The sequence below is a fragment of the Pelobates fuscus genome, chromosome 6 (genome assembly GCF_036172605.1).
Source record: "Pelobates fuscus isolate aPelFus1 chromosome 6, aPelFus1.pri, whole genome shotgun sequence".
Lineage (NCBI taxonomy): Eukaryota > Metazoa > Chordata > Amphibia > Anura > Pelobatidae > Pelobates > Pelobates fuscus.
In genome coordinates this window covers 251,334,917-251,407,005 of record NC_086322.1, presented here as the reverse complement: position 1 = coordinate 251,407,005, position 72,089 = coordinate 251,334,917, and the positions used below count along the sequence as shown (strand labels likewise).

The following is a 72,089-nucleotide window of genomic DNA, read 5'->3' as shown; positions in this document are numbered from 1 at the left end:
GTGTATAGGTGACGTAGTGTGTGTAGGGGTTGTAGAGAGGGTGTGTTTAGAGAATGTTGTATGTGTTTGCTGACAAGGAATGTAGTGTGTGTAGGTGGTACAGTGTGTGTGTGTAGGAGATCTACTGTGTATAGGACCCAGAGTGTGTACAGGAGATTGTGTGTGTGTGTGTGTGTGTGTAGAGGATTACGAGTGCATATAGGGTAAGGGATCTAGCGTGTATCTGGAGCGTAATGTGTGTAGTGGTGCAGTGTGAGGGGTGCTGTAGTGTGTGTGTGTGTGTGTGTATATAAAATATATAATATAATATATATATATAATATATAATATATATATTTGGGCGTATTGTATGTCTGAGGGGCGCAGTGTGTGTATGTATGTGAGAGGGGTGCTGTGTGTGAGGGTGTTTTTATGTGCCGTCACATTCTAGGTTTCTAATTTTCTTTGTTAACTCACTGAGGGTTATTTTATATATATATATATATATATATATATATATATATATATATATATATATATAATTTATATGTATGTATGTATGTGTGGGAGTGTGCTGTATATGTGTGAGCGAGGGTGCTGTGTGTGTGTCTGAGGGTGCTGTGTGTGTTTGGGTGCTGTGTGTGTCTGAGGGTGCTGTGTGTGTTTGGGTGCTGTGTGTGTCTGAGGGTGCTGTGTGTGTCTGAGGGTGCTGTGTGTGTCTGAGGGTGCTGTGTGTGTCTGGGTGCTGTGTGTGTCTGGGTGCTGTGTGTGTTTGGGGTGCTGTGTGTCTGGGGTGCTGTGTGTGTCTGGGGTGCTGTGTGTGTCTGAGGGTGCTGTGTGTGTCTGAGGGTGCTGTGTGTGTCTGAGGGTGCTGTGTGTGTCTGGGTGCTGTGTGTGTCTGGGTGCTGCGTGTGTCTGGGTGCTGTGTGTGTTTGGGGGTGCTGTGTGTCTGGGGGTGCTGTGTGTGTCTGGGTGCTGTGTGTGTCTGGGGGTCCTGTGTGTGTCTGGGGGTGCTGTGTGTGTCTGAGGGTGCTGTGTGTGTCTGAGGGTGCTGTGTGTGTTTGGGGGTGCTGTGTGTGTTTGGGGGTGCTGTGTGTGTTTGGGGGTGCTGTGTGTGTTTGGGGGTGCTGTGTGTCTGGGGGTGCTGTGTGTGTCTGGGTGCTGTGTGTGTCTGGGGGTGCTGTGTGTGTCTGGGTGCTGTGTGTGTCTGGGGGTGCTGTGTGTCTGGGGGTGCTGTGTGTGTGAGTGTGAATGTATATTTTATTTAAATTGAAATTTATTTTTTTAATAATAAAAAAAAAAAAGTTATATCCCCCCTCCTCCCTGCTTACCTTTAGCCTGGAAGGAGGGGGGGATCCGTTCTGCCTGGGGGGAGGGGGGATCCGTTCTGCCTGGGGGGTGTGGGGGTGTTCCGTGCTGCCATCCTTCCCTGGTGGTCCAGTGGTGAGAGTGAACTTTAGCCTGTAGGCTAGAGTTCACTCTCGCGAGATCTGAGCGTTGCCGCGGTAACGCTCAGACCTTGCGAGAGGACCCGGCGGAGCTGCTGGATAGAGCTCCGCCGGTCCTCTCTCCTGCCTCCCTCCCTCACACACTCTGCTGCCGGCGGCCGCCTGTAACTGCCTCTGGGCCGGTGAGGGAGATCTTTGATCTCCCCACCGGCCCATGGAGGCACTATGCAGGGCCAGCGATCGGGTAGCGCGCTGGCCCTGCAGGGGCTGGCAGGGGAGATCCTGTGATCTCCCCTACCGGCCTCGGCCCCACAGCCATCGCGGCCCACCGGGCATTTGCCCGGTATGCCCGATGGCCAGTCCGGGCCTGGTGGTTCTTATTCCGGGCCTTATGTGGTCTGACAATCATGTATTTTGAAAACATCAGAAATAGATATGCTTTACCACAAACTGAATATTTAAATTTTTTAAGCGTTAAACATTTTTAAAATACTTTTTGTCCTACTGAAAAGTTTGAAATACACGACCCCCTAGGAAAACTTATCACAGGTTGCGAGACAAATCTGTTAAAAAAAATGTTCTAACATTTTGAGAACTTCAGAATCATCTCAAATATTCCCAGCACTTACAAAATGGGAAAGACTTGAATAGGAAAATTTCATGTACAGAATGGACATACTCATGGAATTTAGTCTTAAAAACTGTTAATTGTTTGAATTTAACAGAATTACAATTTAAAATCATGAATAGACTTTATTTGGTACCCAGCTTAAAGGACCACTATAGGCACCCAGACCACTTCAGCTCAATGAAGTGGTCTGAGGGCCAGGTCCCTCTTGTTTTAACCCTGCAGCTGAAAACATAGCAGTTTCAGAGAAACTGCTATGTTTACACTGAGGGTTAATCCAGCCTCTAGTGGCTGTCTTCTTGACAGCCACTAGAGGCCGCTTCCGCGCTTCTCACTGTGAAAATCACAGCGAGAAGACGCTGGATGTCCATAGGAAAGCATTGAGTAATGCTTTCCTATGGGAGCTGTACATTATCAGATTTAACAGATCTACAAATTGGTTTAGATAGGAGAGCGCAAACGTGGTAAATAAACAATATAAAATAAGTTAGTAATCTATTCAAGCAGCTGAACACAAAATAAAATTCCTTAAAAAATCTTACCTAAATAGCATTTAGAAACAAAGTGCCAGTGCTATATATGAAAGCCTTACATTTAAGCAATCTGTAAATGTGTGCAAAATCAACAAATACTCTCTGTAGGTAAATGGTGTATATATAAATGAAACACCTATATGTCACAATAAGTTGGATTATGCACACAACAAGAAGTATATTGGAACTTGCAAAAGAGTCCAAAGTTCTAGGTTGGAGTCTTTGGAGGGTTAATCTTATGTTGCAGTAGAAAAAGTACCATCCATGGATACACTGAAGCTCTTGTGTGGATTTTACCTTAAAAGGATACAAAAAAAGCTTTGCATAGTGTAAAACCGCTTTAATAATAAAAAGATTCCCTTCCCCCAGATTTGGACTCAAGCAGTGATACTTGTCTCCAAGATATCACTATCAAGTTTTAGAGGATCAGAGGCTGAATAGCCGTTTTACCGTCCACTGACTCTGGTGGTTCAAAACTCTCGCCCGATCTCAGCGCTGATGGGGTGGAGTGTAGCTTACAAGCTAACTCCGTCTGTGTGTGGTCGGTTCAAAAGCAGGCTGTCATCATCAAAACCTCTGCGTCCTGGATGCTGTTAGCACTTCAACGCGTTTCGCCCGCTCTCTGGCTTTTTCAAGATAGTGTAACGGCTATAGGTAGCAGTCTTAAATACAATCCTGCCTAATCAGTAAATAATTACATATTCTAAAATTTGTTGAATACGGGACACATCTTCTCTTTAACATTTAACAGATCGCTGATTTAGATCTGCCATTTTACCCTGACATTTTCCAATTACATTTTGAGCTAATTAGTGCCAATATAAGTTTTAAAATTTTCCTTATTATTATTGGTAGCAGCAACAATTATTGTAGCCAAATATTGGAAACCAGAAATAATGCCTAATTGGTTTCTAATTAAAGAACAATTATTATTCCAGTTGAAAATGGAAAGAGTATTAATAAATCAATTGGATAAAACTAAGAAAGATATTGATAAATGGATAAAAAAAAACCAAAAACACTAATGTTTGAGATACCTCTTTGGTCTTGTGTACGTTTTTCAGAATAATTGTGGAGGTTAAACCCTCTCCCTCTCGAATTGACCCCCTAAAATAATATACGGTATAAATATATCTTTCCAACAGTTTTTTATAATTACACATTAATTAATAACCAACGGTGGACTGAATAGAAACTCGTTGCTTAATATTTGTATGTATATGATAAAATTCAAGAGATGTTACATATATTTACGATGTGTCAATTGTCATGTTACATTTATGTCATTTTATTGAATATTTAAAACTTAATAAAAATAATTATTTACATTTTTTTTATTTTATTTCATGCTTCTGGGAATTGACTATCAAAAACATAATTTTCTTTTTTTTGTTTTTGGATATTTAATAGACATTTTCCACCTGTGTGAAATGTAAGTTCTACCACTGTTGGAATAGTTACTAAACTTCACATGAAATATGTTTTGATGGATTGTTGCTGTTTTGTGTTTTGCAACATTCCTTGTTCAAGGGAGAATAAAATAGAAATAACATTGTTTAATTATAGTGTATGGATGGCGTAATCTCTTAGAATAGTATGCAGTTTGTTCGAGAAGTAAACTACAGGGAAGCTGCTACATATATATAGCAACTCGTGTCTGCCTCTTACCTCCCAACTTTGGGTGATGTTGCAATGGGACAGGAAATAGTCAAGGTAGGAAGGGGTATGTCTATGACAAATTGAGTATTAGTAGTGCTGGAAAGGACAAAGAAATATTAACAATCAGGTCACCTAAGGCAGCAGCCTAGAAACCATTTGTGAGACAAGGGCCCAAGTGCTATGAAGATGTCAGCCCCAAGAGTGAAAGGGGAGACCCAGACTGGTAACCTGCCTAGGACCTTTTAGAATCTTAATCATTTTCTGGTCATGATAGATTGACCCTGCTGGAGAGATGTCAACCTGGCATGGATACACATAAAACCTGTAAGACCATATAGGCAAGTCTACATAAAGCAGAAAAGCGCTCAGTTTGCACCAATATAAGCTTGAATCAACAAGCTTATAATCTCTGGTAATGAATGAATTTAGGACCTGACACCTTCATGCTGCCCGAGACCCAGGCAAATAATTGTGGCCCCCCAAACCACCAAAACTCTGCATCATCTTCAAAAGCTCACCTTGTTGATGTGTAAATGACACACAAACACACACACTCACACACAAATAAAAACGTAAAAAAATTATAATAATGCAAAAACTACAAAATGCAGGTTTTTAGTCAAGGCGTGCATAGCTAGCATACAAACACGTCATAATACTTTTTCTACACATCGCTTTTCAGACAAATTTAAAAAGTAAAATTATGTAAATGTACAGAATTTTTATTTTTCACTAATTCGTTCATCCTTTATGAAATATTTGGGGAATGAAAGACTTTAGACAGTATACAGACCACATTATCTTGCAATATTTTGCACAGTGTCTGAAATTTTAGTATAAAAGCAAAAATGCAGTTTTCTCAGATACAGTAGGTGTGACAATAATAGATAAACACAAATAGTCAAGTGCCATAGCTGCAAACAGTCCTGAATTCCCGCATTTGGGGGGCTTATTCCACTTGAAACTGAGGACAGATTTTAAAAAACAAGAGGGCGGGCATGCCCTAGCAGCGCATGAAAGTAGACGGGTGCGCTGAGAGCTCTCCCGGCTGACGGCAACTACAGCCTGCTACACAACTAGAAGCTGGAATTATCTACCCAAAAAGGAACATCACAGCCCCTAGATCACAATGGCTATGAAATCTGCCAAAAAACTTAAGCAAAAAAACTCTGCAACTTCAGCCAGCATCGACAAGGCCTACCATCCAAGATGGCGTTGAGTGGCCTGACTTGCAGGCACCACGACCAGCTAGTCGAGCAACGTAGTTATACCAACATACAAGACTCTTGTCTAACCAACTGAATGCCTTAGCACCTATTGTTGTCAGGTAGCAACACGGTTATCACCCCCACTTTTAGTCTCCCCTACAATGGCTGTATTCCACCCGTTTAGGGGGGTCTGCCTTGACGTTGGCAGGCGGGCATTCCCTCCAGTGGCCATTGGAGTAACTAAATTACCTCCATTTGTTTAAATGTACATAGGGATTAAGGAGAGAGCGCAGGTAACTTTCTTTTTTTCGTTTGGATTTTACTATATGTATTAGCTGATGTGTACTGTAGTCATTGCTGCTGCCCAGGAGTGATGGGAGTGAGCGCAGGGCTTTTCTTTTTGTATCTGTATTCCACTCAGACCCACTTAGAAAACTGTCTTCCCACTAAACAACGCTAACTGTTAGCGGACGGTATTTTATACATAATTCTTCTTTTCAGTTGTTACAATGTATTTTTTTATATGTTTGCTTTGTATGTTACTTTAAGACCTCATAAACTCGCTCACTATAATGTAACATGGGATGGTATGTGTGGCGAAACCAGCTTCGCCACTGTGAACTGGAGAGGCCTGGTTGCTAGCCTCTTACCTGCTGACTATGGCCCCTGGGTTATTTGGGGCATATTGTATTTAATTGTGCGACTGCTGGCCCTTTAAGCACAGGGAATGATATTTTATTGTACTGCTGCTGGCCCTTTAAGAACTGTCTGGGGACATATTGAGACTTTGGGTAACAATACCCTTTAAGACTATGGCCCCTGAAAACGTATGGACTTTTATTGGTGTGTATGGCCCTTTAAGAACCGTCTGGGGACATATTGTGACTTTGCTGAACAATACCCCTTTAAGACTATGTCCCCAGACCTGTAAAATAACTTGCCCCTGGCCCTCTCCCACTTGGTTCAGTACATAGGGCTTACTGAACCAAGTACCACACAGGCGGACCACCCAGAAGTTAAAGTGTGCAGGCAATTTACCTCCCAGGCTGTGAGGTTACTGCAGGTTAATTGCCGAGCGCTGGGTGGCCGCCATTCGACAGCCGAACACGTGGCGGCGGCCATTTTAGTCATTCGAATGCGGTCAGCGGTGTATGCTAAAGATTCTGTGGAACTGAAATCGGCTACACATTTTGCCGAATACCGCTGACCCTTACCTTCTCCCATACGGAACTTGCAGCTCCAGAGACTAAGTCCCGTTCGAAATGGGACTTAGTCGTTTTTTCGGCATGAAATTGACCGACCGCACAGCCCAAATCTATGGAACTGTTTTGGGCAGGAAATTGTGCAAACTGTCAGCCCACACACCTAATGCCCAAGATATGAATGCATTATGTGACACGCTCAACCTACCCACACTGACGGAAGCTGACAGAAACCACCTTACTAGACTGTTTGAACTAAAAGAGATATGTGACTTAATATTGCAACTGCCAGCACACAAAACCCCTGGGCCAGATGGTCTCTCTTACAAATATTATCAAACCATTTCCAGCATAATATCACCCCAATTGCAAACTGTTTTTAACCATTGTTACTCGACAGACGCACTCCCCAAAGAAATGCTGCTGGCACACATCTCCACGCTCCCCAAACTGGGCAAAAGCAGCAACCCAATGTAAAAATGTTAGGCCAATTTCTTTGTTAAATTGTGATGCCAAAATGTATGCTCAGGGCCGGCCTTAGGGGTGTGCGAGCTGTGCGGCCGCACAGGGCGCCATGGAGCAGCTCACACATGGCCGGCGGAATAAAAAAAATAAAAAAAATTGCGGCGGGGCGGAGCTTACCGTGTGGCGGGGGCGGAGCTAAAAGCGCCGGAAAACTGCTGCAGGGGAATCAGGAAGGAGTCCCTGCTTCCCCCAACAACCAGAATCCAGGAGCTGCACTGCCTGTCTGCCTCCTTAATTAACAGAGGTAACTATGTGCCTTTCTGCTTGTGTGTGTGTGTGTCTGTGTGTTTGACTGTCTGCCTGTGTGTGTGTGTGACTGTCTGTGTGTGTGACTGTCTCTGTGTGTGTGTGTGACTGTGTGTGTGTGTGTGACTGTCTGTGTGTGACTGTCTGTGTGTGTGTGTGTGTGTGTGACTGTGTGTGTGTGTGACTGTCTGTGTGTGTGACTGTGTGTGTGACTGTCTGCCTGTGTGTGTGACTGTCTGTGTGACTGTCTATGTGTGTGTGTGTCTGTGTGTGTTTGTGTGACTGTCTTCCTGTGTGTGTGGCTGTTTGCCTGTGTGTGTGTGACTGTGTGTTTGACTCTCTGTGTGTTTGACTCTCTGCGTGTGTGTGTGACTGTCTGTGTATTTGACTGTCTGTGTGTGTGACTGTCTGCCTGTGTGTGTGTGTGTGTGTGTGACTGTCTGCCTGTGTGTGTGTGTGTGTGTGACTGTCTGCCTGTGTGTGTGTGTGTGTGTGACTGTCTGCCTGTGTGTGTGTCACTGTCTGTGTGTTTTACTGTCTGTGTGTGTGACTGTCTGCCTGTGTGTGTGTGTGTCTGTCTGTCTCTGTGTGTTTGGCTGTCTGCCTGTGTGTTTGTGTGCGTCTGTCTGTCTGCCTCTGTGTGTTTGGCTGTCTGCCTGTGTGTGTGTGTGTGTGGCTGTCTGCCTGTGTGTGTGACTGCCTATGTGTAACTGACTGGGCAGACTAGATGGGCCCAATGGTTCTTATCTGCCATCACATTCTATGTCTGTGTGTGTGTTTGTGTGTGGCTGTCTGTGTGTGACTGCCTGCATGTGTTTGTGTGTGTGCGTGTGTTTGGCTGTCTGCCTGTGTGTGTGTGTGACAGGGTGTGTGCGAAGGGGGATGGAGGGGGGAAGAAGTAGGGAAGGGGGGGTGCTGTGAAGATTTCTCGCACAGGGCGCCTAAAGGCCTAAGGCGGGCCCTGTGTATGCTAAACTGATTAGCATCAGAATGGTAGCATTGCTGCCCAAAACTCATCCATAATGACCAGTTGGGCTTCATCAAAGGATGTCAGGGATCTGACAATTCGAGGAAAATACTAAATATGTTGGCAGAGATGGTGAGGACGGATGTCGAAGGCTTTTTCCTAGCGCTGGATGTGGAAAAGACCTTCAGCAGGTTAAATTGGCAATACATGAACAAAGTACTGAAGAAATTTAACGTCCCTACAATATTAATAAAGGGTATCATGGCACAGACACCGGCTGGTAGGGTATCACATGCAGGTTTCCTGTCTAATTAGTTTCTGATAACCAATGGTACACGCCAGGGCTGCCCCCTCTCGCCCCTACTGTATATTTTATCCCTCGAACCCATGGCTGAGAAAATTCAAGCACATGAAGGAATTAAAGGAATCCAAATCCAGAACAGGGAATACTGTCTGGCACTTTTTGCGGACAACGTCTTTATAGCCCTATCTGACCCTAACAAGTCACTCCCACACCTCATATCCTTACTGAATACATTTGGAAAAATCTCCTACTACAAGTTGAACTGTGACAAGACACAAGCCCTAGGTGGGGGGGGTCCTCTTACGGCCCTCCAGACAGTGTTACCCTGGCTGTCACTAGAGGCATGAATGGCCAGAGGTATCTCGAGAGTGAATGACTTTTACGACAAGGGGGAAATAATATCCTTACAGACACTACAACATAAGTATAACATCTCAGACCAGGAAACATTTGCCTTCTTACAAGTTAAGAGTATACTTAACATGCATACCGGTTCACACATACAACCACTGGTCCCAATCAAAATCACTTAATCCACCAATCAGAGAGTTATGAGTCAAATTACACAGCGTGGGAAAATTCCAAAGAACTTTCTCACGCTGTGTAAAATGACACAGAGCACTCTGATTGGTGGATTTCAAGCCAACCAATCAGAGTGCTGTGACAGGTTAATGTAGAGACTTACCTGTCAGTCTCTTCATTTACCTGTCAGAGCACTCTAATTGAATGGCTTAAACCCACCAATCAGAGTGCTCTGAGCCTAATTGCAGGGCAGAGCAAAGCCTTCCCCCGCCCTGCAGAGCTCAGTCGGCGCGGAGCCCTCCATGGATGAAGAAGGATTTTTTTTGTATTTCTTTTTTAAGTGCGTCGGTTATTATGGATTTTGATTTGGCCTTTTTTGGGGCTGAAAAAAGAAGATTTTAGAAAAAAGAAACCAAATGGTAAGTTTGATTTTATATTTTTTAACAGGTACTCATTATTTTTAGGGTGAGGGAGGTAGGTAGAGGTTAGTTTTTTTTGGGGAGGGGGGTGACTAGGGGTTTGGGAACCCCTAGTCACCTGGGGAGGGGTTTCAATTTTATTTAGGGCCCCCACCCGCCACTCAGGTGTGGGGGCCAGGGGGGAGGACATCAGGTCCCCCCCCTCATTCTAATTTAGGGCCCCCACCCACCGCTCAGGGGTGGGGGCCAGGGGGGAGGACATTAGGTCCCCCCTAATTAGTATTTAGGGGGGGACCCACCCACCGCTCATGGGTGGGAGCCAGGGGGAGGACATTAGGTCCCCCCTCATTCTAATTTAGGGCCCCCACCCACCGCTCAGGGGTTTTTAGTTCCAGACACTCGACGACCAAGTCCCGCCTCCTTTCATGCGAACAAGATGGCCACTGTGTTCTCCTGCACGTGGCGTTCAACTATACGAACGGTGTCCACACAGGTAGAGCACTTAATTCACTGTTCTCTTTGAAGTTAATGAGTCAGGGGGGTGGTTGGTGTTCGGTAGTTTCAACTACCGAACAAAAATAAGTCAAAGTAGTGAATAAACAGGGTAGTTTCATCACACCAATTAATTACATCTTTATGTCGCAATTGTTATCTTCCTAACAACCTAGGAAGTTTTGGAAGTGTGTACAGTTGCTGTATCAATTAAGCCCTCTTAATCATTAGAGGGCTTTGTTAATTTACGTAGTTACGAGTTTAGGTAGTTTTAATAATTTTGCCATCTTCGTTCAGGCTTACTCTGTTCCTCGGTTTCAACACACCACAACCCACTTAATACGTGATATAGCTCAAACTTAAAAAAAACAACAGTAAAAAAAATATTAACAAAAATCTCCCACCATTACTTATCCCTATATTTGCCTACAAGGGTATCTAGTCTTTGAATACGGTTGAAATAGACAACTCTCTATAGTAGATACACTTGTCCTAATCTGTGCTCACTACTGTCAAAGAAAAAAATGAAAAAGGAAGAAAACAGGAATGAAACATTGGGTGCTGGATAAGATAAGCATCAAAAGTTTGATCTAATGATCTATTTGTCAAAAAATAGCTTGAAAGATCAGCAAAATAGAGGTCTGATGTCAGATATTTTAGCAGTCCTTTATTCAAATTTTATCTTTTTGATGATTTCTGTCTTGTTTATAGGTATTTGCAAGGATCATGAAGGCATTGCTAGCAGTGCAGCTTAGTGAAAATGACAACAGAAAGTAAAATGTAGATTTGAATGTATGCATAATGCCTATATTCAAATCATATGTCAAAAATAAAGGTCCTTTGCAATCTTTATCAATGTCTGGAATGCTAACATTGAAATGGTAGGGTCCACTCCTCCCCCTTCCTGGCTATCAGAATGATATGATTGTGATGGAACGCTGGCACTCCGACTGAGTACCTCCGCCAATCGATGCTCCTAGTGCTCGCCGAGGACTCAAGCGCTCCAACTGACACCATCACCACTTCCAGCGATGCATCTTTCCATCTCTCCATCTTTCACCCACCCTGGACCCAAAGCCAGGATCCAGCTTCCAGTGGGCAGGCTTCTCTTCTTCCAGAGAGCATAGCAGGAACAGGAACAGCTCTTACAAGAGCTTACTCTGGGAAGTATAGTGTGATTATAGCAATCCCCAAGAGTGTAGTTATCCCATCCCCCAAGCATGAGCCAAGGCTTCAAGAAAGGGTCAAGCAGGTCTGTTTAATGCACACAAAGGGCTTTCTTTTATGCAAGTTTTTACCACCCACATGGTCTTGTGGAACAGCCAATCAAACACGTACAATACAGTTAAACACTCCCATTCATTACAGCAAAATCCTCCCCTCTGCCTGTCATATAATTAGTGAACACAATAGGCTAACGTAATTATCACAGGAAGGAAAATACACAGTTTTACACAATACTCATAACTTTAAAAGTATACATCACATTCACATAAAATTTACATTTTCAATCCGCATACTCCAAATACAAACATACTCAAAAATCAGACAATTCCCTCCAGTGGTTTAAAAGTTAGTTGAGAGACCGAGGAGGGACAAAGCAGCCAGTTCCAATTGGTCTCTGGGGCAATGCATTGCTCGAGAACAATGGGACAGGAAACGGTGGAGGGGGAGAGGCACACCTTCCCATGGATTCAAAGGAGCAGAAAAAGTGTCCCAAAATCCAATAAGCCCAAATACTGTTTTTAAAGGGCAATACACCCCAGGGCCATAGTCAGTGGGCAAGAGCCTGGCAATTAGTCCTCTCCAGGCACAAGTGGCGAAAGGCACTTCGTCACATTGATTGAAACTTCCTTTAATGTTTAAAAGCCGGGGGTGAGCTTTCATTTTCATCAAACATTCATGCTTGCCAACTGTCGCATTTTTACTGGAACAGTTGGGCTCTTGTCCCTGCAAAAATTGGTCCTGGGACATGTCCTACATACCGGACAACTAAATTGAGCTGTTACCCTGTGTGTATCTATATGGGTCAGTCTGTATGTGTCAGAGTAAGTGTGTGTGTCCATATGGGTCGATATGTGTGTGTATGGGTCAGTGTTTGTCAGTTAGTGTGTATATTTATTTATAAAATATTTTACCAGGAAAGATACATTGAGATTTCTCTCATTTTCAAGTATGTCCTAGTTTTCAAGTATGTCCTGGGTATATGGGTGAGTGTTTATATCCACATGGGTCAGTGTGTGTTTTAGTGAGTGTTTGTGTGCATGGATCAGATTTGGATCAGCATGGGCCTAAATCGGTCATTGATTCTGTGTGTGTTTATATATGTTTGTACATATTGGTCAATTGTGTATGTCAATGAATGTGTATGGCTCAATTTGTTGTCTGTATGGGTCAGTGTGTGTGTGTATGTGTGTGTATAAATGTATGTTTCAGTAGGTGTGAATGTCAGTGTGCATCAGTGTGTGTGTGAGCCAAGGGGTGCATCCATTCCTTTAAATTGTTAATTTGAGGTATATATAAAGTTAACCAATTTTACTTAAAGGACCACTATAGTGCCCTGAGGGTGCCCCCACCCTCAGGGTCCCACTCCCGCCGGGCTGGATGGAGAGGAAGGGGTTAAACACTTACCTTTCTCCAGTGCTGGGCTCCCTCGGTGCTGGAGACTCTCCTCCTCCTTTCCCCGTCATCGGTTGAATGCGCATGTGCGGCAAGAGCCGCGCGCGCATTCAGCCAGTCTCATAGGAAAGCATTCTCAATGCTTTCCTATGGACGCTGGCGTCTTCTCACTGTGAAAATCACAGTGAGAAGCACGGAAGCGCCTCTAGCGGCTGTCAATGAGACAGCCACTAGAGGCTGGATTAACCCTAAAGTAAACATAACAGTTTTTCTGAAACTGCTATGTTTACAGCAGAAAGGGTTAATCCTAGATGGACCTGGCACCCAGACCACTTCATTAAGCTGAAGTGGTCTGGGTGCCTATAGTGGTCCTTTAATATATGTGATTTCCTGAGATTATTATAAATGTATACATCTATACTTGTGCATATTTTAAAGGGTACATGCCTGGGAAGAGCATTACATTTCACTTATACATTGCACACATAGCAAACGTATAGATTGGGTAAAAACCTATTTAAAAATAGGTCTTGCTCTGACCTGTCAGTCAATTTTGTGTCATAGTCTCTATGGACATCCCACAGACATCCCACAGCTCTCTACCCATAGCAACCACATATGCTGTGGTTGCTTTGGTAACCACACAGCATCATGTCTACTTACAAACACACATACCCTACACACAAACACACCAATGTATGCCAAACTACACACAAATACACCTGTACATAAAAATAACAATGTTACACACAAATACACCCCTGCAGTTAAATGTGAACACTACACACAAATACTCCCTTACATTCACATACCTGTGCCATTCCAATACACCCCTTTATTAGAATAATCTGACAAAATAATTGCATGTTCAATAATTACTGTTAGGGTGCAAAAGAAGCAACAATTTTTATTTTTTTTTTAAAAGCTTATACATTTGCATGTGTGAAAATACATTTGCTGAAAATAAGACTTAAAATTATTGGCAAACCTTAAATAAATGTCCCCAAAGAGCCACTGGTAGTTTTTTTTTTAAATTCAAGTTTTGGCAACTATGTAACACTCATTATATCAGGTACCAGTGTTACAATCATTACTAGAGTATACATTAGGGTTAGTGTAGCTTCATGGACTCAATTTCATACTGCAAAATACATGAAAATAAAATAAATTAGTACTCAATTTTGTTAGTAAAAGGTTGAAAGGGGAGCTGCTTCTTTGCAGATTAGTATTTATTTTTTTTAAGTTTTATCCCAATATCTTACAAGTTTGTATTTGTAAGAAGTAACACAAAGATAAATGTGAAAATCTGCACCTCTTTATCTTGCATATGGGTGTTTCTGCCTTAGCTCCCAGTCAATCATTGTTATAAGCTCTGTCCTTTGCCCCTGACACTTACCAAAGAGAAATCCTATAGAAGTAGGTATAAGAGATGAAAAAAAAACAACAAAAAAACTATTATATTTCTCCGCTCATTTGCAGTGTTTGCCCTGGATTTGCCTTTTATGAACTGGACAATAGTGCAACATATTAACATGCTACATATTTAGGATACATTTCAAAGGAAATGGAGTATCTCATGAAAAATAGCTAGCACGAGTTCTAGGTGATTTTCAGCATCTTATTCAATGGTGAAAACAAGGGGTGCCCAAAAGGTAGATCCTCTCACCATGCATTGTATGCATTTAGAATGCATTTAGAATGACAACGCATCATAAAAGCTGTAGTTTTAAAGCATCTGGGGATCTACCTTTTTGGGCACGCCTGGTGTAAACTGACATTTCCGCTTTAAGGGATGTCACGTCTATTATCATTATGTTTGTGAGAATTGGGCAAGCGCCTTTGCATTGTTTATAGATGAAAACGTAATCTGAATATAATGTATTGCCAATACTTTCATGCTGTAGTTACAATACAAGTTCTGTATATTCCAAATAATTCCAATGAAAAACCACAGTTGTTAGTTTGTGTTGTACACCCTTTGGCAAGCACTCCTAAAACTGTTGACTGCAATGTCTCAATTAAAGAATGCTGGAGTCTTTATCTAGTCCAATGCCAATAGTATTATGTCTTGTCATTAGAGAGGACATGTCAGCACATGCTCTGGTCTTGGCTGCAGTTTTTGATCAATCTAAGCTGGTGCAAAGATCAGATTCCTGGAGTGAGAAATGAGAGGAACGAAGGCCACCGCAGACAAGGATCTGTATTTGCTGACCAGTGAACTCATGTATTACATACAGATTTCCTACAACACAGTGATAGGTCAAATAACTGAAAAATATATTTGTCTGGCTTCACTAAATGCCTCTGTGTCCTATTTTCTTAGGATTCTGTCAAATTTTAGAATCCCTATCAAAAAGCAAATTAAACTTTAACATGCCATCGTGTAATGGTTAAAGAGATCATAGTGGACATCAGGGCCACTATCGGGGGAATTAAAGGCCATACTCTGTTCAGGGGCCCGGTTGAGTACCGTGTCCTAATTAGGATCTCTAAAGTTATGCAGCCCAATAGGGGAGATAGATATATCTGCACAAATCAGATTACATTAAGCAGTACACAAACAAGTGTCCCTCAACAGGCTGAAACAGATTGGCTCTGTTTGCCCTCAAGGGCAGTCGCGCTTGGACTGGGAGGATGTGATTACATGTCACTTCTTTCTGGCACGTACAGAGCCAAGCAGGGCTAGCTCCCACTAGACCCCAAAGAAGCCACCTTCCTGTACTGTCTCTGTCTGTATGTGTGTGTCAATGTGTGTGTAGGTGTATGTGTATCTATGTGTGTCAGAGTGTTTATATCTGTGTGTGTAGGTGTATATCTATCTTTGTGGGTGTCATTGTATATGTATCCGTGTGTCAATGTGTACGTATATCTGTGTGTTTGTCATTGTTTATGTTTCAGTGTGTGTGCCCAGGTAAGACAAATAAAATAAAATACATTTCTAAGCTATGTGGCTTGCACATTATATAGTTGAAGCTTTATATTTTTTTAAAGTGACACTAAGTCGGTTTAGGCATGCCAAGTGTGCTTTCCATTGCTTTAATTTTGTTAATGATTCAGCTTTAATTATCATTGTTATATAATAATTTAACTCATTACATATATAGCGATTACATGATTAGTCATAAAATTCCAGGAATAGTTCTGGCCATACTTTCAAAAAGATCCCTAGAAAATATGTCCTTTTGGCAATTTATTATTGACATTTATATAGCGCCAACATATTCCACAGTGCTTCACAATTACAAAATATTAGCGGTAAAAATACTTTTTTCTAAGAAGCTTACAATCTTGAGGTAGGTGGATATGTATAATTAGGTGTCTTGCCCAAGGACACTTACCGGTAAGGTGGTCTGGAATTCAAAGCTAGGTTCACCAGCTCTAAGGCGATGACATTACCACTGCTCTGACCAGCAGATATGTAATAAGATGATGATTCAAAATATATATTTGAGATGTTATGGGTGTTTTGACATAGCATTCTAGGATATTATACAACCTTGGAAGCCCGCTGTCTTGGCGTTATACTTGATTCTGGTCTCACATTTGGTTACCAAATCCTGTAGATTCCACCTTAAAAACTTAGCCCGCATCCGCCCCTTCTTACACAAGATGCTACTAAGGATGTTGTCCATGCTCTAGTAATCTCTTGCATGGATTTTTATAACTCTCTCCTAATTGGTCTTCCCACGTCATATTGCCCCGCTACAGTCTGTAATGAATGCTGCAGTTAGACTGATTTTCCTCTCCTGTATATCCTATAGGAGTCAATGCAAGGTACTATTCCACACCTATAAAGCACTGACCAATTCTAGCCCCTCGTATATTTCTTCATTGATTGGCAGGTATGCCCCTTCTCGGTCTCTCCGCTCTGCCCATGACCTTCTCCTGTCTGCTGCTCGCACCCGTACAGCCAACTCACGCTTGCAGGACTTCTCACGGGTGGCTCCTTTCCTTTGGAATAGCCTGCCTACGACCATCAAGCTCTCTCCTAGTCTTCAATAATTTAAAAAGTGCCTCAAAACCCATCTTTTTGGGAAAGCTTATGACTTCCCAGAGTAACCTCTACCTCACATACCTGCCCCTTGCTCTCTCCTAAAGGGCAGCACTCTATTCTCTCCTCCAGCTCTGCTTCACTCGACCTTGTTTGATTGCTACCCCCTGTCCTGTTGGGTTTTACGTCCCACCTCCTATACACTGTAAGCTCGTTTGAGCAGGGCCCTCTTCAACTTATTGTTCCTGTAAGTTTTTTGTAATTGTCTCATTTATTGTTAAATCTCAACCATTGATAATATGCTGGTGCTATATAAATACCAGTAATAATAATAATAATAATAATAACCTCGATGGTAAAAAAAAAAATCACTGCTATTTGAAAAACATGTATTCTTTTGAAAAAACTGGTGTGTTCATATCATGATTGTCTTGCCAGATCCGGGAGGTATGTTGTGTCATATCCACGATTAGGTTCAGGGGTCAGTATACCGTGTTCTAGGAAATTTGCAGAATCAAGATAATAAATAAACCAAAACTCGTCCTGTGGCATATTTGAATTACTGTTACCTTATTGCTCCATCTAGTGGACATTCAAGTTAATACAGGGTTTATGTATTTCCAATAGAAATAATTCTAACCCCAATTTATTTTATTTAAATTTATATATTAAATGTATAGCTAGGGATCCAGATCAACTGTGTTTCCTTAAACACTTGTTTCGTTTTTGTTTTGAATATGTTTATTGTTTTCATAACATAAATTCCATTGCATTTGTATTTGTGTTTAAGCAGGTAATTGCCTACGCAGAGGCGCTGGTATTAGTACATGAGTAATTCAAAGTAACCAAGCAATGAGCGGTGGGTGGGGGCCCTAAATACTAATAAGGGGGGGACCTAATGTCCTCCCCCCTGGCCCCCACCCCTGAGCGGCGGATGGGGGCCCTAAATAAAATATTAACCCCCCCTCCCCAGATGACTAGGGGTCCCCAAAACCCTAGTCACCCCTCTCTCCCAAAAAACTAACCCCTACCTACCCCCCTCACCCTAAAAATAATGAGGGGGGGGCCATTAACTAAGTACCTGTAAAAAACAATACAAAAAAACTTACCATTTTATGTTTTCTTTCTTCTAAAATCTTCTTTTTTCAGGCCCAAAAAAGGCCAAATAAAAACCCATAATAACCGACGCACTTTGAAAAAAAAAATAAAAAACGTCCGCAAAAAAAAAAAATCCTTCTTCACCCATGGAGGGCCCAAGCCTTGCCCCGCCCAGGAATTAGGCTCAGAGCACTCTGATTGGTGGGTTTAAGCCATCCAATCAGAGTGCTCTGACAGGTAAATGAAGAGACTGACAGGTAAGTCTCTACATTTACCTGTCACAGAACTCCAGCCAATCAGAGTGCTCTGTGTCATTTTACACAGCGTGGGAAAGTTCTTTGGAATTTTCCCACCCTGTGTAACTTGACTCATAACACTCTGATTGGTGGATTAAGTAACCAGAGTGTTATGAGTCAAATTACACAGCGTGTGAAAATTAGGTCCCCCCCTATTCTAATTTAGGGCCCCCACTCACCCTTCAGGGATGGGGGCCAGGGGGGAGGACAAAGGATTCCCTCCCCTTATTCTAATTTAGGGCCCCACCCACCGCTCAGGGGTGGGGGCAAGGGGGAGGACATTAGGTCCCCCCCCTTATTCTAATTTAGGGCCCCCACCCACCGCTCAGGGGTGGGGGCCAGGGGGGAGGATAAAGGATTCCCTCCCCTTATTCTAATTTAGGGCCCCACCCACCGCTCAGGGGTGGGGGCAAGGGGGAGGACATTAGGTCCCCCCCTTATTCTAATTTAGGGCCCCCACCCACCGCTCAGGGGTGGGGGCCAGGGGGGAGGACATTAGGTCCCCACCTTATTATAATTTAGGGCCCCCACCCACCGCTCGGGGTGGGGGCCAGGGGGGAGGACAATAGGTCCCCCCCATCATTTTACTTTAGGGCCCCCACATCCTGCTCAGGGGTGGGGGCCCCTGGGGGCAATAGGTCCCCACCTTATTATAATTTAGGGCCCCCACCCACCGCTCGGGGTGGGGGCCAGGGGGGAGGACAATAGGTCCCCCCCATCATTTTACTTTAGGGCTCCCACCTGCCGCTCAGGGGTGGGGGCCGGTGGGGGCAATAGGTCCCCCCTTTAGTCGGGAGGGGGGACCCTTTTTGGGTTTTTTTTTAACAGTGAGCAGCCACAGGCTGCTCACTGTTTAATAGACATGCTGGGCAAAATTTACTAATACTAAGTAATTTTTACTTAGTATTAGTAAATTTGGCTGAAAGACCAATTTAGGTATTTCAGCCTTTTGGTAGATAACTCCCTAATACCATGGGAATTAGGGAGTTATCTACTAAGCGGCTGCAAGAGAAGTGCCGAAGTCACGAAGTTTCGAAATTCCAAAGTTCCGAAGTGTCGAAGTGCCGAATTCCCGAATTGCGGAAGTCCCGAATTTCGGAATGCCGAACCTACCCAAAAATTTTCCCCATGCACTTGCCTACAATATAGTCACCATAACAACTACAGCTTAATGTAGTTGTTCTGGTATTTACTGCCTGTCCTTGTAGATCACATTTATTTTTGGTTAAGCACTCCGCTCTTCTACTATGGTTGGAATTGAGTACAGAAGAGCATGAATTTGAGAAGAGTCTCTGGAAGCAGTTTAAGCAGTGAGTGTTGCAGTTAACACATTTATCTCCCATTGTAAAATTAATGTGAGATCCACCGATATTGGGGTACTGTAATGTAACACAATATGTCCATATGGTGTAACTGTATCCCAATATGTGTTTACTAAATTAAGTGATTTTAAGTAGCCTTGTAAAACTGTAAAAAATTTTTTTGTGTGTGCGCTATTTTTTACTCTGTATTTTGCAGCACCACTACAGAGAAATATATGTTTTGGGTGTGCCCCAATTCCCTTTTTTTTGTAATGAATTCCCATCCCCTTTTTTAATTGTTAGTGCTGGGGATTGTACGAACAAATGTGTGATTGTATTGAGATTTCAATATAAAAGTAATACTTAAGGGCTGTATTAGTTCTAATGGAAAATCTGTCCATGCATGCACAAAACATATTGATAATGTGATGTGAAACCAATCACTATAGGTTCATTCCAGGTGGAGAATAAAATTACACCAGACCGGTAAGATATTCTTCTTTATTTTTATTTTTTAAGATTTAAGATTTTTATTTTTCAGTGAAGGGTAACTTAGGGGTACAGAAAATAAAAGGGGGGGGGGGGAGGATACATGACATACATATACTGTTCAGGCTACAAGACATTGCGTTCCAGCAAGATGTGACCCTGGATTCCAGTATAGCGAGTTCAGTTAAAGGCGAAAGAATAGGGTCAAAATAGCTAACACATTCAATTAATCCGTCTCATATAGTTATTGCAACACAGATAATTAACACTCTTGTCCCAGTGAGGTGGAGTAAGTCATATGTGCCTATGCCCCCCGAAAATCCTTGTAGTGGCACGGGAGCTAGTGACTATTGGGGTGGACTGTTGATACATTATTGCTGGGTCCAGGTGGTAATGTGTGTAGTCAACGTCAGTTAGCCTGTCGTGCAATCGATCTACTCTGATCGGGAAGCCCAATTAACGGTAGGGGTAGGAGTGGAGTGTATGGTGTTTAGTGATGGGAGGGGTAATATCTGAAAAAAGGTATACGTGGTCGTCCAGTTATCCGGGGTGGGCTCATGCCTGGTAAACGGTTCCCCTTATCCTAGGTGAGTACGGTCTATTCTGTGTGTAGGGTATCCTGTATCTTGTCTTCTTCGTGGAGAGTGTCTCTCGTGCTTATGGGAATTCTCTAGGTGTGCTGGTGTTCATAGAGGGCAAGTCAAAGTTTCCAAAGTTCTTCTAGCTTCTTTGTTTTCATATAGGAATCAGAGGATAGCACTTCGAATCTGTAGTCTTGATGTACTTTTTCTATCAATTCCTTGTTGGATGGACAGTATGCATCTTTCCAATGTAGTGCCAAGAGGTTCCTGGCTGCTAATCTTTTTGGTTTCCATCTTCCATGTATCTGGGAACAATAACAGGAGTCCTACCATAGGTGTGATGAGGTGGGTAGCGGGTACCAATTTATTTAGTGATGTTTGTGCGTACGACCATAGAGGTCTGATGTCCCTGCAATCCCACCATATGTGGGTCATAGGGGCCCTCCGAACAGGGCCGTCTTTAGGGCGGGGCAAACGGGGCAGCTGCCCCGGGCCCTGTCCCTGCTTGGGGGCCCAAGACAGCTGCTCCGTTTGCCCTCTGCCCGCAAACTATGGGGGCCCATTGGGTGGCTCATGCACTTAGGGCCACCCGGCGCGACCAGGCCCTTGCTTTTCGGCAGCACTGGGAGGAAGTGACAGCCACGCGTCACTTCCTCCCACAGAAACAGGAGCTGCGCAGGAGGAAGGATCTCTTCAGGAGGGGGCCAGGCCGGGAGAGCTTAACTGGACACCAGGGAAGCCACTCTCCAGGAAAAGGTAAGAAACTGGAGGGTGGTTATCAAATTTTGCATGAGTGTCTGAGTGTGTGTGTGTGTGTGTGTGTCAGTATATATGTATGTGTGTATGTCTGTTAGTGTGCCAGTATGTCTGTCAGTGTGTCAGTATGTCTGTGTGTGTGTGAGTCTGTCAGTGTCTGTGTGGTTCAGTATGTATGTGTGTATGTGTGTTTCAGTCTGGCTGTCTGTGAGTGTCAAAATGTCTGTATGTGTATGTATGTCAGTGTTTATGTGTATGTGTGTTTCAGTATGTCTGTCTGTGTGTATGTGTGACAGAATGTCTATGTGTGAGTCTGTCAGTGTCCGTGTGGGTCTGTATGTCTGTGTTTGTCATTATGTCTGTCAGTGTATGTGTTTCAGTATGTCCATCTGTCTGTGTGTTTCAGTATGGCTGTCTGTGTCAGTACGTCTGTCAGAATGTGTATCTGTATGTTGTCCATTTGTGTTTGTGTGTGTATCTGTATGTGTCAGTGCTTGTATCTGTATATCTGCATGTGTGTCAGGTTGGGTATCTGTGTGTCTGTATGTGTGTCAGTGTGTGTGTCGGTGTATCTATATGTAGTCAGTGTGTGTACCTTTGTATCTGCATGTATGTCAGTGTTTGTATCTGTGTGTCTATGTGTGTGTCAGTGTCTGTGTGTATCTATATGCGGTCAGTGTGTATCTGCATGTGTCAGGTAGTGTATTGGTGTGTATCTATATGTAGTAAAGGGGGCCCAAGTAAATGCTTGCCCAGGGTCCAATCAAAATAAAGATGGCCCTGCCTCCGAAGCCCCACATCTCCAGCACTGCGGGTATACATTGGGGTATATTTTATTCAGTCGGTGTGGGTGAGGTACCACCTATATACCACCTTCTTGTGGGCTTCTATATGGGAGCAGCAGGATGTGATGCCTCGGAGCGCAGAGAGGGATCTGAGCCACTGCTCGTCTGAGAGTCTGGGCATATTCTCTTTTTCCCATTGTGCTACATATGTGAATGAGAGGGGTGAAGCCTTATCTGAAAGTATTATGTAGCAAAGGGACAAGGCTTTAGGTTTAGTAGGGGCAGAGTGGCACCTCTCGATTAATGACGTGAGAGGATCGCTTCGCGTGGTCAATAGGTTCGGTGGTATAGACACCTTAGTGAGAATGATGCTCTTTAATTGTAAGTACGTAAAGATGAATGAGTTAGGTAGGTGGAACTGTTTTTGTAGTTCTGGGAAGGGTAGTATTGTCGAATTCGAATATAGATCTCGAATTCGGGAGATGCCCATGGAGCCGTTCAATGACAGCCATGGTGAGATCTTCTCCGGTGCCACTATTGGAGCATGTCGGGCTTCTTCCTCTTGTTTCACAGGGCACTATTTATCACAAGTGCAGGTAACCAGCACTCTAAGCATGGTTCTGCACTTTGAGCACTTAATTTAATTTACTTCTTCCCCTTTTTTTTCCTCCTGTAAGTCTAGACACTATACTTTTTAGTAGAGGATTGATTGTCCTAATAATCCACTTGCTACTGCATGAGAATAGGGTCTAGTTCAGAAATAAGTATTCTAGACTCTCTGAGATTTTCAATTACGTTCTCATACAGGCAAAACTACAGCTCTCTCTCTAAAAGACATTGCAACAATTTAGTAACTTTACATTGCAATTATCTTGTTCCTCTACTATGCATTAAGAGTTCACTACAGACCACTGAACTGTATTTTTCATACCTCAGTTTATTCCCTTATAGCGACCTATAGGGAATTCACTTTGGATTTTTAAGTTCTAGACTCTTTTACTCATGAAAGTATACCACGTTCCTATTCCAGATATAGACCAAGTCTGCAATCTTAGTAATAGGAAGCACTTCAATTTTGAGTAAAGAGAGGATGAGCCATTTGGCTTTTGATTATTCCTTTTGACCACCAAACATTGGTTTCATATGGGTCTCGTTACACATTTTTTCTTGTAAAATTGTAAATAATTACCAACTATATGAGCTTTAGTAACTATCTCCAGCTGGACACTCACCTGTAGAGTTTTCTACCCTAACAGGTAGAGAGTCATTCTAACTTGTTATGTTTAAGATTTTCCTAGTGTTGTCGGATCCCTGCCAGCCTTTTACAAAGCCAGATTGATTATTGTGTACTATGCGCGGCAGTATGTTAGCTAACCGCTTCGCGATGAGTTTAAATAAATCTTGGTATCACAATTAAATAAAGAGATAGGTCTAAAATTTGGGCAGTGGGGGGGGGGGGGGGGTTCCTTGGTTTTGGTAGTGTAGAAATATGGGCCTTAAGCATCTCCGGGGGCATGGTGCCTGTTTGAAAGCATTGGTTAAATAGGGTTGTCATATGGGGTGCCAGTATAGTTTTAAATGTATGATAACAGAGGTTGGTAAACCCATCAGGAATATATTCTGATTTTATATAACTGAACACACTTATGGAATTGGCTTTTAAATTGCTTTTTGAGGACTTTTTCAGCTGATCGCTCTCAGCCAATGAAGCTTCCAACACTCATGGATGAGGTGGCTGGCGCACAGCCAACCCTGATAAGTTGTCGGACTGCATTTAGTAGGGTGTGCTAGGGCACTCTTTGCACCATAGCCACCACAGCCACCACAGTGTGCTATAGTGGTTATGGTTCTTGGAGTGTTCTGTTAGATTTGTGGTTGAAGGAAATGGTGCTATAATTATAGAATAAAGCTGCTTGTTTCTCCTGCCATGGAGCTTGGACATGATTTGCTTGTTCCACAGTACTTGGCATATCTGGCCCTTGAGATGCACCCTACATTCTTTAGCAAATGTAAAATGTCCTTTCTGAACTTTACCCCAATAAATGCATATAGGATGGGATTTAAGCAACACCTGATGAATGCCAGGTTTCTGGTGACGATAAAGGCAACATCTTTATGCATTCTTGTTGTGCAAGACATCTGAGCTTTCTTCAGCAGGTCTGTGGTTTCAAGAAACATAACCAGGGTGTACGGGAGCTGGAAGAGAACGAACACAACCACAAGGGAGATGATAACTTTAAGAGCTTTGTGCTTCTCAAAGCTTCTGGCAGACATCAAGGTCTTGGCAATAAAGGAATAACAAAAGACCATGACAAAGAAAGGAATAATAAAACCAAAGCTGATCTGGGAGAAGTTGCTGATCCCTTTCACCATGGCAGTGACATCTTCTGGAAAAACCATACTGCAAATGTTCACTTCTTCCACCAGTTGAGATTTACTGTAAATAAACTGTGGGGATGTAAGCAAAACAGATAACACCCAGACCCCTGTGGAGACCAATTTGCTGTAAAAGATGGACTTTTGACGCATTCTATGGGCTTCAACTGCTTGAACTATTTCAATGTATCTGTCCACACTGATGGATGTTAGAAAGAGAAAGCCACTGAAGAAATTGATTGAATACATTCCTTCAACAATTTTGCACATTATATTACCAAACACCCATCCTTGGACTGCATTTACAGCTATAAAAGGTAGAGTCAGGAGAAGAAGGAGGTCGGCTATGGCTAAGTTGATCAAGTAGACATCTGTCATCGATTTAATTTTTCTGGAGAAGCTGTAAGTAGAAAGAACCAAACTGTTTCCAGCTATGCCAACCAGAAAAACGAGTGTACACAAACATGGTTGAAAAATTCGACTGAATTCATATATTTCCTTTCTGTTACAAATTACAGCCACTTCGTGGAAATATTCAGATGCAGCATAGTAATCAGTAGTGGGGTCATCATGGTAATCCGAAGTCTGCAAAAAAAGATATAAATATATGTAATAACCAACCAATCTTATCGCTTTTTTCTTTTTCTATTTTTTAATTTGATTAATCAATTTTTCATGTAATGGGACACTCTAAGCACTGTAACCACTGAGACCGCTGTAGAGATTATGGCTCTAGGAGCTTACAGCTGCCATCTCACTGTAAAAAGCCAAACTGTTTTCAAATGGCTTAACACTTACCTTGGTAGCCCTGGGACACATAATACAACTTATTTTCATGTACAGGTGATACTCGAAAAATTAGAATATCGTGCAAAAGTTCATTTATTTCAGTAATTCACCGTAAAAGGGGAAACTAATATATGAGATAGATGCATTACATGCAAAGCAAGATAGTTCAAGCCGTGATTTGTCATAAGTGCGATGATTATGGTTTACAGCTCATGAAAACCCAAATCCACAATCGACAAGGTGCAATATTCTAGGCTCACAGTGTCCCACTCTAATCAGCTAAGTAAGCCATAACACCTGCAAAGGGTTTGTGAGACTTAAAAATGGTCTCTCAGTCTGGTTCAGTAGGAATCACAATCATGGGGACGACTGCTGACCTAAAAGTTGTGCAGAAAACCATCATTGACACCCTCCATAAGGAGAGAAAGCCTCAAAATGTAATTGCGAAGGAAGTTGGATGTTCCCAAAGTGCTGTATCAAAGCACATTAATAGAAAGTTACGTGGAAGGGAAACCTGTGGAAGAAAAAGGTTCACAAGCAGCAGGGATGACCGCAGCCTGGAGAAGATTGTCAGGAATAGGCCATTCAAAAGTGTTGGGGACTTTCACAAGGAGTGGACTGAGGCTGGAGCCAGTGCATCAAGAGCCACCACACACAGATGGATCCTGGACATGGGCTTCAGATGTCGTATTCCTCTTGTCAAGCTGCTCCTGAACAACAAACAACGTCAGAGGCGTCTTAACTGGGCTAAAGAAAAACAGACCTGGTCTGTTGCTCAGTGGTCCAAAGTCCTCTTTTCTGATGAGAGCAACTTTTGCATCTCATTTGGAAACCAAGGACCCAGAGTCTGGAGGAAGAATGGAGAGGCACACACTGCAAGATGCTTGAAGTCCAGTGTGAAGTTTCCACAGTCTGTGTTGATTTGGGGAGCCATGTCATCTGCAGGTGTTGGTCCACTGTGCTTCATTAAGTCCAGGGTCAACGTAGCCGTCTACCAGGAGATTTTGGAGCACTTCATGCTTCCTTCCGCAGACGAGCTTTATGGGGATGCTGACTTCATTTTCCAGCAGGACTTGGCACCTGCCCACACTGCCAAAAGCACCAAAGCTTGGTTCAATGACCGTAGCATTACTGTGCTTGATTGGCCAGCAAACTCGCCTGACCTGAATCTATGGGGCATTGCCAAGAGAAAGATGAGAGACATGAGAACGAACAATGCAGAAGAGCTAAAGGCCGCTATTGAAGCATTCTGGTCTTCCATAACACCTCAGCAGTGCCACAGGCTGATAGCTTCCATGCCACACCGCATTGAGGCAGTAATTGCTGCAAAAGGGGCCCAAACCAAGTACTGAGTCCATATGCATGCGTATACTTTTCAGAGGTCTGATATTGTTCTATGTACACTCCTTGTTTTATTGATTGCATGTAATTTTCTAATTTACTGAGATTGTGGATTTGGGGTTTTCATGAGCTGTAAGCCATAATCATCGCACTTATGACAAATCATGGCTTGAACTATCTTGCTTTGCATGTAATGTGTCTATCTCATATATTAGTTTCCCCTTTTGCGTTGCATTACTGAAATAAATGAACTTTTGCACAATATTCAAATTTTTCGAGTATCACCTGTATATAAGTAAATGTTTTGTGCTCATTTTAGTATTATTAACTTTGTCGAAGGCTTAAGAGAATTCATTGGCTATGAATTGTCAGTGCACACTCTGAACCCATAAATTATATCTACAGACTGGAGAACGGAGCCTGGTCGGATCTTGCAGCCCTTGAATTGTGCACAGGGTCCCTTTTAAATCAACAGTTCTTCAATGACCGCAGATTTGTGAGGAAGTGAGTTAATGCACTTCCTCCTACCATACAGAGAGTCGTATGGAAAGACAAAAGAGAGAGGAGGAGACATAGAGGAAGAAAATTGCCTACACCAGCCCAGAAGGATGACTTGTGTCTGCGTTTGTGTATTAGTGTGTCAGTGTGTATCTGTGTCATGTCCCTTTAACAGTGATTCCTTTATTACTGGGCTATTTCAACTAAACGTGTGGTTTGCTCTGGTCTCTATTATTTGAGTATGATATATGCCTCTGTGTTCGCTCTCTTTTCCCTAGCAAAGCTGAGAACTGACCTTATGATCCTCAGTGCTGCTGCAGCCTGTTGCCAAACCAGTCTGCCAATGGACTATCAACTTGCTCCTCCATCGACTGATTAATTGTGTTTAATCCAGATAGGAATTAGGACCTCTCTGTTTAACGCATTCCTTGATATTGCAAACTCCACTTCTCCAGGAGCCTGCTACACAATATCTTCTCTGAAGTCCGCGTCATGACCCACGCTTTGCACAGGTTACCCAGCCACTCCCTACGGACTGCCATCTGGCTGTGCTCACAGTAATATAAGGTCAGATCCTCTCCTGGGCTCAGTTTAGTGGATAAGCTCAATTTTTATTGCAGTTTTTTCTACTAGTTGCTTTGATTACTTGGGCCCGTTTTTTTTGTTTTGTTTTTTTTTTAGTTATTTCTGCATATAGCAAATAAAGTAGTATCTGTGAAGTTAACTATCTTGGTAAGAAATTGCATAATTGAAATGGGCTTCTCCTGTGGGAAATAACCTTAACCATCTGTGTGTGGCAGTGTTTGTGTATATGTGAATACAACCCTGCATTTAAATGCCAACACTACAAGTAAATCCACCTCTGCAATCAAACACCAATATTACATATACATATCCCCGAATTCAAATGGCCACACTACATCCAAACTCCAGCAATACATACAAACACACATCTGCATTCAAACAAAAATACTACATACAAATACAGCCCTGCATTCACATACATAATACAAAAAAAAAACACATTTAAACACACAGACACAATTCACAAAAACTATATTGCAAAGATGAGCAATTGGTAGATTGCCAAGTATCAAAAACAAATGTATATACTTTATTGCAAACCGATGTGTCAAGCAGTAATCTGAAGTACCTGTGTAACTCCTTTAATGGTGTCACACCTTACGTGACAGGTGTGAAATTAACCTAGTTGATTCTAAATCAACATTGATATGTGTGTATTTTTCTTTAAACAGTTTTAAATAGTACTATTTGTTGTGTTATTAATTTTTTGTTTGTACTGTTTGTACTATATTTTATTCTCCTCATCATTACCATGAGTCTCAACTTTTAACACAAGCGGATCCATGAATTCATGTTATTTATTCCAAATTTACATGTTGTCATTCATTTAAAAACAAACAAACATTAATTTGTAGATTATAAAAACAAAGACACCACTCTGCATTGAAATCAGACTGTTGCTGTGATGCCAGTTGCTGTCATGCAAGAAGTGTGTGTTCTTCCCCAGTTTGTGGCAAAATTAAAAATCGCTTCAAAATTAGTTTTTCACCTTTTGAAGAATCAGTAATACAGATATGTGAAAAGCTGAACATTGCTTACTTTTTTTTCAGTCTGTGATTCCTTGTTAGACTAATTTGCATATGTTCCCCCTTTGATTCCTTTGCTGTAGTAACATCAGTGCAAATTTGTAATTCCTGTGGGAAAAGCAAGTCTTATGGCTTGACAGGTGTGCAGATTTGTGTTCAACATTGTATTAATTATATGTATATATATACATATATGTATATAATATACACTCCAAGCACTATAACCATAACAGAACAGTTTGACTTCTTACTTGGGGTCCACAGGGAGCGACTCCCTCAACTACAAACAGAAAACTACAACAGAGAATAGCTCATTGGCTGATGGAGCTTAGTTCTAAAGTCATCTTCCGTCTCTGTCATTTGTAGTGGAGAAGGGATGCAGGTAGTATGTCAAACTGTTCTAAAATGGTTTGACTACGTACAATGGAGGCACGGATACCAAAGCACTCCTTGCCATGCTGGCACCATAACCACTACAGCATGCAGTAGTGATTACATTGCTTGCACTATACTATTAAAGTCTAAAAAATAAATATCATTGCAACATTTTAAACATTAATTGGGATGGTTAGTGCCCACAGGGTGATGTAAAAATGTGTAATCTGGTTCAATGAAGATCCCTGTTGTATATTTCCTTGTTCTATAATGATGGATCAGTCCATGACATTCAGTATGCCACAAGCATGTTCCCAATCTGTAAATTGTGCATGAAATTATATTAAAAAAATACAACTACATGTTTTTTTTGTGTGTTTTTTTTTGCACAATGTCTAAGAAAAAATACCCAATCATGATAATTCACATCCTCTGTTCTTACTTGTGCTTCCTGTTTGAACATAGACTTTGAAATTGACACGCAAGTTGATAAACATTTGGCTATCTCTCATCTTGTGAACAGGATGTTTCAGTGTGATTTGATTAAAAAAATCAGTGCAAACATCTTGATAAACCCTTTTTGTTTTGAAAAGAGTAATCTGTTCTTTATCCACCAGAATCAAAGTACACGTCTTTTGTCTCTTTTGTCTCGGAACTAGGACCATCTCTACTTGTAATCTATACTCGTGGAAATCTATGTTGTAGGACCATCTTTTAACAGATTGCAAGCACTTGATAGCAGATTTACTTGAACTGATTGCAGATTTAAAAAAATAGCAGATTAAAAATTATCGCTCCCCCTCTATCTGGCTTGTAGATAGCGTGCAAAGGAGGCCACTATTTCAGACATTATTGAGTTCAATGTGTTTAATTCATTGTGCAAATATGTAGAGTTCACACATCTTTATCTATGTATTCATTAAAATAACACTTTAAGCTTTTACTTCCAGAACAGCCTGAATTTTGTGTGCCTTTGATTTATCAAGGTTCTCTAAACATTCCTTAGAAATTCTGGTGCATGGTAAGCATGCCGCAAATCTCATTTCCAACACACCACTATTAGCATTAGGTCTGTTGGCTGTTGAAAACATTGGAGAACTCGTTTTCATAACGGGAGACACATTATTCTGTTGGAAGTAGCCATTAGAATAGGGGTAGGCAATCTTTAAAGGGATCATATATAGGTCCCTACAGTGCCCCCCTCCCTCACGACCCCTTCCCATGGGGCTGAAGGGGTTAAAACCCCTTCAGCCACTTACCCGAATCCAGCGCCGATGTCCCTCGGCGCTGGTTCAGGCTCTGCCTACGCTCCCCATGCGTGCATTAGACCTCTCCATAGGAAAGCATTATTCAATGTTTTCCTATAGGGAAAATCTGCCGCTGGAGGTCGATGAGGACGTACGGTGCCAGATAACAGACCAAAAGTCTGTTTGGATTCTGGAAGTGCCCCCAGTGGATGTCTGGTAGACAGCCACTGAGGGCAGACTTAGAGCTGCAACGTAGATTGCAGCACTAAGTGTAATAGGGATACAGCACCCAGACCACTTGTGGGTACCAGGATGGCCAGGTACACATTAAGGGCAGGATCTGTGACAGCTGCTGTGGTGGCCCGCTCAACTCCAGTGTGGATTTTTCTGTTAAGTGCTGAGAGGAAGTGAACTGAGATCACTTCCTCTAAGTGCTGCAATGGGTAAATTGAGTATTGTCCCTCAATACCTTGCTTGCAAATCTCTACACAATGCTGCTTCAACCTACCTATCCTCTCTAATACACATATATATGTCCCGTCTAGGCCCCTACGCTCTGCCGAAGACCTAATTCTAACCGTACTCCAATCTCTAATATTCACCTTAAAGACTTCTCTAGGGCTGCACCATTTTTTAATGGAACGCCATTCTCCTCTCTATTAGACTTTCTCCCAGACTCCACTCCTACAAAACATCTTTGAAAACGTATTCAGGCAAGCATATCAATTAAACTGTCAACAGCTTTCCTTCCCTGCACCCTGATTCCTCTCCTGTAACGGTCATCAAAACAAAACACTAAGCCCTCAATGAATACTACCCTAGCAACCTACGTTTCTACTCTACCCTCACCTTTTGTGTCACTATACCCCACACCCTCTGCAAAAGTTTGCATACCCTGGCAAAAATTGTGAAATGTTGAATTTCACAAGGTGACACACACAGATTAAAATGGCAATTAAAGGTTAATTTCCTTCACCTATGGCTTTTAAATTGCAATTAGTGTTTGTCTATAAATAGTCAGTGAGTTTATATATTACCAATTCTTTCAGGGTATGCAAACTTTTGAGCACAACTGTAGGCTCATTGAGCAGGGCCCTCAATCCCTCTGTTCCTGTGTGTCCAACCTGTCTGGTTACAAAATACGTGTCTGTTAGTCCAAATGGCCAATTGGAAGTGTGGGCCCTGCTCATCAGCAGAGTGCTGATATTGTTACAAGAAAGAAGTATTGGGGGCAATGTTGTATGGCTTTGCACGTATCAATACTGAAATGTAATTTCCACCAATGAAGGTAAATGAAGTAAGACAAGAGGTGCTATTTTTTGTGTAACTGCTTAAAGGACCACTATAGTGCCAGGAAAAAAAACTCGTTTTCCTGGCACTATAGTGCCCTGAGGGTGCCCCCCCCCCCCATAGGGACCCCCTCCCGCCGGGCTCTGGGGAAAGGAAAGGGGTTAAAACGTACCTTTCTCCAGCGCCGGGCGGGGAGCTCTTCTCCTCCGATCCTCCTCCTCTCCTCCCATTCGGCTGAATGCGCACGCAGGGCAAGAGCTATGGACGCTTGCGTGCTCTCACTGTGATTTTCACAGTGAGAATCACGCAAGCGCCTCTAGCGGCTGTCAGTGAGACAGCCACTAGAGGATTTGAGGGCTGGATTAACCTATTTATAAACATAGCAGTTTCTCTGAAACTGCTATGTTTATAAAAAAAAAATGGGTTAACCCTAGCTGGACCTGGCACCCAGACCACTTCATTAAGCTGAAGTGGTCTGGGTGCCTAGAGTGGTCCTTGAAAGATGGTTTGAGCTAGAACCAATCCACTCATAGCAGTGTAACCACTACAAAACACTGTAGTGGTTATAATGCTTAAGAACCCCTTTAATATAAGCCACCCTAGTACTTTTCATATTGTGTGCAAATAAATCAATTCTTTATTAAAGATTTTCATAGGTTGATAGGATAAGCATCTGATATAAATACATATAATTTTGGTTATTTTTTTATTCTATTTATCTATTTTTTTACTTTTTTAATGATTGATATTTATATATATAAAAAAATATATATATATATATATATATAATCAAAGAAAGTTTCAAAGTATAGGCAGCACTCTCGGTCTTATGAATAAATCGGATATTCTTATTATTTCATATGAAAAATGATGATCGACATTTCGGTCCTCACAGGGACCTTCCTCAGGATCAAGTATATATCTGTTTTTAAACCTTTAACTAAACAGAAGCACTGTTTCCAAACCCAAAGCAGAGTATAGGTCATTTTTTATTGTTATTATTTATTTGTTTAGCGTGTGCCCAGGAGGTAAAACCACAGCGGACATGGTAATTATGGCAGTTTATATTGTGGGTTGCTTAAAAATAACAACCCCTCCCTGATTCTACATTAGCTTTGCAAACTGACCACAAAAAAAAATTGCCTTGCCTTGGTTTAGTGCCACAGTTAGTGTTGGTTGTTTTTATTGTGTGTTTTTTTGGGTATTTTTTGGCTTTGTTTTATAAGAACAGGCGGTTTGCAAAAAGCAGAACTGGTAAGAAATTCTGCTATGGAATCAATGAACACAAATTCAATTGAGAGTTAAATATACTTTGGAGGTAACTTATGAAAATAACACTCAATATATTATATATAAAAACTAAATATATATATATATATATATATATATATATATATATATATATATATATATATATATGTGTGTGTGTGTGTGTGTGTGTGTGTATTATACACAAACCCACATACAAGTGATTGCAACAAAATTACCAGAGAACCCCTCAAGAGAACTGATTTTAGGCTGTAGTATATGAATTACAGTTACAAAGATACAAAATATTAAGTTGCTTGTTGAAAAGGTCTGACAACATTTTAGGACATGAGTTTTCAAATCAACTTGAAGCTATAGTTTCACAGAAGCCATGTAAGTGCTACGTGAATTGCATAATCCTTGATTACAATACTGCCTGCATATCTCATCTTTTGATAGGAAGATCTCATCTGTTGATGATCTTAAATTAATAAAAGCTAAATTCTACATGTGGAATTGTTACCAAGAAGTTTAGAGGAACATCACTCTCAGCTGATCAATGTGTTAATTCTACATTATCAGTGGGACCAATAAATGAGTGGCAGTGGAGAGCATGAGAACCCTCATTTAACCCCTTAAGGACCAAACTTCTGGAATAAAAGGGAATCATGACATGTCACACATGTCATGTGTCCTTAAGGGGTTAAACATTCTCCTACTTTCCATCTACAGCACATGCACTTTAGTTGCTGATATGTTTCTTGTATCAAATATGCTTTGCTAGAAGAATATAGAAAAAGACTGAAAACTGATTTCACTCCATTAAGATGCGGATGTATGGCCAATGAAGTCAGTATATGAGGAAGGTGTGACCTGCTTCACACTCTTGGGCTTTGTGACACTGTCCTTGGTTCTTGTCCTATCTCTCCCACCAGTAAATAAAATGCATTTGGTGAAGCACTCACAGGTAGACAGTGAAGTAGAACGGCCACCATAAATGCATTAAATATAAATACAAGAATGAAAAAAAACAACACTCTGGAATGTTTAAATTCCGAATGTCCACAGCAACAGATTTCTAAAGACAAGTGGTACATATATAGTGCAGACTGTGTATATCTGTAAAACGTAGTAACATGGAAACCTACTTACAGGTTTTGGAGCAACCACAAATTACTCAATCCAGCAGCATAGGGGGTATAATCCCCACCAAGGATGAATTCACATAGGAGGCAGCAGAGTTAAAGAGGATGGCCAGGAAGGTAAGACATATAACATAATGTATTCCCATCCAAAATAAAAAGAACAAAATCCTATCTCTCCCAATGTTCCTTCAGAATATTCTTTTGATAACACAGCTACTGATCTTTTCCTATCCTCCATTTGCAAATGAACTGCTAATACCGGCCTGCAGAATTTCTCAAGGATTGTTCCTATGGATTGTCAGGATCGGGACAGGGATCCAACACGCAGAGTACAAACAGTAGCCAGATACTTATACCGGACCTTAGAATGGCCGGACTAACGTAAGTAGTACAGTATAGAATGGTCAAAGACAAGCCGAGGTCGAGGGTAACAGAAGACAGGTAAGCGAGAGACAAGCCGAATCAAGGGTAACAGAGATAAGCAGAGTAAGGTAAACAAGCCGGGTCAAAACCAAAAGGGATAATAGAATACACAAGCACTGAGTGACTAGAACAAGCTAGAACCACGACAGGGCAATGAGCTAATGAACGAAGCTCTGTTAAATACCCTGTTCAGAGCAGTAACCACGCCTCCGAGGCGTCCTGATTGGTCCTGCAGCAATTGAGTGACAGGTCGTTCCGGAGGAGTGTCCTGATGACAACTTCCTGCCTAGATGCTGTAAAAGGCAGTCACTCCCTCGCGGCCGGCCTTGCATGACCGGATAGACCTTGGGGAAGGGAGCCATCAGGCCGTCTGGATGAAGGAACAGCTAAATCTCTACCTCTTTCGGAGGTAGAGACCGCAGGTACCCTGACATGGATCAATCTGCCTCTCCCATCAGACTTTCCCCTAGTCTTCAATCCTTTAAGATGCTCCTGAACCTCATCTCTTCAGGAAAGCCTGTAAGCATCCTGGGTAATTTTCATTCCTGAAGTTGTATGCCTCCTGTCTAACATGGGCCTTGACTTAATATTGTTGGATAAGAAATTTCAAATGGGGGGCGGAGCCTAGCATCCGGACGGAGCGGTCGTGCTGTGCCTCAGCTCCCGCTCCACTCGACAGTTTTCGGGGATAATTCCCCCAAATATCGGCACGACCACAACTGAACGGCACCTAGCATGTCGGGGAAACTCGGGGGTACCGTCCGGTACCAAACTTTGACCCATCACCTCTCGGAGACCGGGCAGAGCACCCAGAGGCCTACCGGAGATCGGGCAGCAGGGAGGCGGCCGCTCCCCAGCCTGACCAACCAGGACAAAGATTCCTCGAAAGAGCCATCTCCTACCCCCCCCCCTGGACCGATGGGGGATATCTCGGTCCACACCCAACGACAGGCTCCATAAGCATTTAGAGCAATCTTGTACTCTGCAACTTCAAGACAGCCTACCGCATGGGGAACCCAAAATGGCGGCGGCAAGCGACCCGCGCAGCTCAAACCGCTTACCTGATACAGGGGAGCTCTACGATATTCACCAACGTATAAACGCAACATTTGCAAGATTCTGGCGTAAACTGGAGCAGAGGCTTCAAACCCAGAGGGCAAGCAAGATACCTCAACCGGCAGCTTACAAGCCGAACCGACCCTGCAGCGTGCAGAAAAAGGCGAGATCGCAACCAAGGCCAGACCGCAAGCTTGAGGTGAGAGACACGGGGAAGAGGCGTCCCTCACCGGGCACAGCACCTACCCACAAGAAAACCGCTCACACACGCAGCCCACCCAGCCCGGGTGCCAGGAGGGAAATACCTCCACAGCATCGACCACCCTGCAGGAGGAATGCCCGCCGCTGGCGGCGACAGAGATCCGGCACCAACTGCACCCATAATGGGATTGCCTCGACCTCACAGAGCCATCGAGCCAGTGGTCAGCAGATGCCACCCCCCGAAGGGGCCTGGGGCAGGAAGGGGCCCGCGCCCTGTGCCAATCGCTCCAATGCTTGGGACTGTTCACCATGTGCCTTACCAATGCCGACTACAGGTATAGGATGACTCCAGGTAATTCTCAATGCCGCACCGCGGCCTAATCTGCTGCCACCCCGCCTCAGCAGCGCAGCTATAGTAGACTATGCCCTGACGGACTTTACACATGACTCCCCGTGAGGCAATCAACCGACGTCGAGGCAAAGTTACCCTCCTAACGCGACTCTACATGCTCATGCTGGGGGACAGTAAGCAGCCACCAGTTCAACCTGCTAGACCCCATCCTGAGGGACACTACGGGACTTTTACTCACCTGATCGTACCTTCAAGCATTTATGTGATCCCTAATATGTACACCGTCCTACCTGCTAACTGCTAAGTAACCGTTGTAGTCCCAAGACTGCTCACTCAACTACTAGCATACCTTGCATTTGCATGTTTTCATAGTCTAGCGTTATGCAAGGATAGCCAGCCTGTTAACATGATCTTTCCAGCTTCTCTTAGCCATTAGACACAGATGACTTATAATGTTTTAGCACTGCCCTATTTGCACTGTTCTGCTTAATGTCTCTCCCTTTTGTCATTTAAGCCTGTTTGTCTCATGTTATTGCCAGACCGACGAATAGAACTAGCTTGTTTGCAGCATACTGATACACTTGAAGTCGATATTATACTGCAGTATATGATCCAGCCTGTTTCTAATACATATTATATAATTGAGATCTAAACTGATGATCACTCATGTGTTGTTTCGCCAGCCTAAGCTTGTATACCTATATAACACTACTGTTGAAACTCTTAATTAACAAAAAAAAAAAAAGAGGCCGTTACTCTCGGGAGTACATGCAATCTTTGTATAAACCAATTGTGCATAACCTGTACTTTTCATGCATTAACCCCCTGTCTTACTTTCTGTAATGATCCAACTTTTGCCTCAATAAAAACAAAGATTGACAAAAAAAAAAAAAGAAATTTCAAATGATTTAATATTGTTGGAAAACTTTTTTTGATTTAATTATTTATTTTTATTTTGTAAATATTAAAATATCAAAAAATATATAACCCATAAAAATATATCAATACACATAACTACCAAAATATTAAATCATGTTAAACGTTTACCCAAAATTATTGAAAAGCTTCTTCAAAAAAATTTAAGTCAAGGCCATAGTTGGAGGCTGTCGACCTCGCTCTCTTAACTTCCAACTCTACTGAATTCTTATCGATCTTATCCCCCACTTTGCTCTTCCTCTTGCTATTTATAGAGCATCACCATATTGTTTTTTTAAAAAAAAACGTACATTCTAAAGACATATGGAGATGTTATCTCTTAAAGTGAACCTGTTTCTAGAGTGGCTTATAACTGCAGTAATTCACAATCAAAGGTCTCGATTTAATAAGCTTTCCAAATGATTCAATGCGATTTTGATAAACTTTCCAAGTTATTATTGCTATTGTAATTAGTAACTTAATTCTGCAATGCTTTAGAAATTTTGAGAGGAACATGTTGACGAAGGACTCTCTCAGATGATTTACAGAAATTCCTGTAGACTTTAATAGTGGCTTAAAGTAGATAAATCATTTGGAATAAAAAATTCTAACACTATTGAATCATTTGGAAGCTTGTTAAATAAAGGGCAAAGTTCTTACAAATGCCCATAAGCCGGGTATTTGCCCATTTTCATATATGTGAAATATAGAAGAGGTAAGGAATACCGTATAATATCTAAACATTTTCAACATCCCTAATATTTCTAAAATGTTATGAAAGTGGGCCTCCAGACCAAGTGAATGCTTAAGGACATGCCTTGACAGCAGTGTTAATTTTGTGGACTATCAATTTTAGTCAAATTTTAGCAACCTAAATCGACTACAACTAGACTAAAACCAAAACAATTCAGATGACTAAAATACGACTAAAACTAAAATGGCATTTTAGTCAAAAGACTATGACTAAAATTAAATTAACATTTGCAGCCAAAATTACAGTTTCAGTGAATGTAAGAAGGATGGCAACAGAATGGCAAGCATTTAGAATCCTGACACTGATCCTTAGGAAATTAAATTAATATTTTCTTTTGAAAGTTTAGAACATAACTATGTTCTATGTACTCGTATTGTGATGTATTCTAGTAGTATTCTATTACAGTAACTCTCTCTCTCTCTCTCTCTCTCTCTCTCTGTCATGATTCCCTTTTATTCCAGAAGTTTGGTCCTTAAGCGGTTAAGAAAAGTAGGACTCTAAAGGACACCTGCCTATGCTGTAATTTGCAGTAAACAAGCATTAAAAAATTCTTAATAATCATGCATATTTAAGCAAAGTCTAAAATATCAGTTAACACGTTCAACCTTTTGCTTCCACTTTTAGTATTCTGTGCACACATTATTTTTGATCCTACACATTTACTGTCAAAAACTGGAGGATTGCCCTCCATTGTTTAGGAAACCACACAGAACACAGTTTTAGAACCACAGTGTTTGAAGTATGTTCCTGCAGCAGATATACATCTATAGAAACATAGAATGTGACGGTAGATAAGAGCCGTTCGGCCCATCTTTATTCTTCTTCTTACTGGATTTTTTCTTAAGATGACTAGGGCCTAGAGGGTTTGGTCAAATAGGGTCTTTAGAATCCTTGGACCCTGAGAGTTGGTTGTTGGTGACTTTAATTATGTTTATGACCAGAGGTGGGTACTATCTAAAATTACATGAGTTAAAGGAAAACGTAGGTGCAATTCTCTTGCCCATAACAGGTTAGTGATAACATTCCTCTACACCTACACAGGGTGAATTAAAAGGGGATGTTTGTTGGGGACGTGTTCTGTCTGGGGTCCTGGGAAATTGTACATGTTCTTCTGAATCCACTTTCACTGGTAGTGTGTGTGTATGTACAAGACCAGCTTGTCTCTCATAGGTTATTGGTGAGTCTCATGGACTTTGAAGTGAGTCATGATTTCTTGATAGCACTTACAAAGAAATTTGTAATTATTTGTCACTAGCTCTTCAAATTGTTGGTATGCCCAAGAGCCCATTCTTGCAATCTTGCTAGCTTTTTTTAATTTTTTTATTCTGGCCTCAACATTCACATCTCATTATCCAGTCTGTCAACAAATCCTTGAATTTCCACCTTAAAAACAGTGCGCACACCTGCCCCTTTCTTACACAACTTGCTACTAAGGAGCGTGTTCACACTCTTGTGATTTCTCACAATGACTAAGATAATTCTCTCCTAATTGGTTTCTCCTGAAACCATATTGACTCTCTACAGTCATTAATGAACGCCAATGCCAGGCTTAATTTTCTATATAAATGTTCCTTTCATACCTTAACTCTCTGCCAATAATTAAATAAGCTTTCAGTACCCTTTAGGATTCAATTCAAATATTAACACTTGACTACAAAAAAAGTTTTTTCCCTAATCTACAATTCTTAAGCAGTCTCTTAAAGCTTTCTGACATGTTTTGTTTATTTATATTTTGTTAAGTTTGTCACAGCAAGCTGTAAAAATACAGCTTTGTATGTATCCTGTGTGGATTTTAAGGGAACCCAGTGACATAGTCTTTGGACCTGTTTGCTGGCTGCAGGATCCCTCTAGCCCTGGGATAAATAGAGGTAGGCCTGAGAGCCACAAGTGCCTTTGTAAAGGCAGTAGCAATCACTGTAGCAGTGCTGCAGTGGAAAAGGCAGAGGGGACGATACCCGCCTGGAAGAAAGGCTGCAGCGGAATAGGCAAAGGCTACGATCCTGCCTGGAAGCAGGGCTGCATTGGAATAGGCAGAGGGGACGATACCTGCCTGGAGCTGCAGCTTGGTCGGGTGGAAATGGTCCAGAAGGATCCTGGTCAAGTTGCGGGACTGGGACAGAAGCACTTCAGGTTTCCCAGTTCAGCTAGGGAGCGAACTTGGTGTACGTACCCTGCTGGGGTACAGGGAGCTCCGTCACATCTGGATATGCTGCTTTGGAATTCTTCTGTTTAGAGTATTTAATCCCTAATATATCACAATCACAACTCCTACTGGAACATATTCTGCATGAGCAAATGTCAATCTTAGCCAGAGTTGCTACTGGGACCATAATTGACACCATACCTGTTGTTGCCCACCCATCACTGCAGCCAGCAGGTACCGGATCCTGTCAGAACTTTGATCTTTTGTTTACTGCATGCTGATATATCTCCCGATATTTGGAAAGGAAAAAGACAACCTTTTTCGTACTGAACAGCTGCATTTGCCTCTACCTCTCCAGCAAGCTCCATTCTATAGTGAAACACTTTATAGCTTACTGATATCTTTGCAGGGCAACGTCTGATTTAGCATTGTATCTGGGTCAAATCCCAAAACTATCACTATATTATTCAGTATCTTTTGCCAGGGTCTGCAGAAAAAACTGCTTTCACCAACTGGTGATACCAGTACACCTGTTTCTCCCCAAGGTCTGCAGTATTCTAGTCTTTTGCTATAAGTGGTTCTGTTCAGCAGATGGCCCGGTTGGACTTCTTCTCATCTATGCATGATAAATAACACTATCATGGTTTTATCAATTAAACGAACATCACATGCGCTCATACCCTTTATCCATGATGATGGCCCTGCAGTCATTAACTCCCCTCATCCCCAAAATGCCATTGCAGTTATAGTGACCCAATCACTACTCTTTCTTTATGCTTTGCAATATGGTATTTTGATATCTTTTTGCACCTTACAGTGAGTTTAAAGTAAACATATGAAGAGTTCCAGAGGCATACTACCTGGACCCTAATGTGTTCTATAAATCAAATTTTGACATCAAATCTGTAAATGAAGTCAGAACATTGCAGGAACTATATTCATAAAATCCACACCCGCTCTATTAACCCTGTATCATGCTGTATTAACCCATCACTCCACTGCATTAAAACACTGCGCACACATCAATACACCCACACTGTAATTAACTCCATATTACAGTGGTACTGTTACAAATTATACAACTAAAGGCACGATTACTGTGTTTCCCCGAAAATAAGACATCCCCCGAAAATAAGCCCTAGCTTATTTTTGTGGGATGCTCCTAATATAAGCCCTACCCTGAAAATAAGCGCTAGTTGTTCGCTAATCTTTTCGCTAATTTTTCCTGAACACAGATTTGCGGAATTCCATTCGCAAGTAAGCGTATCTATGTTCGGCAAAGTTTCCTTGAAAATAGATACGCAAGGTTCCATTCGCGAGTAAACGAATCAATGTTTGGGGAAATTTCCCTGAACATAGATTTGCGGTATTCTATTAGCGAGTAAACTAATCTATGTTAGTGAAAGTTTCCCCGAACATAGATTTGCAGGATTCCATGTGCTAGTGAACTGGTCTATGTTTGGGGGAATTCCCCCCCAAACATGAAGCAAATACTGCAGAAAAACAAAGCTCAAACAGGACACTTCTTGTCAGGTAGAGAGTCAGGCTCCGCCCTGAAGACTGTTTTTAAAATCTATATTGAGTTATTTTTCTTTAGTTGCAGTATTGTGCACAAATTACAATAAATGCAAAAAAATTTAAAAAAAATATATATATTTTTTCCACTTGTCTCCCCCCCCCCCCCCATATTTTATTTTTATATAATGTTATATGTTGTGTTATGTATACAAATAAGATATCAAATGAAAGCTTTATTTGAAAAAAAATAAAATAAAAAATAATAAAAAAAATTAATGAGCTGTATATGTGCACGTAACCAGAAAGGGTGAATTTGGGGTAGAATTAACACATGGCAAAATAGCCACAAAGGCCTTGCTTGTGAATGATTTGCACTTGCAGCTCAAAAAAGCCTCGGTTCTTAAGGGATTAAGCAATCTGGAGATACATTCACAAAACTGGAAACTACATTGGAAATCGAAAAAGCCCCTTACTAGATTTTTTTCATGTTTGTTTAATATTCTTAAATCTGTTCATCTATAAGAAAGATGTGAACATATGAATTGTGTATTTCACACTGCTTAGTGTGTATGATATGTGGTTTCCTTAAAATGTAAATACTGACACATATATCCCGAAAGTGTTGTTTTATGACTCACTTTGTGTAAAAACACCTGCAGAATGTATTAAGTATCAGTGTGTTAGTGATGGTTCTACTATTTGTTAATATGATGCTGTCATTTATGTCTAACACCCTCGATGGAAACAAACTTTTGAGTGATTTTTTTTTCCCGCCACATTTTAAAGATAAACCGATAATCAACTAAGACATGTAGTGCTTACTGTATCAAATTTTGCATGAACACTGCTAATATTGAATCTATTTTATTGTATATATAGTTATATAGGTTTATTTTGCTGAACTACAAATTCTCCAAATGCGTTAAATTCATGTCATTATTAGACTTGGAGATGCGTTTTTGGGAAAACTGACGATTTCTAAACTGCACAAGTCCAAACACGTTCGGTTCTTGATTCAGAGTGACATTGCTAGGTCCAGAAAAAAGGGAGATGGAAAGTAGAAGAGAATATATATATATATATATTTGTGGTCGGCTAATATTAAATAGTGAAAACCTTGTGATGGGGTTTAAGTCGGTCTGGTGTGCCGGAACCGACGTAGGGGGTAGGCCTGTAAAAGAAGGCCTCCCCAAATTAATTGTATGAGAGGGAGAGGTGGGTGGGGTGAACAGCGTGCGTACGGCAAGGTAGGAAGGGGGGAGTGGCGTTCATATAGGAACGTTTAACTCCTCCCACAAATACAGGCCTTACGGCCTTAAACTTGTGGTCGGCTAATATTAAATAGTGAAAACCTTGTGATGGGGTTTAAGTCGGTCTGGTGTGCCGGAACCGACGTAGGGGGTAGGCCTGTAAAAGAGGGCAAAAAGGAATGCAAGAAAACCCACTTATAGCACTATAATTATCATGTAAACCCGTTGCCTTACTTCTTATTCGTTAGGAATGATCCTATAAAATGTTGCTGACTTTGTGACTCTAATTATGTGTACCGGCATACAGCTACTGGTTGTCGTGCTTATGAAAGGATGTGCTAAAATAGGAGTCGGTGGCCCACCCCCTACTCTAAAGCCAGGACTATGAACGTAAACCGTGTTAGAAGTGATTAGGGAGTGATTAGTATGGCAAGTGTCATGATTGCCTGGTTTGAATGTTGGCGTGACATGACATAGCGTTTGTACCTTCTTAATCCTCCTTGAGGAGACATGACTTGCCAGCCTGATAGTTGTGATCGTGGAGTTGTAGGGAACTGGAACCCTTGTACGGGTGCGGGCACATAGATTTATGCCCTGGTTGTGAGGCGACCAGAACCTTTGAAAGTTTGAAGGAGCGGAGGTTTGACACTAGGTTTGTGTGTCATGGATACTGTTAGGGAGTCTGATACTTCCCGGGATTCTCAAACTGCGGATGTATGTTATAGTAGGGTGATGCCCCAACTATCTATTCCTTGATATTTATATAGGGCATTCAAAAAGACTGTTTGGAAGGCTTGTCATAAGGAGTTATTGTAGGTCATTGGTATGGTGCGATAGTGCTGTATGAAGCTGAGAAAGGAAAAAAAAAAGTGGCAAAATGGTAGAATAGACTACAATTGAACGGAATGTCTGTGCACGTTGTGCCGTCACTGAGTCATGGAAGAATGTCATGTTCCAGTTGAACGTAAATTTAGGTGCACTAGAACAACGCTATCGGTGAAGGTAGTCGTCGAGTCCCAGTAGCTGGGCGACTGAACGAGGATGTATAAATGCGGCTATGAAGTGCGTAAAGTGACCGGAGAATCGGGTGTTGTCAGATGGGAGAGGTACAAGGACAAGTGAATCTAGGACGGGAATCCCCAAAAGCTGTGGGGATGCGCCACCCTGGATAGTGGTTCCACTGTACTCTTGGGAGTAGGTCGGAACCAGGCGGGATGAACACTTAACTAGAGCACAAAATACTCCCTCCACCTGAACAGGAATGTCACGCCGAAGGACCTTCTAACACTGGCACCGTGGAACGGTCTGCGAACCATGTAACCCTAAGGACTGAGGACAAACTAAAGTGTAGAATATGGTGCAGACCGCTATGCAGTCGGCCTAACCACCAACCGGCCTGTATGACCAGGGTCTTGACCGTAGATGCTGCTGCCCCTATCAGTACTTTCCCAATGCCGACGTTGCTTTAGGTGGGAAGACTGAGCGATACTAAATCGGCAACCACAACCAATGTTTGTAGGGACGAGTGGCAACGTGAGGAGCTGGCGATGTCCGTCCTGCTAGGCCAAGTGGTTACACCTGCCCGCAACATAACTACCATCCTTAGAGATATAGTAAGGAGAGAACTGGGTAATGATATGCAAGGCAGAGGATGCGACAGAAAGCGGAGCAGACAGAACAAAGCTGAGACAGTGTTTATTAGTATCCTGGTGTTCCACATTAGATAACAAGTGATTAGTCGAGGAGATGGGAACAACTAGAGCGCACTGTGAGAGTGACCCCCACCTAGTGTAGCACCCGTGAGACTAACTACCAAGTGCAGGACAGACTTGACAGCCATGGAACTTTAAAGCTCAGACCACATGAATTTTTTTACAACATATACGGGCAGACGGTCTTACCATGAGCCCCGAGGCAAAAAGCACATACATGAAGTAACCCACAGTTGGCAGTACTACAAATGCTAGAGTTAAAATCTGTGCAAATAAGCGGGTGAGAACCCAGACCGTGAGGAGGGGTGAAAGGTGCAGTGGGGGGCCACCTCTGCGGGGTGGATGGAGCGAGCGCGAGTGGAGCGCCAGTATGCGCCGGGCTGGCGTTCTCCAAGGCGGATAGTCTATCATTGAGGGACTGAAGAGTGGTTAGAATGGTATTAAGACTTTCTATTACGGCCGAGAGTTCTCCTTGTGGGCTGGTCCCTGACCCGGAATCTTTTAGGATCGATTCAGCGGTTGTACTAGGGAGGAATGGTTCGTCTCCCATATCACCTTCTTGGGACATACTGAAAAAGAACATCACAATAACAAAGCATTGATTAATAACCAAACAGTAGAATAAGCATAGAACTGGCTGGCTAACTAGTGCCGAAGCGAAAAACTCTCTACCCCATGACAGGTGAGGCCCTGCTAGTTGCCAAGCGGCAGGCGAGAGGCTCTACCTATGAATTGGGCGTGGGGCTCGTGCCACTAGCGTGGTGGCGGGGTGTTGGCCTCTCGGTGACAGTAAAAGATCCAAAAACGTGTGGCCGTGTCAGGTGAGGCCCTAGCTATGAACCCGATAGGTGGGCAGATGCGAGGCTCTAACTATGATTTGGGCCGAGGGCAAAATCTCAGCGTTGAGATTGGGGAGTTGGCCTCGCGGGACCAGATCCGTAGTGCAACTAAGGCCAGCAATCTAACCCTAAACAGCCAGTTCTCTAGCCCTAGACGGGGGCTTGATCAGGGTGGAACGTAAGGTATGTAGCAACCGAGTCGAGGTTGACATGAACCGTGAAGGTACGAATTACAGGGAGAGAAAAGAAAAGAAAGCAAGACGAGGAGGAACTGTAGACGTGGGATAGAAGACAGAGAAAAGAATGAACAATTCAGTGTAGATGTCAGAAAATGTGGATGATAGCGTAGTAACCATAACCCCAGAAGGTAAGGAAGAAACTCAGTATGGCAACTAAATAACCGGAAAGGCATTGTGCCAAGAAAAACGTGATAGTAACAGACGAGGAGAGGGTGGTGAAAAGAGCGAGGCTGTATGGAACAGGGTGATAGTCCATAGACAGCGAGTTTGATGAAACGTATGGCGAGTAATCGAGTAGTGCCGTGGCCTGACGAGGCAAGGCGGGAAATCAAGCCCCCGTATCCCAATACCCCATCGTGTGAAGGCGTAACCTTGAAAAGGTGGTAGATTAACCAAATAAACGAAAAGTACATGTACCTGATTGAAGCGAGGAGACAGAACGAGCCAGTAACCAAGGAATACAGCTGATTATAGAATTTCTGACCATCCCTTTCTATTTACAGGTATAAACAACAATAAAATGCAATACTCAAATTAGGAGACACAAAGACAAATTATCTTGTTTCACAATATTCCTTAATAGAAAGAAAAATTGTGCTGATCTTCAAATGAAATGACAATAAGCATTTTCTTCTTAAAGAACTAACAAACAGATCAAACGAATGAAATGTAACAATGTTAACCTAGCATGTAACGTTCCACTGCTGGAATAAAGGATTTCATGGGATTCTAAAGGTTAACAAATTAACATCCTTACAAATAGTCACCCCCTAAACATGGACACCGAGCCTTGCAAGCAATATACCAAATGCCAGGTCTGGGACACCTATAAATCATTAGCAGGGAGCTGCGGGCAGAGGAATCGTACTACCGATTTATTGTATGCATACAGTTTAATTGTCGACCAGCAAATAGCCCGAGCGCGGCTATTTGCTGATTACCTTAGCGTTCGTTTGTTCGTTGCCCGAGGTGGAGCGGGGGAACTGAGAGAACGCCGGACCGGAAGAGGTGAGGACCGGAAGAGGCCAGGACCGGAAGAGGCGAGGACCGGAGGAGCGTGAGCGAGGACCGGAAGTTCGGCTGTCACTGAGAGTGAACAGCGTGCATACGGCAAGGTAGGAAGGGGGGAGTGGCGTTCATATAGGAACGTTTAACTCCTCCCACAAATACAGGCCTTACGGCCTTAAACATATATATATATATATATATATATATATATATAGTGTGTGTATATACAGGTGATACTCGAAAAATGTGAATATTGTGCAAAAGTTCATTTATTTCAGTAATGCAACGCAAAAGGGGAAACTAATATATGAGATAGACGCATTACATGCAAAGCAAGATAGTTCAAGCCGTGATTTGTCATAAGTGCGATGATTATGGCTTGCAGCTCATGAAAACCCCAACTCCACAATCTCAGTAAATTAGAAAATTACATGCAATCAATAAAACAAGGAGTGAACATAGAACAATATCAGACCTCTGAAAAGTATAAGCATGCATATGGACTCAGTACTTGGTTTGGGCCCCTTTTGCAGCAATTACTGCCTCAATGCAGCGTGGCATGGAAACTATCAGCCTGTGGCACTGCTGAGGTGTTATGGAAGATGAGGATGCTTCAATAGCGGCCTTCAGCTCTTCTGCATTGTTCGGTCTCATGTCTCTCATCTTTCTCTTGGCAATGCCCCATAGATTCTCTATGGGGTTCAGGTCAGGCGAGTTTGCTGGCCAATCAAGCACAGTAATCCCACGGTCATTGAACCAGGCTTTGGTGCTTTTGGCAGTGTGGGCAGGTGCCAAGTCCTGCTGGAAAATTAAGTCAGCATCCCCATAAAGCTGGTCTGCGGAAGGAAGCATGAAGTGCTCCAAAATCTCCTGGTCGACGGCTGTGTTGTCCCTGGACTTAATGAAGCATAGTAGACCAACACCAGCAGATGACATAGCTCCCCAAATCAACACAGACTGTGGAAACTTCACACTAGACTTTAAACATCTAGCAGTTCGTACCTCTCCATTCTTCCACCAGACTCTGGGTCCTTGGTTTCCAAATGAGATGCAAAAGTTGCTATCATCAGAAAAGAGGACTTTGGACCACTGAGCAACAGACCAGGACTGTTTTTCTTTAGCCCAGGTAAGACGCTTCTGACGTTGTTTGTTGTTCAGGAGTGACTTGACAAGAGGAATACGACATCTGAAGCCCATGTCCAGGATCCGTCTGGACATCTGTGTGGTGGCTCTTGATGCACTGACTCCAGCCTCAGTCCACTCCTTGTGAAAGTCCCCAACACTAGTGATGTACCGAACTGTTCGCCAGCGAATAGTTCCTGGCGAACATAGCGTGTTCGCATTCGCCACGGCGGGCGAACACATGCGGGGTTCGATCCGCCCCCTATTCGTCATCATTGAGTAAACTTTGACCCTGTGCCTCACAGTCAGCAGACACATTCCAGCCAATCAGCAGCAGACCCTCCCACCTCCTGTACAGCATCCATTTTAGATTAATTCTGAAGCTGCATTCTTAGATAGAGGAGGGAAAGTGTAGCTGCTGCTCATTTGATAGGGAAATGTATAGCTAGGCTAGTGTATTCAGTGTCCACTACAGTCCTGAAGGACTCATCTGATCTCTGCTGTAAGGACAGCACCCCAAAAAGCCCTTTTTAGGGCTAGAACATCAGCCTGCATTTTTTCCTGTGTAATCTAATTGCAGTTGCCTGCCTGCCAGCTTCTGTGTCAGGCTCACAGTGGATACTGTGCCCACTTGCCCAGTGCCACCACTCATATCTGGTGTCACAATAGCTTGCATTTAAAAACAAAAAAATGTTTTTCACTGTAATAGATTGAATAGCAGTTAGTTGTCTTCAAGCGGGTGTCAGGCCTACAGCGTGTACTCTGCCAACCTCTGCCAGTGCACAGTGCCACTCATATCTGGTGTCACAATAACGTGCATTTAAAACCCCAAAACTTTTTTCACTGTTATAGATTGAATAGCAGTTAGTTGTCTTCAAGCGGGTGTCAGGCCTACAGCGTGTACTCTGCCAACCTCTGCCAGTGCACATTGCCACTCATATCTGGTGTCACAATAGCGTGCATTTAAAAACAAAAAATTTATTTTCACTGTAATAGATTGAATAGCAGTTGTCTGCAAGCGGGTGTCAGGCCTACAGCGTGTACTCTGCCAACCTCTGCCAGTGCACAGTGCCTCTCTTATCTGGTGTCGCAATAGATTGCATTTAAAAACCCAAAAATTATTTTCACTGTTATAGATTGAATAGCAGTTAGTTGTCTTCAAGCGGGTGTGTCAGGCCAATAGCGTGTACTCTGCCAACCTCTGCCACTGCACAGTGCCACTCATATCTGGTCTCACAGTAGCTTGCACGCATAGTACCACTAATCCAAAAAAAAATGACAGGCAGAGGCAGGCCACCCCGCAGGGGCCATCGTGGTGGTGGTGCTGTGATTCCCTTTTGCCCTAGAATAATGCCCAATTTTCAGAGGCCACGTACCCTGAACTTGAAAAGTTCTGAGGACATAGTTGACTGGCCGACACAGGACACCCAGTCTTCTACTGCTTCCGCTCGGAACCTTGACGCACCATCCTCCTCCAGCTTAGCTTCGGGCACCTCTCAAGATACCACTCACCCGCCTGCCGCCACCACCAACACTACAGCCGCTTTACTTTCTGTCAGAGGAGTTATTTACACATCCGTTTGAAGAAATGAGTGATGCGCAACCATTATTGCCAGAGGATGTAGATAACAGGGATATGTCTCAGTCAGGCAGCATTACACACATGGACGTACGGTGTGATGATGACGATGCGTCCATGGATGTCACGTGGGTGCCCGCTCGGCAAGAAGAAGAACAGGGCGAAAGTTCAGATGTGGAGACAGAGAGGAGGAGGAGACTAGTTGGAAGGAGCTAGGGGCACAGTCAGACAGCATGCATCGGCACCCGGGGTCAGCCCGACAGCACGCCAATCAACGCATGCTGTGTCCACCACCAGAATGCCGTCATTGCAGAGCTCAGCAGTGTGGCATTTTTTTTGTGTGTCTGCCTCTGACAACAGCGATGCCATTTGCAACCTGTGCCAAAAGAAACTGAGTCGTGGGAAGTCCAACACCCACCTAGGCACAACTGCTTTGCGTAGGCACATGATCGCACATCACCAAACACCTATGGGATCAACACATGAGTACAAGCAGCACACAAACTCAAAGCCACCATCCTCCTCCTGGTCCAGCATCTTCAGCCACGTCAACCACTGCTGTCCTCCTTGCCCCCTCTCAACCATCCGCCACTCCGTCTCTCGCCTTGAGCAGTTCCCGCTCATCTGCCCACAGTCAGGTGTCAGTCAAGGACATGTTTGAGCGTAAGAAGCCAATGTCAGAAAGTCACCCCCTTGCCCAGCGTCTGACAGCTGGCTTGTATGAACTATTAGCCCGACAGCTTTTACCATACAAACTGGTGGAGTCTGAGGCGTTCAAAAAATTTGTAGCTATTGGGACACCGCAGTGGAAGGTACCCGGACGAAATTTCTTTTCACAAAAGGCAATCCCCAACCTGTACTCGATTGTGCAAAAGGAAGTAATGGCATGTCTGGCACACAGTGTTGGGGCAAGGGTCCATCTGACCACTGATACCTGGTCTGCAAAGCATAGTCAGGGCAGGTATATCACCTACACTGCGCATTTGGTAAACCTGCTGATGGCTGCCAAGCATGGAATGCGTGGCTCTGCAGAGGAGTTGGTGACACCGCCACGACTTGCAGGCAGGCCTGCTGCCACCTCCTCTACTCCTCCTACTCCATCCTCTTCCATAACCTCCTCGGCTGAGTCCTCTTATGCTGCTGCGTCTTGCTCCACATCAACGGCACCCCCCCCAGCTCCCCAGGTACTATTCCACATCCCGGATATGGCAGTGTCACGCCGTCTTGGGTTTGACTTGCTTGAAAGCAGAGAGTCACACCGGACAAGCACTCCTGTCCGCCCTGAACGCACAGGTGGAAAAGTGGCTGACTCCGCAGCAACTGGATATCGGCAAAGTGGTTTGTGACAACGGAACAAATTTGTTGACGGCATTGAAGTTGGGCAAGTTGACACATGTGCCGTGCATGGAACATGTGTGTAATCTGATCGTACAGCGCTTTGTGCATAAGTACACAGGCTTACAGGACGTCCTGAAGCAGGCCAGGAAGGTGTGTGGCTATTTCAGGCGTTCCTACACGGCCATGGCGCACTTTGCAGATATCCAGCGGTGAAACATCATGCCAGTGAGGCGCTTGATTTGCGACAGCCCGACACATTGGAATTCAACACTCCTAATGTTCGACCGCCTGCTCCAACAAGAAAAAGCCGTTAATGAATATTTGTATGACTGGGGTGCTAGGACAGCCTCTGGGGAGCTGGGAATTTTTTTGCCACGTTACTGGATGCTCATGCGCAATGCCTGTAGGCTCATGCGTCCTTTTGAGGAGGTGACAAACCTAGTCAGTCACACCGAAGGCACCATCAGTGCTGGATCAGGCTGTAGATGAGCGTGAAGAGGAAGAAGAAGAGTTGTGGTCAACATCACCACCAGAAAAAGCCTTATCAGCATCGCTTGCTGGACCTGCGGCAACGCTGGAAGAGGATTTTGAGGAAGAGGAGTCAGAGGAGGAATGTGGCTTTGAGGAGGAGGAGGAAGACCAACCACAACAGGCATCCCAGGGTGCTCGTTGTCACCTATCTGGTACCCGTGGTGTTGTACGTGGCTGGGGGGAAGAACATACCTTAATTGAGATCACTGAGGAGGAGGAACGGAGAATGAGTAGCTCGGCATCCAACCTTCTGCAAATGGGGTCTTTCATGCTGTCATGCCTGTTGAGGGACCCTCGTATAAAAAGGCTGAAGGAGAACGACCTGTACTTGGGTGTCCACGTTACTAGACCCCCGGTATAAGCAGAAAGTGGCTGAAATGTTACCAAATTACAACAAGTCGGAAAGGATGCAGCATTTGCAAAATAAATTAAAAAGTATGCTTTACACAGCGTATAAGGGTGATGTCACAGCACAACGGGAATCTAACAGGGGAAGAGGTGAAAGTAATCCTCCTCCTCCTCCTCCTCCTCCCACGACCACGCCGGCAAGGACAGGACGCTTTACAGACGTGTTGTTGATGGAGGACCTGCAGAGCTTTTTAAGTCCTACGCATCGCCACAGCCCTTCGGGATCCACCCTCAGAGAACGACTCGACCGACAGGTAGCAGACTACCTCGCCTTAACTGCAGATATCGACACTCTGAGGAGCGATGAACCACTTGACTACTGGTGTACAGGCTTGACCTGTGGCCTGAGCTATCCCAATTTGCGATAGAACTTCTGGCCTGCCCCGCTTCAAGTGTCCTGTCAGAAAGGACCTTCAGTGCAGCAGGAGGTATTGTCACTGAGAAGAGAAGTCGCCTAGGTCAAAAAAGTCTAGATTACCTCACCTTTATTAAGATGAATGAGGGATGGATCCCGAAGGGACTGACAGTGGGCGATACATTCGACTAAAAAAGGCCTGATGAGATGAGCTGCCTTGGGCTAAAAATAGTGACCCTATGTAGGAGGAACAGTCCCTATTCTGCTCTGTGTCAGTGTGTATCAGGGTCTCTGAGGATAGGTGTCAATCCATATCTGCAAAGTGACCCTTTGTAGGGGGAACAGTCCATATTCTGCTCTGTGTCAGTGTGTATCAGGGTCTCTGAGGACAGGTGTCAATCCATATCTGCCAAGTGACCCTATGTAAGGGGAACAGTCCCTATTCTGCTCTGTGTCAGTGTGTATCAGGGTCTCTGAGGACAGGTGTCAATCCATATCTGCCAAGTGACCCTATGTAAGGGGAACAGTCCCTATTCTGCTCTGTGTCAGTGTGTATCAGGGTCCCTGAGGACAGGTGTCAATCCATATCTGCCAAGTGACCCTATGTAGGGGGAACAGTCCCTATTCTGCTCTGTGTCAGTGTGGATCAGGGTCCCTGAGGACAGGTGTCAATCCATATCTGCCAAGTGACCCTATGTAAGGGGAACAGTCCCTATTCTGCTCTGTCAGTGTGTATCAGGATCCCTGAGGACAGGTGTCAATCCATATCTGCCAAGTGACCCTATGTAGGGGGAACAGTCCCTATTCTGCTCTGTGTCAGTGTGGATCAGGGTCCCTGAGGACAGGTGTCAATCCATATCTGCCAAGTGACCCTATGTAGGGGGAACAGTCCCTATTCTGCTCTGTGTCAGTGTGTATCAGGGTCTCTGAGGACAGGTGTCAATCCATATGTCAAGGTGTCAATCCATATGTTAAGGTATCAATATGTCATATGTCAGGTGTCAATCCATATCAATTGTGATTTAGGAATGTTAGGTGATTTATGCCCTTTATGGATTAAAACCAGACTCTGCATCAACTGTGTAATTTTCCATGGGAGTTTTGCCATAGATCCCCCTCCGGCATAACACAGTCCAGGTGTGAGTCCCCTTGAAACAACTTTTCCATCACTATTGTGGCCAGAAAGAGTCTCTGCGGGTTTTAAAATTCGCCTGCCCATTGAAGTCTATGGCGGTTCGCCGGTTCGCAAACGTTTGCGGAAGTTCGCGTTCGCCGTTCGCGAACCGAAAATGTTATGTTCGCGACATCACTACAAAACACATTTGAATGGCCTTTTCCTGACAATCCTCTCCAGGCTGTGGTCATCCTTGCTGCTTGTGCATCGTTTTCTTCCACACTTTTCCCTTCCACATAACTTTCTATTAATGTGCTTTGATACAGCACTTTGGGAACATCCAACTTCCTTCGCAATTACCTTTTGAGGCTTTCCCTCCTTATGGAGGGTGTCAATTATGGTTTTCTGCACAACTGTCAGGTCAGCAGTCGTCCCCATGATTGTGATTCCTGCTGAACCAGACTAAGAGACCATTTAAAGGCTCAGAAACCCTTTGCAGGTGTTATGGCTTACTTAGCTGATTAGAGTGGGACACTGTGAGCCTAGAGTATTGCACCTTTTCACAATATTCTAATTTACTGAGATTGTGGATTTGGGGTTTTCATGAGCTGTAAGCCGTAATCATCGCACTTTTGACAAATCACGGCTTGAACTACCGTATATACTCGAGTATAAGCCGAGTTTTTCAGCACATTTTTTGTGCTGAAAAACCCCAACTCGGCTTATACTCGAGTCAATAGTCTGTATTATGGCAATTTGCATTGCCATAATACAGACTGGGGCTGGCAGAGCTGTACTTACCTCTCCTGCAGCTCCTGTCAGCTCCCTTCTCCTCTGCGCCGTCCATTCAGCACCTTGGTCAGCTCCCAGTGTAAATCTCGCGAGAGCCGCGGCTCTCGCGAGATTGACACTGGGAGCTGACAGAAGAGCTGCACGGACGGCGCAGAGGAGGAGAAGAGAGCTGACAGGAGCTGCAGGAAAGGTAAGTACAGCTCTGACAGCCCCCTTCTCCCCCCACTGAACTGCCAATGCTGGACCACCAGGGAAGGAGCCCCCCTCCCTACCATGAATCAAGCAGGGAGGGGGGACGGAAAAAAATAATGAATAATAATAAAATAAAAAAGTTAATTAAATTAAATAATAAGAAATAATAAATAAAAAAAATTAAAATATTTTTTTTTTTTAAAAATAATAAAATTGCCCACCCCCCACCAAGGCTCTTCAACACACACACACACACACACACACATTCATACACACACTGCATTCATACACACACTGCATTCATACACACACTGCACTCATACACACACTGCACTCATACACACACTGCACTCATACGCACACGCTGCACTCATACGCACACGCTGCACTCATACGCACACGCTGCACTCATACGCACACGCTGCACTCATACGCACACGCTGCACTCATACGCACACGCTGCACTCATACGCACACGCTGCATTCATACGCACACGCTGCATTCATACGCACACACACTGTAAATAAATATTCAATTAATATATTTTTTTTAGGATCTAATTTTATTTAGAGATTTACCAGTAGCCGCTGCATTTCCCACCCTAGTCTTATACTCGAGTCAATACGTTTTCTCAGTTTTTTGGGGTAAAATTAGGGGCCTCGGCTTATATTCGGACCGGCTTATACTCGAGTATATACGGTATCTTGCTTTGCATGTAATGCGTCTATCTCATATATTAGTTTACCCTTTTATGTTGCATTACTAAAATAAATTAACTTTTGCACAATATTCACATTTTTCGAGTATCACCTGTACATCTATATCAATATAGAAATAGATAGCACTCCAAGGATTTTAGGGTAAGGACATAAAACGTAGCTTTTATTGCTCAAAGTTTTAAAAGATCAACGTTTCACTTTGTGCTTCAAACTTTCATCAGGGTGAGCTAATACAGTAGAAGAGAATCTTACATACTCACCACCAGAACATTAACTTACCAATCAGTGTAAGGATTCAGTTTGGCATCACCGTCGCCGGAGCCTGCCCTGGTTGAAAGTTAAACCCGACATCATCCAAAGTGCGTCCAACGTCCTGACATCACCTTGGTAACTGGACAAATCCGTTCCGTGTAGCTAAATCTAGTACTCGTGACCTCTACTTACATACTGCTGAACAGAATGTTTTTTTGCATGCATATATAATTTTATTTTTTCCTGCTGTTGCTTACAGTTTTCTAATGTCTTTAATGTAGTTTTGCCCTGCCTGATTGAGTCTTGCGATGTCTGTTACCTCCGTAGACAGTTATAAAAAATAACTAAAAAATTAGTTATTTTTTATTCCTTCTAACAATCTAACAATAAAATAGTTATGTTGTATTCCTTCTAACAATCCCTCATAATATCTGCTCTTACACTAAAATATTGTAAATGCACTTCAAGTTATTTTATATTTATTTTTGCTATTTTAGATCTATGGAAAATTCCTATTAGTGTTATTGTCAGATGTATTATTTTGCTATTGAATGATTAACCAATGAACTATTAAGGTTGCTATTATACAAATATTTAATATGTAACTTACTGAATTATTGGATTTACTACAACATTTATGCGGACATTACCCCTGTTTGTGAAATATAAAGGTTGCTATGATTTTAAAAAAAGTCAGTTTTCGGCATGCGTTCCACTTGTGATACGCATAGAATACCACCGTCCGGTCACGCCGCGTCATTTCCGGTATGACGCGTGCGTTCCACCGGTGGCTAAAACAGATCATATCCTCAAGCCTATTATTGGCTAAGATGGCGCCGCGTCATTTCCGGTATGATGCGCGCGCGAAACCAGGAAACAGTAAGTAATTCTTACCACATGAAGTTAATCGTTTTAAATTTTATTCTATATATATTTGGACATTACCAGGACTCTATCCACACTTCTGAAGAAGCCTCTATAGGTGAAACGCGTAAAGTGGACTTTTATGGACTTTCTCACAGAGTGTTTGTTTTTTATATATATTTGTTTTTATTGATTTTTATGGATAATAAACAGTTATAATACTTTTTCATCACTCTGAGATATCCATTATATATTTTTTCCTGGTCAACATCTTATTCCTTGGTGGGGATTATACCACCTACACTTTACAAACTAGAGCGAGGCACGCTCTAGTAAATGTGAGTATGATACTTTATATTTACTTGCTATTCACAAAGATATCAGCATTTATTGCACTATGTGGATTCTTCTGTCTGTCTATGTGTTCTTTGTTTGAGACCATCAAGACGCGGACCACTTCACATCTATCCAAAGACGGGGATTATTCCGTCTATGCGCAAGAACAGTAGAGCTCTGTATTTAGCTCTGTTAAATGTGAGTGTACATCTACATACTCTTTATTTTCCCACGGATTATTTACAGGGTTACACTATTATTCTGTATATTTTTCTCTTTTTTTGAGGTACACTACTGAAATTGTATGACCATAAGGATTTGAGTACGTATATTTGTATCACAATAAGGGTGCGGTTTCCTTTTTCTTTTTGTTCACTATTGTTTTTTGTTGTTGTTTTTTTCCACACTGAAAGACTTTCTCTTGTTTTTCTAAGTAAAGCATGACTGGACATAGGCAATTGACAACCCACTCATCGTTTGGCATCAAAAAACAAGTAAATAGCAGTATTAGAGGCATAATTTGTCAAGCGTTCTGTGTCAATATTACTGCCAGAATGACCTGCTGTGTCACTGAGAGTATTTTTAAAGGATGCTGTACATCGGTAGGACAGAGAATCAATGCCTAGTATTACATAGGGTGCAGGGCTGGAGATGCACAGTGGAAGTGGTTAGAAAATGATGCTGTGGATCAAAATGTATGCAGGAATGGCACAGAATCCGATTTTACAGACGAATAACTCCTGGATAACTCAGGAGTCCTGACACTCACACATCCAGTCTGTAGCATGATTGACCATCATTATGGGAAAGAAAACTGTGTCCTATCATCAGCTTCTGCTAACTTCAACTGTGGAGGTAGCTAGCACCCGAAGACACAGCAAGACACATCAAAATCACTACAATGAAAGGTATTTGAAAAAAAGGGAGAGAAAAAGTAATTTAATTTTTAAAAGGGGGTGTTTTAAAAAAAATTAAAGGAAAAAGTAAGTGGGCACCCTTTAATTTTTTGAAAACTTCATTTTTTTCCAAATTAAATGACTCCTGATGCTATAGACTGTATGTGCTGGAAAAGTGGGTAGTCCTCTCCAGAAGGATATTGATACTTTAGAGAGAGCTCAGAGCAGGGCTACTAAACTGGTTCATGGATTACAGGATAAAACTGACAAGGACAGGTTAAATGATTTTAACATGTATAGCTTGGAGGAAAGACGAGACAGGGGGGATATGACAGAAACATTTAAATACAGAAAGGGAATCCACACAGTAAATGAGGAGACTATATTTAAAAGAAGAAAAACTACCACAACAAGAGAACATAGTCTTAAATTAGAGGGGCAAAGGTTTAAAAATATCAGGAAGTATTACTTTACTGAGAGGGTAGAGGATACATGGAATAGCCTTCCAGCTGAAATGGTAGAGGTTAACACAGTAAAGGCGTTTAAGCATGTGTGGGATAGGCATAAGGCTATCCTAACCATAAGATAAGGCCAGGGACTAATGAAAGTATTTAGAAAATTGGGCAGACTAGGTGGGGTGAATGGTTCTTATCTGCCGTCACATTCTGTTTAATTGCTGAAATATACATATTGTGGGTGAAGTAAGTAAAATAAAAATAAATAGAAGATACATATCGGCTGTGAAGAAAATAGACTTAGTTCGGTATTTTCTTCTGTGTTCGTGCTTTTCTGCAACATTTAGTTAATTTTTGATTTATTGGTTCGGCAGTTAAAACTACCGAACACCGACCACCCTCCTGGCTCATTAACTTCAAAAGAACAGTCTGTTAAGCGCTCTCTGGGCGGCCGCTGTTCGTATAGCCGAATGCAACGTGGAACAGAAAACGGCGGCCATCTTGTTTGCACGAAAGGAGGCAGAGGGACTTGGTCGTCGAGTGTCTGGAACTAAAATCGGACACTCGACCTCCTGAACCACCGCTGAAACTACCGAACGCCTGCTTCCTTTAGTTGCCGAACAGCCAGGAGAACGCCATTCGGTAGTTTGGTTCATACGAAAAAGGGGAGCTATCGCTCCTATGAGCCAGGAAGATCCATTCGGGACTTTATTTGTTTTTGTTCCTTTTACTGAATTGACCGACCGCACACGCTGAATTCGTGGAACTGTTTTGGGTGTGGTCGGTAACTTATGACTTTCATACTTTTTGAGAACCCCTGAACCGATCTGGGTGAAATTTGGATATGTTGGTCCCCCAAAATAATTTGTGGGGATACCTTGTGTGGAAAGGGGTGTTCTAATTTTTGGGAAAATTGTGCCCTCTGCCTGGAGATAATTGAGTTATTCCTTAACTTATCTCAATATCTCCCAGGCAGAGAGAGGGCGAGGGTTACTGTAAATCTGTATGTTGATTGGTTATTGTCTTTGTTTACTGTGGGAGGTCCTCTTGCAGGAGGATTTTCATAACAGCTAGTGTGGCCTCAATAAAAATCATTCCTGTTACACCCTTCATGAAGTCTAGGCTCATGCTTGGGGAATATTCTACTTGCTGGGGAGAAACGTCTTGGAAGCTGCATTCATCTACACTATTCCTCTATCTCCTAACTGCAGTTATAATCACTTACGCTCAGCTATTGGGAAAGGAATAGAAGACCGCAGTACTATAACCACTGCAGGTCTTAACATTGGCATTAAAATGATGCATTTTTACATACAATTTTGGTAGAGTGTCAGAAAACCAGACCGTGCATTAAAGGGACATTACGGCCAGCATTACAACTTCATATTAATGTAAAATGTTTAATCTGTAATTCAGTACTTTAGTGCTATTACTGCTTTATCATGTACTGACAGGTTTTAGTTAGAGAGGACAACGATCTCCGTATTGTCTGTGCAGTGCAGGGCCAGGCTGAGACGTAAAGGGACACTATAGTCACCAGTACAACTACACCTTTTTGTACTCGTTCTGGTTAGTATAATCATTCCCTGCAGGCTTTTTGCAGTAAACACTGCTTTTACAGAGAAAATGCAGTATTTACATTACAGCCTAAGGATACCTCCACTTGCCTCAGATAGCTGCTAGAGGTGCTTCTTGGGTCAGTGCTGCACAGTGTGCCTGACATTCAGTGTCTCCTCCCACTGCATTGAAACACTGCATTTTCCACATGGAGATGCATTGATTCAATGCATTTCTATGAGGAGATGCTGATTGGCCAGGGCTGTGTTTGGCTTTTGCTGGCTTTGCCCCTGATCTGCCTCCTTGACAGTCTCAGCCAATTCAATGTTTTCCTATGTGAAAGCATTGTTATTGGCTCAGACCACCACTTCTGATGATGTCAGCCAAGCAGGCAGATAGTCAATGTTTCAGTCCCATTACCTTGTCATATTAAGGAAAGCTTGGTAATGGGATTGAATTGTAACTGCTGCACAGCTGTAAACAATAAAGCTGTTTTGTTTATATTGAAGTCCACTATTTACTTTGGATTTTGTCTTTAATGTGGATCCTCCCTAGCCAATGCTTCTAGCGCTGGCTAGGACATTCAGAAGCATGCATGCTGCCAATGAAGTCAGCGTTTTGGAGTCATGGTGGAGGTTTGTTGTGCTCGGGGAAGTTTTCCCAAGCAGAGCAAATAAAAGCAGACTCAGTGCGAGTGGACAGGTCGTAGGTGGTACAGAAGCGTAACTCCCACAAAGCTGTGGACAAGGCGGCACTGCAGTGAGATGAGATTACAGCTATATCTAAGTATTTTACAATGAATGCATATTACATCTGTCAGTCTGTCAATCTGTCTCTCTACACACATTGAAACTCTTACTGGCATATTGCACACCCTCACTGACATGCAAACAATGTCACTTACACACACATTCAGTCACTGACACACTCACATATACACACATTATACACTCATTATAATCAAATTCCCAAGCACACTGATAAAGCAGACTTTATTGTAAAAACATTTAGGATCTGCTATAGAGCTTTTATCAAGTTCTATGGCAGGCTCTATGGCAGAGCTGGGACACTGCTCCAGTAAAGTCTGCTTAATGTTTAGGCTCTGCTATAGATAACTTGATTAAGGCTCTATAGCAGAACCTATACGTTGTTACAATAAAGTCTGCTTGCTTCACTTTATCCGTGTGCTCGGGTATTTCATTATATCCACTGCCTGGCTGCACCTGGTTACTTTATCCATTTTGGCATGTGTGATCTCTGCTGGATTACAAAATGATACATGCTCGTTGGCACACACACTCAGTATCACTTACACAAACACTCAACTTCTAACACACACTCATCAGCACATACATTGTCACCTACACACTCTCACTAGCACACATACACTAGCACACACACACACAATTTCAATTGTACAGGGTGTGTGAGGGAGCAATAGATCCAAGCCCTGTGATGCACAGGCTTCTTTCTGCTCCAGTAGAAGAATTACTAGTTAAAGGACCACTATAGTGCCAGGAAATCAAACTCCCTTTCCTGGATCTTTTCCTGGCTCTTTAAGTCACCCCCCTACCCTCGGGGCCCCACTCCCGCCAGGCAGAAGGAGGAGGAGGGCTTATCTTTCTCCAGCGCCGGGCTCCCTCTGTGCTGGAGACTCTACTCCCTCTTCCAACGTCATACGCCGAATGCGCATGCACGTCAAGAGCTTCGTGCGCATTCAATCAATCCATAGGAAAGCATTTCTCAATGGTTTCCTATGAACATCAGCGTCTTCTCACTGTAATTTTCACAGTGAGAAGCGCGGAAGCACCTCTAGCTGCTGTCAATAAAACAGCCACTAGAGGCTGGGTTAACTCTATTGTGAACATAGCAGTTTCTCTGAAACTGCTATGTTTACAGCTGCAGGGTTAACCCTAGATGGACCTGGCACCCAGACCACTTCATTGAGTTGAAGTGGTCTGTGTGCTTATAGTGGTCTTTTAACAAGCAACAAGCTTTGGTTGATGTTTGCTCAGGCACTAGATTTACACGAGAGTAACCCTGCACACCGAACAGCTGACACTCGGTGGCAGAGATTCTCAGCATAATTTATAGTGAGATGTGGGTAGCTGAGTTGGAGATTAGCATTAGAAATCTCAAGTTCACTGGTTAGATGTGCAGCGTTTAAATTAAGTGTGAATTGTCACTGAACTTGTTGAGTTACTGTGGCTGAACACCTGTGTTCATTCACAGTCCATTGACTTGGTCAGTGATGTCACCAGACATTACTCTAATGAAAGCGAAAAGCCTTGTAAAAGATGAAAGACAGACCCGAAAGATTGAAAAAAACAAACAAAAAAAACGTAGTTTAATCACCCAGCAAGAACCCTCAGCATGATGAGTATTGGGCTCTGCGTGGATTCCTGTATAGATCAATGTATACGATTAGGCATAGATTACACTCTAACTCATATGATATCATAATTCTATTATATGTTTACGTTTTCTTTTTTTGAATCTTTATTTTTTTATTTTAGATTTTAGTTCTTTTCAATCATTTTAAACAATAACAAATTACAGTATCTGTATATTCCTTAGTCAATATTCAATCCATATAAAATTATACTTTTAGAGAAAAAAAAGAGGAAAATACAGACCTCCTTTTAAAGTAGTATTTGACATTAAGAAATTTAGTAATACATACAGGTTTACAATATAACACAAAACAATATAGCAGCGAAGTAGGAAAAGAAAGGAAAAAAAAACCCAGAAAAATACCCTCAGCTCCATTTTAATCTGAAACTCGAGTTGATTTTTAACTTTCTTCCAGGGGATTTCTGAATCTTTTTTCCACCATCTCGCAATTACTATTTTAACAGCTAAAAAGAGATGTATAAGAGTTGCTTTTAATTCCTGCGTCATACATGGCCAATTCAAATGTAACAAGACTACCTCTGGGGAAATTATCAACTCGAGTTTTAGACTATTGGATATGAAGTGCTGTATTTTCAACCACAGATTTTTTTAATTTGTGACAGTCCCACCAAATATGTCTAAAATTTCCTCTAGTACTGTTACACCTCCAGCAGATAGGGTTAGTTAAAGGATATATTTTGTTCAAATTCGCTGGTACGAAGTACCACCTATTTAAAACTTTAAAGTGTGTTTCTAGCAGATTTAATGAGTGTATGTTCTTCTTAACATCCATCATTGAAGAGCCCCATTGTTTCATGCTGATATCAATATTTAAGTCTTTTTTTCCATGCCTGTATAGCTGTAGGATTTGTATCCTTAACCATTGATTTAGTTAGTATTAGAGCTTTAGAGAGTGGTTTATTGATTTTTTTTTTAGGTGAATAATAAATCAGTCAAATTGCTCAAATTAGATTTTGGTATTATGAGGTGTGTGTTCATATAGCTTTTAAGTCTTAAAAAATTAAACACCTCTCTGGATGGAAGATTATATGCGCATGTTATTTGAGCAAATGTTTTGATTGATCCTTCTGTCAATAAATGATCTAGACTTATTATCCCTGATTTTTTCCAATTATTCAGATTTAAATCTTCTACGTGATTTTCTACAGTATTTAACTCTAAATAGCTCGGAACTTTTTTTTTCTATGTTCAATGCTTTTTTAATTTTAGACCAATTTTCCAATAATTGGGTCAGAATAGTATTGGGATACTCTTTTTTTTTTTTTTTTTTAGCGTTTTATTTATGTTCCAAATTAAACAATCTAAGCTAGGGACATCTCCTGCCTTCATTTCCATTTTATACCATCCTTCATCTTTGTTTTCTTCAATTTGCATTCTATAAATATGCAGAATAGTAGCTGCTTTAAAATTATTCATTATAAATGGGTAAGCGAGTCCGCCCTTATGTCGTTTTTGCACTAATATTGATTGTTTTAGTCTTGGCTTCTTACCTTTCCAAATGTATTGAGTAAAACTTCTTTGTATTAATTGGAGCCAATGAATTGGAATGTGGAGGGGTAACATTTGAAACATGTAATTCCACTTTGGTATGACATATGAGTTAATGACATTTATTCGTCCCCAGAAAGTAATTTCTACATTTCTGCGATCTTTTAACCATTTATTGAGCTCCAATAATAATGTGAGAAAATGTATTTCCATAGTCCTATTTATCTCTCTGACTATTTTAATTCCTAAGTAATCCATGCTTTCCTTGACCCAACTAAAATCATATCTGTTTTTAATCTCTTGTTGCGTTTTTTTATTGAGATTGATATCTAGGATCAGGGATTTGTTTGCGTTCAACTTATAGTTTGATATAAAGCTGTATCGGTCTATTTCCTGCATTATATGTTCTAAAGAGCTTTTAGGATTTGTAACAGTGATTAAAATACCGTCGGCATATAGACAAATTTTTTGATCTTCATCCATTATTTTATAGCCATTAATCTTCTTATTATTTCTGATGTTTTCAGCCAATGGTTCAATAGTCAACAAGTAAAGTAATGGCGAAAGGGGGCATCCCTGCCGTGTACCATTTCTAAGTTGGAACCATGGGGCAACAATATTAGGTCCAATGGTATGTGCAACTGGATTTACATATAAGGCCATTATGGCTTTCTTAATACAACCTTCCAGCCCATAATGTGATAAGATGGCTTCTAAATATTTCCAGCTGACTCTGTCGAATGCTTTTTCAGCATCAATCGACAGAGTCAGAACTGGAATATAATTTCTATTTGCATCGTCCAAGATGTTAATGATTTTCCTTATGCTTGTATAAGAATTTCTGCCTGGAACATATCCTATTTGATCTTTGTGAATAATTAATGGGAGAAGTTTTTTTTATTCTGGCGGCCAAGATCGAGGCATATAGCTTAGTGTCTACATCTATTAAAGATATTGGACCAGTCATAAGCTGACGAAACAGAGACAACATAATATATCAGCCCCATATGCTTTTGTAAAAAATATGTATAAATTATGATGAATGCAAATTGCAGCTACTCCTCAGGTATGCCCCAGGGCCTCTCATTATTACGCACACCGTTACCCTCGCCCTCACTTTTGCAGTAAACGTTTAGGAACACCCTGCAATAATACAAACACACCAATCCTAGCCCTAAAATGTATATAATACAATAATGGATACTAAAGGAAAATGTTAGGGTTCTTTAAATCTTAGGGCAGTACTGGAGCATTTGTGGATCTTAAGGCAATATTCAGTCCCTTTTAATTTTACTGATGGGCGAAGGGTGATATAAAATACAGCTGCTGTTTGGGGCACAACTCACAATAACCTCGGGCAGAGTGTGACTGGTAAGAGCTAGGGTCACTTAGAAGCCCCTGCACTGGGTCAGTTATTGTGCATCACAGATAATATTGCACAGGTGTACCTATTATAATATAAAAAATAATAGGTAGAATATATTCTAGATCGGCAGATGTACAGACAGATTCTAGACAGGCAGACATAATGTCAGACAGACAGAATGAAAGGTTGGTAAGGAGATAGATAGGTAGATACATGCTACACAGAAATGACTGCCTCAAAAACAATTTCGTTTTGCACTAGGGTTTGTTTTAACTAAGGGTGTGTCAATTACTTTGCAGCCACATCATCAAAACAAGTAGAGAAGTAGACAAGTAGAGGTGCCTGTAGCAAGTGTGTTAAAAAAAAAATGATACGCTTAGAGTCATGTCTACAAATGCTCGCAGTTTAAGGAATAAGATCCATGAACTTGTGGCAATAATGGCAACTGATAATGTAGATTTAGTCGCTGTTACTGAGACATGGTATAATGAGAAAAATGACTGGGACATAGCAATACCAGGGTATTCTTTATATAGAAAATGCAGAGAAGGCAAGAAAGGGGGATAGGTGGCCCGTATGTGAAGGACAGCATAAAATCTAGTCTAATAAAAGAAGCGAACGTAGAGTCCATTTGGGTTACGATAGAATTTAGTAATCACACAGTAACTCTTGTAGATGTGATTTATGCGTCACCTTTCCTATGGGATAGCCTGCCTACCGCCATCACTCTCCCCTAGTCTTGCATCTTTTAAGAAGTGCCTTAAAACCCATCTCTTTAGGAAAGCTTATGGCCTCCAAGACTAAACCCTACCTCACATACCTGTCTCTTGCCCTCTCCTAAAGGGCAGCCCACCTTATTTGACTGCAAATTCCTGTCCTAATGTGTTTTACACCCCACCTCCTATAGAATGTAAGCTCGATTGAGCAGGGTCCTCTTCAACCTATTGTTCCCGTAAGTTTATTTGTAATTGTCCTATTTATAGTTAAATCCCCTCTCATAATATTGTAAAGCGCTACGGAATCTGTTAAAGCTATATAAATGGCAATAATAATAATAATAATAATTTATAGGCCACCAGGACAAATAGAAGAATTAGATAATCTACTAGTTGAGGAAATAACCAAAATGACAAAAAAATGGGTGAGTTTAATCTTCCTGATGTAAACTGGAAAACCATATAGCTGCTTGTGCCAGGAGCACACATATTCTAAACTCCCTACTGGGATTGTCTCTAAAACAAGTCGTTGAGGAGTCAACTCGTAAAGAGGCCATACTAGATTTAGTATTAACAAATGGAGATTTGGTATGAGATATTACTGTAGGTGAATTTTTAGGATCCAGTGATCATCAGTCAGTGTGGTTTAATATAAAAACAGTGACTGAGTCACACCACACAAAAACAAAAGGCTTTTCTAAAATTAGAATATGTGTAAAGGAGTCATTATCAAACTGGAGCATTTTAAATGGAGTCCAGGAGAAATGGGATTATTTTGCACTTGTTTTTTCTCTTTTTTCCTAACAAGTACATACAAATTGGGAAAAGAAAAGACAAGAAGTCCAAACCTGTTTTATATATTCTGCCTAGTTTTACCTTACCCTGTGAGTGCATCTGAGTTGTCTTTTATGGTGTTCATTTTATTTGCACCATTTGTGGTTCATCCCTGTTTATATTTCCTGACACATCCCTACTTCTCTACCTCCCTGTCAGTATAGAGGTCATTGTTTTTCTTTTGACTGAAGGTGTTTCTGGAAATTAGCAATGCTCCTGACAAAGGTCATTTAAAAAAATGCTCAATACATTAGGCAGCTGTGAAACTCCGTAAATAGCATTAGTTCTTACAGAATACAATTTTTTTCCAAGTACAGTATATTCCATTGAAACTATGTATGTGTGTTATTATTCTTGAGTCACTTCTACCCCCCTATTTAAATAATGTACCCAAGAGTTGTTGTGACCCAGCTGTGCACATACATAAAGTTGATGCTATTGACTATTGCGAAGGTGTCAATTTGAGGATCCCTTTCAACAAGATTTTTCAGATTGTCTCAGAAACTAGTATTTCAAACAAAGTGCAGATTACTTCTACAATGCCTTTTTTATATATAAATACAATGTCAAAATATAACATCAGATCTGTCAACTCCTGTTCATATCTTGGTGCGTGACTAGACCCTGACCTTTAATTTTTACTTCAGAATATACGATCATCAAAATGTTACCTGCATATGTACAGCGCTACGGAATGTGATGGCGCTATATAAATAATAATATAATAATAATAATATGTGAACTCATTATTATAACTACTAAATCAAATGATACAGATCTTGTGTGGACAACAAATGTTACTGCCAGTCATGGTTTATAAGCATGTAGTACAAGCATCTTCAACATCTATAAATTAAACTTTGTGTCAATCACTATGCAGCTTTATCTAGTAGTGTGGTTATATTACTCAAAACCCAAGCATATGATTCACCTTTTTTGCCAAATTTATAACCACATGAATGTAAAGATTCTACGCAACCATAGTGACACGCCACCAAATTTCCTAGAAAATCAAGCCTACTTCCAGGTTTTTGCTCACTACGATACCTACATCTACAGTGGATCTTTAGAAATCACTCACTGATATCCATTGTAATTCTTCGGCCAAATCTCATTAATGAAAAAAGATTTGGGAAAAAGAATCAGACGAACCAAAAGTGTACCGCAAAATAAATGCAAAATAAAAATGTTATGTATATTTTTTAAAGTACACTGATAGGTGCATTTTCCTGTCATTTGGTTTACAGATCAAATAAGGAAAAGTAACTAATATAGAGAAAAAGAGGAGAAGAAAAAAAAAATCTATATTAATTAAATATATAATAAATAGAATTTTTCTTAAATTTTTTTTTTTTACTGCTCTTACTTTGTTTCCCTCAAATGATCACTTCTCACTTAAATCAACATTTGGTGATCGTCCCAAAGTCATCAATCATCTTTCTTCCCAACAATCATCTTTTTCTTCTTTTTTTTTGGGGGGGGGGGGGGGGGGGGATGGAGGTTCCACAAGCAGAATTCAGAATCACAAAAAATAGCGAACGTGCCCCTGGCCAATATGTGTTTCATTTGTTTCACGATTTAGCTACATTTCGGCTTAAAGTTTGTAAATTCGAATGATCACTCGATTGCCGTAAATGTGATGAAACTGCAGTTCATAACTAAAACAAAGTCTAGTGGACACTGGGGTTAATAGTTACAGCAATGTTTAAAACTAAAATGCTAAGACTAACTGCATCATTTCTAAAGATGTTGCTGTTTTATGAATGTTAATGATGTGTTATTTTTACCTGGTCACTAAAAGGAACCAACTCATCAAACCTACATATTGTGACATGTGTACAGCCCAGAACAATGTGACGTAAACAAGTAAGTCAGAGAAAAGACAATTACCTGATTATTCTTCTTGGTGCAAGAAGAGGCAAAGCTTTTGCATTACATGTAATTTATTCCAAAAGCCAACATAGTAAAACCTGACAACATTTCAACACATGTAGTGTCTTTGTTGAAATGTTACCAGGTCTGCTCTAAGCTAAACTCTCTGAATGAGCTCTGACGCTGCATCTTTATTTTCTAAATTAGTAAAGGCTGAAAACCTTGTGTTGCAGGGCTTCCCCTATCAGTTTGCAATTCATATATTTTTCCAAGCTTCAATAATCTGTTTTTAAAATCACCACACCACACATCAAGCATCACACCACACACGTACTATGACACATAACACACAATCATGGTATTCACACACAGACACACCATGCAAAATATTATTAATTTATTTGGATGGCTTAACCTGTTCTGCCTTCCTCTGTTTTATACAAATAGCAATAACAACAATCATATAATATTGTGTGTGTATACACATGCATATACATGAATAAAATAATTGCGTTTTTAAATTTCTTACCGATTGAATTGGATCCATTTTATTTCTTTACAGTAAAATCTCAAACTGTAAATGCTGATTCTCAAGTTCGATGTTCCTCTTTGAATGCTAGTTATGAATGTGTGTTTACACATTTATGCTCCCCTTCAAAAACCACAAGTGATGTCAGAAAGTCTAACAGCAGAGTCATTTGCAAAGTGTTTATCTTTGATCTCTATGGGCTATATTTTTATCATGTGATTTTTAGAATTATGGTACCTATGAACCTTTAGTTTTAAAAAATAATAGAAATATGTCGCATGCACCCATTTATAGGGTCTTAGTATTTGGTAGATACAGATTAATAATGATTTTAATGGAAAATGTATATTACATAGTCCATCTAAGTAGCTAACCACATTTAAAGAAAGATTTCCACCTCCATAACAACTTCGGTAAATTTAAATTGTTTTGTGGGCAAGAGTATCTAGGTGCCGTCTTGCCTTGAGGGATTAAATAGTATTGCAGCTGATTTCACATGCTGCAGTGAATGAGAGGAAGGAAGCCAGGGCTCAACAGTGCTTGGTGCTGGGGAACAACTTCAGGGTAAAAATAAAGTTAAATAAAACTATATATTTTAGTATGTTACACTGCTAGTGGGAGGTATGAACACGCAAAATAGGAAATGCACTCCCATATATTGGAGCCCAGTATACAGCTCTTATTTTATAGTGTGGAGTGGCATAATCCCCACTTAAAGGTTTTGGTGGTGCGGTGTCCTCTCCGTGGTATATATAAAAGTAAAAAACAGCAATATAGTACACACTGTATTGGTGAGATAATGGAACAAATGAAAATTCCCTTACTAGCTCAAGAGCAAAGTAAGGTTTCGCTCATTCCATATGGCTCTGGTGGTACACTCCATACCCAGGAGTATGACGTTCAAGTAGATTTGTGAAGTACCAAGGATAGGCAGGATGGTCCAAGATAGTTAGAGCATAATACTCTTATTGGGGTGCAATCAGGGTTGGTGGAAGGATTTCTGGCTACACATGCCCCTATGCATGTGTCTTTCCCCCACCAGCTTGTCTCTTTCTCCCCCAGCCTCTCTCTATCTCTGGGTCTCCCCCACAGCTCTGCCATGTGTCTCATTCCCCCCAGCCCCTCCATTCCATGTGACTCATTTTCTTCACCAAGTCCCTCCACGTGTCTCATTCTCCCCAGCCCCTCCATGTGTTACATTTCCTCCCCCAGCTCCTCCAATGTGTTTAATTCCCCCAGCTCCTCCAATGTGTTTAATTCCCCCAGCTCCTCCAATGTGTTTAATTCCCCCAGCTCCCCCAATGTATCACATTTCCCCAGCTCCCCCCAATGTGCCTCATTCATCCATCTCCCCCAATGTGCCTAATTTCCCCAGCCCCCCCACAATGTTTCATTTTCCCAGCCCCCCCACAATGTTTCATTTTCCCAGCCCCCCCACAATGTTTCATTTTCCCAGCTCCCCCACAATGTTTCATTTTCCCAGCTCCCCCACAATTCATCTCATTCATCCAGCTACCCTCAATGTGCCTCATTCCCTCCCAGCTCTACAATGTATCTCATTTCCCCAGATCCCCCCCCCCCCCCCACAATGTGTCTCATTCCCACAGCTTCCCCCATTATCCCTTTCCTTCTCTCCCTCCATGTGTCTCCTCACCCACCTGAAGCGTGGCCGAGCACGGACTGGGGGAGAGGAACTTAAGTTACCTCACCCCAGTCTCACAGAAAGCAGTTCTGTGCTCTCAGTGAAGTTCCTCTCCCCAGTCTGCACACAGTCATGCTACAGGAGGTAAATAGTCACACAAAAACCGTCAGGAGGGGAGCGCTGTGCCCCCTTTGCGCCCCCGCAGCCGTTTGTGTCGCCTTATGGTAGCACCGACCCTGGATGCAGTAAAACAATGAAATATAAAATAGTTAAAAGTAACACAATGCAGCACAGCAAAGGACATTGGACAAATTGATAATTGTGTATACACTTTTAAATTAGAGTGAACTTAAATAATTATTACAGACAATTTGAGCTTAAATACACTGGACAAAATTATAAAAGCAACACTTATATTTTGCCCCCATTTTTCATGAGCTGAACTCAAAAATCTAAGACTTTTTCTATGTACACAAAATACCTATTTCTCTCAAATATTGTTCACAAATCTGTCTAAATCTGTTAGTGAGCACTTCTCCTTTGCTAATATAATCCATCCACCTCACAGGTATGGCATATCAAGATGCTGATTAGACAGAATGATTATTGCAAAGGTGTGCTTTAGGCTTGTCACAATAAAAGGCCACTCTAAAATGTGCAGTTTTACTATATCGAGTGGTTCGGGGAGAGGAGGGCCGAAAACCAGTCAGTATCTGGTGTGACCACCATTTGCCTCATGCAGTGCAACACATCTCCTTTGCATAGAGTTTGATCTGGTTGTTGATTGTGGCCTGTGGAATGTTGGTCTACTCCTCTTCAATGGCTGTGCGAAGTTGCTGGATATTGGCAGGACCTGGAACACGCTGTCATATACGCCAATCCAGCGCATCCCAAACATGCTCAATGGGTGACATGTCCTGTGAGTACACTGGCCATGCAAGAACTGGGATGTTTTCAGCTTCCAGGAATTGTGTACAGATCCTTGCAACATGGGGCTGTGCATTATCCTGCTGCGACATGAGGTTATGGTTGTGGATGAATGGCACAACAATAGGCCTCAGGATCTCATCACTGTATCTCTGTGCATTCAAAATGCCATCAATAAAATGCACCTGTGTTCATTGTCCATAACATACGCCTGCCCATAACCCCAGCGCCACCATGGGCCACTCGGTCCACAACATTGACATCAACAAACCGCTCACCCACACGATACATGCTGTCTGACATCTGTCCTGTACAGGGAAAAATGGGATTCATCTGTGAAGAGGACACCTCTCCAAAGTTCCAGATGCCATCGAATGTGAGCATTTGCCCACTCAAGTCGGTTACGATGACGAAGTGCAGTCAGGTCGAGACCCCGATGAGGACGACGAGCATGCAGATGAGCTTCCCTGAGACTGTTTCTGACAGTTTGTGCAGAAATTCTTTGGTTATGCAAACCGATTGTTGCAGCAGCTGTCCGGTTGGCTGGTCTCAGACGATTTTGGAGGTGAAGATGCTGGATGTGGAGGTCCTGGGCTGGTGTGGTTACACGTGGTCTGCGGTTGTGAGGCCAGTTGGATGTACTGCCAAATTCTCTGAAACTCCTTTGGAGATGGCTTATGGTAGAGAAATTAACATTCAATTCACGGGCAACTGCTCTGGTGGACATTCCTGCAGTCAGAATGCCAATTGCATGCTCCCTCAAAACTTGCGACATCTGTGGCATTGTGCTTTGTGATAAATCTGCCCATTTTAGAGTGGCCTTTTATTGTGGCCAGCCTAAGGCACACCTTTGCAATAATCATGCTGTCTAATCAGCATCTTGATATGCCACACCTGTGAGGTGTGGATTATCTCGGCCAGGGCTGGTGCAAGGATTTCTGCCGCCCTAGGCAAAGATCCATTTTGGCCACCCCTTAATGTCACACATTCACTGACAGACATACACTCACTGACACAAACACATATACACACACACACACACACTCTCACTGGCAGACACATACACACTTACTGACAGACATACAGTCACACACTCACTGACAGACATACTCACTTACAGACCCACACAGACACTCACTGACAGACACACACTGACAAAAACTCACTCACTGAAACACTCACCTCCCTGGGGTCCAGTGTGGGGCAGCTCCTCACTCCTCCCGCCCGTTTAGTATGCCGGGGCTGGAATTACGTCATTTTCCGGCTCCCAGCATCACAGAGGAATATCCCGGTGGGCGCCCCCAGCAGGCCGGCGCCCTAGGCGAATGCCTAGTTTGCCTAATGGTGGTGCCGGCCCTGATCTCGGCAAAGGAGAAGTACTCACTAACACAGATTTAGACAGATTTGTGAAC

At 42.2% G+C, this 72,089-nt stretch overlaps 1 protein-coding gene across 1 annotated transcript; it reads right to left on the bottom strand.

The window, feature by feature from the left end:
- Positions 1–23,865: 23,865 nt before the first annotated feature.
- CCR10 (C-C motif chemokine receptor 10) lies at positions 23,866–68,199 on the bottom strand. The gene is made up of 2 exons (XM_063425401.1): positions 68,109–68,199; positions 23,866–25,009 (listed from the first exon to the last, which is right to left on the bottom strand). Exons 1-2 carry the CDS (start codon positions 68,124–68,126, stop codon positions 23,945–23,947), a joined length of 1,083 nt encoding a protein of 360 aa, XP_063281471.1. The 5' UTR covers positions 68,127–68,199; the 3' UTR covers positions 23,866–23,944.
- Positions 68,200–72,089: the final 3,890 nt, after the last annotated feature.